At 34.1% G+C, this 72,089-nt stretch overlaps 7 protein-coding genes and 1 pseudogene across 7 annotated transcripts in view; 3 read left to right on the plus strand and 5 right to left on the minus strand.

The window, feature by feature from the left end:
- LOC145072722 (uncharacterized) overlaps positions 1-239 on the minus strand; it is a 5,354-nt gene extending 5,115 nt beyond the window's left edge. Inside the window, exon 1 of the mRNA XM_079019187.1 lies at positions 1-239. This exon is cut by the window's left edge and continues 368 nt beyond it. Coding sequence (XP_078875313.1) covers positions 1-148 — 148 coding nt within the window. The 5' untranslated portion in view covers positions 149-239.
- Positions 240-7,849: 7,610 nt separating this feature from the next.
- On the plus strand, positions 7,850-11,170 carry LOC145073211 (xanthoxin dehydrogenase-like). Its single transcript, XM_079019771.1, has 3 exons — positions 7,850-8,013; positions 9,982-10,035; positions 10,288-11,170. The coding sequence occupies exons 2-3, from the start codon at positions 9,992-9,994 to the stop codon at positions 11,078-11,080; spliced, it is 837 nt and encodes a 278-aa protein (XP_078875897.1). The 5' UTR covers positions 7,850-8,013; positions 9,982-9,991; the 3' UTR covers positions 11,081-11,170.
- A 1,266-nt stretch (positions 11,171-12,436) lies between these two features.
- On the plus strand, positions 12,437-15,149 carry LOC145073273 (serine/threonine-protein kinase AtPK2/AtPK19-like). Its single transcript, XM_079019827.1, has 6 exons — positions 12,437-12,533; positions 13,067-13,835; positions 13,932-14,052; positions 14,151-14,324; positions 14,435-14,542; positions 14,645-15,149. The coding sequence occupies exons 2-6, from the start codon at positions 13,210-13,212 to the stop codon at positions 14,963-14,965; spliced, it is 1,350 nt and encodes a 449-aa protein (XP_078875953.1). The 5' UTR covers positions 12,437-12,533; positions 13,067-13,209; the 3' UTR covers positions 14,966-15,149.
- A 9,558-nt stretch (positions 15,150-24,707) lies between these two features.
- Positions 24,708-26,700, plus strand: STN8 (Protein kinase superfamily protein). The gene is made up of 4 exons (XM_079019161.1): positions 24,708-25,370; positions 25,458-25,631; positions 25,713-26,117; positions 26,194-26,700. The coding sequence occupies exons 1-4, from the start codon at positions 24,789-24,791 to the stop codon at positions 26,539-26,541; spliced, it is 1,509 nt and encodes a 502-aa protein (XP_078875287.1). The 5' UTR covers positions 24,708-24,788; the 3' UTR covers positions 26,542-26,700.
- Positions 26,701-26,858: 158 nt separating this feature from the next.
- On the minus strand, positions 26,859-30,426 carry LOC145075645 (uncharacterized; annotated as a pseudogene).
- Positions 30,427-39,896: 9,470 nt separating this feature from the next.
- On the minus strand, positions 39,897-42,929 carry LOC145075646 (protein FAR1-RELATED SEQUENCE 5-like). The gene is made up of 10 exons (XM_079021809.1): positions 42,737-42,929; positions 42,476-42,544; positions 42,240-42,392; positions 41,857-42,134; positions 41,717-41,814; positions 41,349-41,577; positions 41,005-41,230; positions 40,607-40,932; positions 40,342-40,406; positions 39,897-40,251 (listed from the first exon to the last, which is right to left on the minus strand). The coding sequence occupies exons 1-10, from the start codon at positions 42,927-42,929 to the stop codon at positions 39,897-39,899; spliced, it is 1,992 nt and encodes a 663-aa protein (XP_078877935.1).
- A 7,000-nt stretch (positions 42,930-49,929) lies between these two features.
- Positions 49,930-53,491, minus strand: LOC145074207 (syntaxin-132-like). Its single transcript, XM_079020627.1, has 13 exons — positions 53,326-53,491; positions 52,853-52,964; positions 52,204-52,314; positions 52,010-52,115; positions 51,807-51,895; positions 51,629-51,702; positions 51,498-51,540; positions 51,355-51,415; positions 51,231-51,256; positions 51,079-51,156; positions 50,906-50,986; positions 50,496-50,561; positions 49,930-50,301 (listed from the first exon to the last, which is right to left on the minus strand). The coding sequence occupies exons 2-13, from the start codon at positions 52,868-52,870 to the stop codon at positions 50,128-50,130; spliced, it is 927 nt and encodes a 308-aa protein (XP_078876753.1). The 5' UTR covers positions 52,871-52,964; positions 53,326-53,491; the 3' UTR covers positions 49,930-50,127.
- A 15,833-nt stretch (positions 53,492-69,324) lies between these two features.
- Positions 69,325-71,918, minus strand: LOC145073015 (eukaryotic translation initiation factor 2B family protein / eIF-2B family protein). Its single transcript, XM_079019562.1, has 9 exons — positions 71,778-71,918; positions 71,598-71,700; positions 71,464-71,519; positions 71,194-71,233; positions 70,861-70,949; positions 70,608-70,753; positions 70,189-70,331; positions 70,015-70,100; positions 69,325-69,910 (listed from the first exon to the last, which is right to left on the minus strand). The coding sequence occupies exons 1-9, from the start codon at positions 71,871-71,873 to the stop codon at positions 69,833-69,835; spliced, it is 837 nt and encodes a 278-aa protein (XP_078875688.1). The 5' UTR covers positions 71,874-71,918; the 3' UTR covers positions 69,325-69,832.
- Positions 71,919-72,089: the final 171 nt, after the last annotated feature.

Here is a 72,089-nt window from a genome sequence, read left to right on the forward strand (position 1 = left end):
TTGAACTTTGACTGATCTTTAAAGAAAATTTCGTGGGCTTTTTTCTGTCACAAGCAAATGAACCCAAAAGGGAGATTGTATGAACTGAAGATGGAGGGAAGCTGATGCGATAGTAAGGAGAGAGAGAACACGAAGTGCAATCACACATGGTGATGACTCCAAAGTTGGTATTTTTGTTGGTGATCTTTCCTTGTTTCTTTGGATGAGACGAGTTGAAACTTGAAAAGAAATTAATAATTAAAAAAAAAAAAAAAAAAAAAAAAAAAAAAAAAAAGGACAACTATGACATGGTTAGGGCTCGTGGATTGTGATTTTAAACATTACTTTTTATTTTTGGATAATGAGAATCAAAATAGGCGGATGATGAGATGGTCATAACTCATAAGGTTAATGACTTTAATTTTGTTTTCTCTCACGAACATTTCGATATTTTTATTTTTTACGCATTTAATTATTAGATTTATTAGTTTATAACTCATAAGAACTACAGTTATAAAATTAATTAAACTTTCATATTAAAAAATCAAAATTATTAATCGGTTATTTTAAATCAATTATTACTTAAGAAATATTTTTTTAGTTATATAAAATTATAATCATTGATTTAAATAAATACGTGAAGTTATATCATCTTATACTCTGTATTAATTTTATTTTATTTTTTAATCTAATGTTATTAATTAATATAATTAAAGTGAAAATTTTAAAATTTTAATGTAATTATGGTGAGAAATTTAAAATTTAAAATTTAAAATGGATAATTAATATGTTGACAAGTGGCATGATAATGAACATATAATATTAATAAGGAGTTCTAATTTAATGGCATTTGTCAATAGGAGAATAATGTAACATCCCATTGTTCAAGTAGCTTCAAATTCATCCCTTGGATTTTAATTATGTCATTTTAGCCCTTGGTTGGAAGGAAGTGGCAAGAAAGGACCATGCATTGCAAAGGTGGCAGTTGGGTGAGTACGCCCAACATAAGCTGGGGTACGCCCAGCGTAGAAGGTTAAATGGCCGCAGGTGTTGGAGGCGTACGCCCAGCGTATGCTCAGTGTCACTAAACACTAATTTTAGGGTCAAGCACTATATAAAGAACATGAGGACTTGAACCCTAGCCCCTTATCAGCCTCCCCAACCTCATAAAAACCCTAGAACGACTCATCCTTTCATTCTTGTGTGATTTTAGTCTTGAGAAGCCCATCTTGGTGATTTTAAGCTTGGAAGAGGAAAGAAGAAACTGGCAAGGAAGGACTTGGGAAGTTTGAGCTCATAGATCTGGAATAGCATCATCATTTGAGACTCTTTGGAGGTATAAAGTTCATAATTTTCCTCAAGAATGCTTAGATCTAGTGTATTTTGGTTTTGAAGTCATTTTTGTCCCAAGTATGGAACTTTATGGTTCAAATCCGATTTCTGGACTTAGAGTTGCCACTCTCAGTTCAAAATGAGTCCCTAAGGCAGAAAGTTGTCATCTTGAATGTCTTACTGGATTCATGCATGAATTAAGATCATTTCTATGAGAATAGAATGTTATTTTGGAGTTTGGGCTTATTAGGGTCATTCACAGTCACGAAGTCAGTGACTTTATGGATTAAGACGTTGAAAAGGACTTGGATATGTGATTGTAGCTTCTGGATTGGAGTATTAAGCACTTAATGGAAAGTGACTTAACAGGGGAGTACGCTGGGAGTACATGGAGGTACGCCCAGAATACTCACTATTTAGCTAGTACGCCCAACGTACATAGGAGTACGCCTAACGTACTCATCAGATATGGCCCTTGCGAGTTTTGGGCATCGGTTTGGGCCATGCAGGGGATTTTGGTTCTTTGGGCCTTAGTGGGCCATCAGAAGTCAAATAATATGGGCCAAGAGGATGTTTGGGCTTAGGGTAAGGCCCATTAGGAGGATTGGGCCCAATTTAGCAAATTGGGCCATTAGTGGTCCACTAGTGGGCTTGGAAGGCCTACTTAGTGTTGGGTTTTGATTTGGTTTTGGGCCTTGGCCCAAATTAGAGAAAAGACAAAATGGACTATATGGACCCTTAGTCAAGATTCATAGCCTATATGTTGACTCAACCTTTGTTATTTTGGATAGTACAATATTTTCGGTGAGACAGCACTTCGGGAGTCGATACTTCAGTTCAGACTGGCATTGCGAGGTGAGTTATCTGATGGGTTTGAGCAACAAGAACTTTCCTATGTGCACATGCAAACCCTAATTGCTTGGATCTAGGTTTCTCTAATTGAACATGCATTGAATCCAAGACTTACAATACTAGATCTAATGTAAACAAGTGATTCTAATCATATGAATTAGGATCTAGAACAATACCTTGGATTACTTGCTTGATACTTCTTCTTCTTGGAGCTTAGAGTCACAATTATCACTCCTCTAATGGCTTACAAACACCAACTAGCAAGAAGATGATTTGAGAGAGAGAGAGAGAGAGGAGGGTGAGAAATCGGCCCTAGGGTTTCTTGCCTTGCATGAGTGCCGATTTCCCTCACCCTAGGGTCCTATTTATACTATGAGCTACTAGGGTTTCACTTTAAACCCTAATTGAATAACTTAGGCCCTAAGGAATCCAAGATCCTCCTAGATACTAGGCTTGGACGAATTTAAGGTTCCCAAACCCTAAATTTCGTCCACCCTCATATCCATAAGGATACATATCCCAAAACACAACTATCACACATTTGACAGTTTATGCCCCTTTATTCAATTAACCTCTTTAAGTCACCAAATTAATTCTCAATTAATATATGACTTATATTAATCAAATAACAATATTATTCCTTTAATATATTATTCTCATAATATATAAACAATAATATCTCTTATCTCTTAACAAATCATCCTGTCAAGTTGCTATGGTGAAGGCAACCTAAAAGGACCATGCACAACCGGGTCAAGTACTTACCAAATATAGTTACAGCCTTAGACACTAATCCAACAGTCTCCCACTTGGATAAGTCTAGTAACTATATATACAAATACAAACCGATTAGCAATCGTAGCTCTCAAAGACGCTGTCAACTCTGATCTTATCAATCTCCTGTCCTTTAGATAACGGATCGTACAGTCCTCTGTTTAGATATTATGTGGACAATCTTATGGAACTTATTGTCCAACATTTTGGTTTCTCGATCTCAGATTCATTTGACATAGAACTTAATTGAACACATCAATTCAGTCCTGACCGGGCCCGGCACATAAGTCAAATCAAATCATCGAGCGGCCGTGATATCGCTTTTATGCTCTTAGAATAAAAGTAACAGATAAACCTTGACTTATATGCATTCATTATTTACTAATCAACTATACACAACAATGCGTTTTATGACATCAATTTACTGATGCGGTTTCGCATAGTCAATGCATAACCAATTAATAAACAATAAACCATATATCTTGGTTTTAAGACCATATGATATTATCGTCTTGAGATCACTTGTGTCACATTCCAAAAAGTGATTCCAGCAAGCGCAGGTTTATTCCAATGCTCAAAACTTGTTCATAAGCACTCACGAACGTTGTAGCAAACCTTTGCTATGTCTAATACCCTTTTAGACAATCTACACACCAATTCATGACAATCTTCATTCATACCTACTTCCAACATATTAACGATTGTGGACCATTCGAATAATTCAATTATTATTAATAACTTAATTATTCAGGAAGTCAAAACATGCAAAGTGAAACAATAGTTAAACAATTAACATAAGACAACATCTTTACTCATAAATAATACTCTTTTATTTAATCATCAAATGTCAATTACATTTATCTATTACATGTTTCAAAACTATCTAATCTAAACCAATATCGTCTTTCAGCCCAATGCTCCTAGCGTGCTGCATATGCTTAACCCTACTCAGTCCCTTCGTAAGCGGATCTGCTGGGTTATCTTCTGAAGATACCCTCTTCACTACGAGGTGTCCTTCTTCTACTCGATGTCTAATAAAGTGATATTTTATGTCGATATGCCAAGATCTACCATGATCCCTCGGTTCCTTGGTCAAGGCAACCGCTCCCTCATTATCACAGAAAATTCCATAGGCTCCTTTATGGCAGGCACAACTCCAAGATCACCAATGAAGTTCTTCAACCACATCGCCTCTTTTGATGCTTCGCTCGTTGCAATGTACTCTGATTCTCACGTTGAATCAGCTACGGTTTCTTGTTTGTAACTTTTCCAAGTCACTGCTCCTCTATTAAGGGTAAAAACCCAGCCCGACTGCGAACGATAGTTGTCCCTGTCGGTCTGGAAGTTGGCGTCACTATACCCTCGCACCTTTAAGTCATCACTCCCTCCGAGGACTAAGAACCATTAATAGTTCGTGTCTCAATCAAGATCAATCTAACAATTATCAATTAATTACTCATTAATAATTAATCATTTAAATCATATAATGGATATAACAGATAACACATCAATGGATATTAGAGTAGTGTTACTCACCTAGTTAGTCAACATACTTATTCCAGTTTTGATTCTAATCATTTGATGCCTATCAACTCGTTACATGGTAGCACCTAATCATCAAATAACAAGTTTCTCAAAACTTGTCATAACTCACTACTAGCTACCCTCAGGGAACTCTTGTCACCAAGTAATCAAATCTCATATTATTACCATAACAGGTATTTCACAAATATTTGGGTTTATAACCCTTACAGTCTCAACTAAATCTTTAATGTGGTAAGATTTACTTACTAATCTTACCAACATGTACGTAACAACACCACATCACAAATACCCGTAAACCATACTCAGGTCAATTATATCTCAATAAATATAATATATCAAAATCATAAATTAACAGGGGTAAAAGATACCTCAACGCATCTCGTACTTGGCCCGGTATCACCCGTATAATGGTATAACATCTCCAGTATAATTTTCTGAGAATGACTCTTGACCAGCCCTTTCGATCACATGTGCCAAAACACTCCAAATGACTTCAAAATTACTTATATTTATACTCTAAAAGACTTCACGTCGTGACAATGTATGTGTCATGTCGTGACACCCAAAAGAATCCGGTTTTGCCACGTGTCACTCTCTCGACGCATGTCTCAGTGACTCAACCATTGTCACGTCGTGAGGATCGTGTTTTCATGTCATGAAAATGTATATTCACGTCATGATGGTTAAGGGGTTGACCATTGACTGGACTTTCGTTGACTTTCTCAAAATAACAACGTATTTTTATCTAAACTTCAAACGACCATAACTTTCTCATACGAACTCCATTTCAATGATCTTTATATCCACGGGATCCTCTCAACAAGCTCTACAAAATTACTCAATTATCTTTTGCTAAATATCATTTCTCAATTTGAAGTAGCTTCATGCTTTATTTCTCTTACTCGCCTCATATCATTCTATATCTTCTAAGGCGATACATGGTCACGAAAAACAGGTATTACAAGTTCTCTTCCCCTTTAAAAGATTTCATCCTCAAAATCTCGCTAAGTAAGGGTGTATCAATTAAGCCTCCTTTCTTATATCATGAAATACTCGTAAGTATTTTAAATTAATCTTTCTCTTAAATCTTCTCCAATAACTCATTAGTCATAGTCCCAACCTATAATCACTCTCTCATCTCAACTTATCATATGTTTCTTATTAGAGATGTTATTCAAACATTTACTACAAAAGGACTCAACATCATATCTCGTTTCTCTTTATATTCAACTATAAACTCATCTTCCTGTATTCAAAATTTTCTCTTTGTCCTCATTTGCTCATGCCTCCTCTTAGTTTAAACAACTCACATATTTATCATATGTTTAGACTTTTCTTCTGTCTTAAATTCACCATCTTGTTTATCTAACTCTTTGGTAATGATCGATTTGAATTTCTATAGAAAATAGTTCTACCATTACATATCAATACTCCTCTTAATCATTAACATTGTTCCCAATTATCAAGATCAATCAATATTCCTACTATTATTCGAAATATTAATCATCTCATTCACAACTGGTAGTAGTTCCCGTATTATCACTCAAAGTTGGCTATTTCTCTTAGCATTTTTCTCAATTATTGTCTGGTACTCGACTTACAGCTCATTTCTAAGCTAAAAGTGTATCACTATTATCAAGCATGTAAACTAGAAACTTAATAAGTCTATCACATAATGAATATCAATTAAGCACTCCACATATTGATCCTTGGCGAATCACATATTAACTGCTATCACTCATTTCTCAATAGTTTTACTATTTCTTATAATACGTAAATTAATCTTGTTATCCCTTACGATATTTACAATGTAGTTAATCCACTTGAATATATGTAAATCACTCAAATCACTCAGGTTAATCACTTCGATTACTCTAATTAATGATCTATTATTCAATTCAATTTCTCATATCACTAGGTGAATCTCTCAAATCTTTCACTCAAATTAATTACTCTAATCAATCTCTCCAATCAATATCAATTATTCGAATTAATTTCAATTGCTCAGATCAATATCAATCGTTCATATTTATCTCTTTAATCACTATAAATCATTCGATTGAATCACATAAATTACTCAGATGAATAAACCAATCAAATCAATCGCTCCACCCAATATTAATCATTATGTTCAATCTCATCTAAACACTCGGATCATTCACTCAATTCAATCTAATCAATTACTCAGATTATTAATTGATCATTTTAATTGATCATTCTCCATACCCTTTGTATACTTAATTATGAAATTTTTTCTCTCATAAGTTTACAAATTCTCAGATTAGTTTCAATCACTTTGATAGACATTATTGTTGTAGTTGCTAGGTGTATACATCACATTGTACATAATGTCGAATTCGATAGACAGTCGAATATTTGATTATACCCTAAGCTCACAACCAAATAAGGAATAAGAAATAAGGATGAATCAAACATTCTTAGACTATAAAATCATAGTATATTAATCTATCAGATGCTCATAAATTACTTAGATCGGTTACTCTTGGTTATTTGAATTAATTACTCAGACTATTCAAATTAGTTACCCAGATCAATTATAGTCGAAGTGCGATTGTACACTTTTGTAGCGTATTAAAAGGCATTAACATCTCCTCTGATCTCTGTTCCTTCTGTAACTTTGTCAAGGAGAGCACTTAGCACGTCTCCACATCTTCTTCTCTTATAACTTCGCTTCGAATGTGTGGAATTGGTTGATCAGGTGGTATGGTCTTATTAGTGAACAACGTTCTTCTTAATTCATCTCATGGAGCTGCTCAACTCATTCATAGATGGAAATAACAAGCGAACATTTATTATGGTGGGGAATGACTTTGCATTAACATTTTTAATTAGATTAAATTTAGATCCAAGTTTTGTATCTTGGCTTGAGCTTCTCTCTTTAGTCATTTGTTTTGTGTTAATATATTTTGCTCAGTTAAAAAAAATAAATAAGTCCCTATTCTAATAAAAGAATAGTTTTAATCTCCTTTTGACATGTGTCATCATATTAGGCCTCCTAATTAATACATATATTTTTTTTTGCCATGTGTCACTCTATTAAACATCTTAATTAATGCATGCCACTTGTCAACCTATTAATTCTCTATTTCAAATTTAAAATTTTCACTTTAATTACAATAAATTAATAACAATGCAATAAAAATTAAAATAAAATTACTACATATTATAAGGTGATATAATTTCACATATTTATTTAAATTAATGATTATAATTGATTAATAATTTTGTATTTTAACTCTTAAAGTTTAATTTATAGCCATGGTTTCACGGATTATAAACTAATAAATAAATAAAATAAAATAGTGGAGAGATAAAAGAAGGTATCAACAAAACTTTATGTAATAATACAGGTGTCAGTATTGAGATGTTTAACGTTGGAGATCTCTACCCCCACAGCATCCCATACGATTTCCACAGTCGACTTCCTTGAGTGAATCCAACTTTCGGCCACTCCACCGCTTTCCTCCACCAACGCCGCCACTCCAACGCCTTCCTCCACCAACGCCGCCGGTAAGCTTTTCTTCCCCATCTCTGAAATCGATTTCCTTTGGGGTGATTGAACATCGGTCAAAGCAAATAGCTTTTGATTTCCATTCACTGGTTTTTCACCAAGTTCTGATGTTTGTCCGACATCATAGTTGCAACCTACCTATCTCATAACGCTTCTTGCGAAGTTCAATTTGATTCGTCTTTGTGCTCCTCGAAGATTGTTGGAGTTGTTGCCGTGAATTAATAGCAATCGCTTCCTTTTTTCCAGGAATTAGTTTGTTATCTGTCGGTTTTTCAAAAGGAACTAGCATCCATTCTTATCCATCCCGTCTTAAAAGTGAATGTTGTGTGTTAATCGACTATAAGACCTGTCATTTTTTTTAGTTTAGAATGATTTCTGGCTAAAAACTTGAAATGGGTTTGGGAATTTCATATAGTCTTGAGGGTAATTGATGTAATATGTATTGAAGTCAATTTGTGTTGTGGAAAGCAAGAATGGCAATTGATTTGTTGTTAGTTTTAAGTTGGTAAAATGGTAATTTTTTAAACAAAAAGGGTAAAATGGTAATTCAGCACAACCATTAGAGGCCTAACCAAACAACATGTTTTCACTCAGAAAGCATGTGAATCATTCATAGGCTGCTAAACAGCCCCTTAGTTAAATCGGTCTCATGGAGAGTATTAAAAGATCGATGTTAGGGAGTCGATATCCTTGGACGTATTCAATTAGAAATCGTATTTCTGGTAGAGCGTTGGCTTCTCGAAAGCCAAGAAAGTCTTGTAATCATCTCTTTTTATCCGGTCATACATAAATTAGTGTATCAGTTCTTGTAATTCTAATGTGGTTCTTATCAATCGGCATCAGAGTTGTTGGATCCACCATGGAAACTCAAGCAATCAATAATTGCAGATCAATAATCGTCTTGAAGAAATTCAAAGTGTGAATGCATCTTTGAAGACGAATCGAACTCAATTTGATTCCAAACTGGAATCAATTGAAGGTAGTCTAAAAGCCAATTATGAGAGATTTAAAAACAAATTTGAAGCAATTGAAGGAAGCTTACATGCTATTACGCAACAATTAACGAGAATGTCCGAGAATACAGAAGATTCTGGCAAGAATACACCAGAATTAGGACAATCGGTTCTAGATGGAGTCAATGGTATCCACATGTATCAATTTTCTCCGTCTGGCGCCGATTGACTTAATTTTGGTTTTTCTCGGAATCTTCTGGATTCTTGGACATTCTTGTTAACTGTTGTATAATAGAGTGTATGTTTTCCTTCAATTGCTTCGAGTTTGTTCTCAAATCTCTCAGAATTCGCTTTTAGATTGCTTTTGATGGATTCCAGTTTGGAATTAAATCGAGTTTGATTCGTCAACAAAGATGCATGCACACTTTCAATTTCTTCTACGCCATTATTGATTGATCGAATTCCCATGGTCGATCATGCTGCTCTGATACCAGTTGATAAGAACAGTGGTAGAATTACAAGAATTGATACACTAATTTCTATGCCCAAATCAAAAGAGATGATTACAAGATTTTCTTGGCTTTCGAGAGGCCAAGATTCTCCTAGAAGTGTGACTTCTAAGTTCTAACTTAATACATCCAAAGATACTCACTCCCTAACATCGATCTCCTATTAATACTCTCGATCTCCTATTAATACTCTCCATGAGACCGACCTAACTAAAAGAATGACCAAAATACCCTTCAATCTCACCTTTGTTACAGCTACTGTACTTTTTATTTTCTACAATTAAAACTAATATGAAGCGTGATAGAATCATATTCTACTAGTTCTTCCCCATTAATTGATGTTCTCAAAAACGAAATTGAATTTAGATCTTATCATGTTATGTTTAACCCCATTATTTCTTCTATATTTGATCTACAATTCATTTGAATTTGACGTATTTTTTTTTTTCTAATTTGCACGTCAATTTGAATTGCAATCAAATATTTTTCTTGTGATTCATTACAGTGAGATTGAAATGACTACTGCTGGTTCTAGCGATTTGCCTCTTGTTGCTCAAAGGTTCATACTAATCCTTAATACTTAAACTTTCATGTATACACTTTCATACTTCGGTCCTGTCCTTCAAGTTTTAGCGCATATAATTCTCAACTAAATTCTAATTCTATGTTGTACATTAAATCGATATTCCATTAACCATATGTATTTTACTTAATCACAAATATTAACTTTAATAAAATAATATGTATAACAAAATGATGTAACGGTTGAAACGAAAGACTATTTGCATCAAATACTATATCATTTTTTCAGGTTACTAGGAAAAGTCGCTTTAGTAACCGGTGGTGCAACCGGTATCGGAGAGAGCATCGTGCGTCTTTTTCACAAACACGGTGCAAAAGTTTGTATAGTCGACATCAACTCCCACCTCGGCGAACACTTATGCAAAACCCTGGGTCCCACCACCCGTTTCATCCACGCTGACGTGGCAATCGAGGACGACATCTCCCGTGCAGTCGACTTCACAATCTCCAATTTCGGCGCACTCGACATCATGGTCAACAACGCCGGTATGGGCGGGCCACCTTGCCCCGACATACGTGAATTCCCCATTTCGACCTTCGAACAAGTATTCAATGTCAACACCAAGGGCACGTTTATCGGGATGAAACACGCATCTAGGATCATGATCCCGTTAAAAAAAGGCTCGATTGTTAACATTGCTAGTGTTGCGAGTGTTATAGGAGGGGTGGGCCCGCATGCGTATACGGCGTCCAAACACGCGGTTGTTGGGTTGACGAAGAGTGTGGCGGCGGAGCTTGGGAAACATGGGATTCGTGTGAATTGTGTGTCGCCGTATGCGGTTTTGACGGATCTTGCGTTGGCACATCTTCCTGAGGATGAACGGACGGATGATGCCAAGGCGGGGTTTCGGGCTTTTTCCGGGAAGAATGCTAATTTGCAGGGTGTGGAGTTGGTGCCTGATGACGTGGCGAATGCGGTGTTGTTTTTAGCGAGTGATGATGCGAGGTATGTAAGCGGGGATAATCTGTTTGTTGATGGTGGTTTTACGTGTACGAATCACTCGCTTCGTGTGTTTCGGTGATTTATATTTTTGGTTTTTGTAACTTTATTGTTGGATTTGTGTGGCTAAGATTTTCTTTGTTGAGTATAGTTATAACTCGCTTTTTAACAATTGGAATTGATGCATGTGCAAGTGTACCTAAAGACCAAATATTTCATTTTACGGTTTTTTGATTAAAAAAGTACAAAAAAATCTCAAAAGTTTAGAAAAAAATTAAGGTTTTTTTTTTTTTGCTAAATCTTTTATGTATGATAGAACAATTGATTTTCGTTAGGTGACACTTCTTTCAAAATAAAAACAAAAACAAAAATTCAAAGCAATCTATGCCGTCAAACTCATTGATGTAACAAGTGTTTTATAGGTGTCGAGTTTCTGCATATATATGATCACAAGTGTTTCCATTAGTTACTGCCATATGACACATGTTTGATGATGCATATCATGCCATACATGCATGTACTTTAGTAAAATTAAATACCTTATTTATCTTTATATTTATATAAAATAATAATACTATAAAATCTCCTACTCCTTTTGGGAAATTAAATATTTTTTTATATTTTCTTCCTAACTATCTTTCAATTTATGTTAAATAGTGAAAATTATATTAAAATATTATTAATTTTATTAAATATAAGACATATCATCATTTAACATGGATTGGAGGATAAATATGAAGAAAATATAAAAAAATATTTAACTTTTAATTCTTTCTCTTAATCATCACTTAATTTTAACATTTGTTTTGATTTGTGATTAGAAAGGTGAACAGGACCAAAATACATGAGATATTTGATTTGTCGAAAAGCTTCCCCCAAATCCCAATAGAAGAATACTATATTTTAAAATGTAAATCTTATCTTGTTTATAATATAGTAGTAATCGTTTTGAGAATATGAATATCGTACATTATGCGAAAGCAGTGTGCTCAACTTTTAAATTAAAAGGATGTAGAAGAACCTAATTTCTTTTTATAATGAAAAATGAAATATTTAACTTGATATATTTATTAAAAATATCGGATTAATATAATAAATATGATGTATAGTTGTATACATTTGATATTAGTTATTAAATCTATAAGTATTGACTACATGTCTACATTAATTTGTTATTTCACTTCTAAACCGTCCTATGTTATGATGGAAATCGAAAGGGTAAAAGGCATATTTTAAAACACAACTTAAACAATGAAATAAGTCAATAACTAATCTTATATAAAATCGAATATCAGAATCCCAAAAGAAAATCTTGAAACGCGATTTACTGAGTATTACGTTAAAGATTTAAATTAAATCTTTAATTATGGAAACGTGTTTAGCGAGAATAACTGAAGATATATCTGCGTTTTATACGGATGATAATAAAAAGCGGCAACGCAAATATTTCGTATCGATCTTCTTTTTCATCGAAGGACGAACAAGCCTCAATATCAAAAACCACCTTCCATAACTCTCTCCTCAGCCCTCCCAAGGTACCCAATTCTTCTTCTTCTTCTTCTTCGTCTCTTTTGTAAATTTATACGATTTGAATTCTATAGTTTCTTCGATTAATACGTTGAATAACATTAATATTCGAGTAGTATTTTTTTTCTTTAATTTTATAGAAAGAAACCCTCAATCTTATTTTTTAAAACAATCATAGATTTACAAAAATGCTGGTTTTCCCTTGTTCGATTTTATGATTGTTTAAGCTATTACGGGGAAATTTTATATTTGTTGGAATAAACAACTGATCATGTAATTGTTTTGTTTAAAATCCTAGTAGGTTTAATATAATAATTAACATCGTCAAAGTGGGAATGTTTTCTTGTATATTGTGAGTTAATTCTTCAAATATTTAGACCTTTGATCTTTTACAATAAGTTAACTTGTTTGATTGTTATTTTAGTACTTGCGTCCACAAGATTCTCTGTCTTGTGTTTATAGAATGATATTTAACGAGTTTCCAACATTCGCAAGATTCAGCGGTTTTCTTTCTAACTTGTCTCATAATTCATGCAAGCAGAACCGACAACAAGATCTTCATGAGTTCAAAAAACAGTCTGGCATTCAACGTTTCCTGTAAAACGGGAAACAAGAAGGATATAATTCCAGCTTGCATTCTGTCAAACTTTTTCAAGAATCCCATTGTCAACTCGAAAATCCACCATGGTTTCCTCTCAATTAACCGTTTTAATGAAAAACGAACCTTGCAAATCATCCAAGAATAATTCACCATCACCTGTGAGTCCTCTGGATGTCAATATCCCTTTAGATCATGTTGAATTCGACTTTTCCGATGTGTTTGGTCCTCTACCACCTCATGCTTCAAATGAACAAGCTAGTCATCATGAAGATTTTGAGAAACCAGCTGTTATTTACAGCCGATCACACCCCTCACCAGCTCATGTGATCAGTAAGCTAACCATACATGAAAAGGATGATTTATATGATGAAGAAGCATCGGTTGATCATCATAAGGTCCAAAGTGTTGGGCTTGAAGATTTTGAGGTGATGAAGGTCGTTGGGAAAGGGGCGTTTGGAAAAGTTTATCAGGTCAGAAAGAGAGACACATGTGAGATATATGCGATGAAGGTTGTGCGTAAAGATAAGATTTTGGAGAAGAATCATGCTGAATATATGAAAGCTGAACGCGATATACTAACAAAGATTAATCACCCATTTGTCGTTCACCTTCGATACTCTTTCCAGACTAAATATAGACTTTACCTTGTGTTGGATTTTGTAAATGGAGGTCACCTTTTCTTCCAGCTACATCGCCATGGCCTATTTAGGTTCCTTCTCCATCTTCCACTGAATTATTCATCAGTATATAATTAATCCAACATTAATTAAACAGTTAATTGGTAACTTGTCGGTTTAATTTCCAGAGAGGATTTGGCACGTATTTATGCTGCAGAGATCGTTTCGGCTGTTTGTCACCTTCATGCAAATGGCATAATGCATAGAGATCTTAAGCCTGAAAATATTCTTCTCGATGCTGATGGCCATGTACGTCTTTTCTTGTAATCTACATCGTAATTAACCGTATTCTTTATAAAATCATCAGCCCAATAACCCATGCATGCATATGTGTGTGATATATTCAGGCTTTGCTTACGGATTTTGGGCTAGCAAAAGAATTTGACACGAATGCAAGATCGAATTCGTTATGTGGGACTGTAGAATACATGTCACCTGAAATTATTCTTGGGAAGGGTCATGATAAGGCTGCAGATTGGTGGAGTGTTGGAATCCTGTTGTATGAGATGCTCACAGGCCAGGTATTGTATATATCTAAGGGTGTTTTGGTAAATTCCATTCGTCAACTTGATATAAGGGGTCAAACACCTTTGAGTAAAATGAATCTTGTTCTTTTTTCTTACAATTAAAGCCACCTTTTCGTGGAGGGAATCGGGAAAAGATTCAGCAAAAGATAGTGAAGGAGAAAATGAAGCTACCTGCGTATTTATCAAGCGAAGCACATTCGCTTCTGAAAGCTGTAAACAAACTTTTTCTAACATGTTACTTCTTCGATCGACATTATAATAAGGTGAAATGGTTTGACCTTTTAATTGACCAACTTTTATATATGTGTGTGTAGTTGCTACAAAAGGATCCAAGCAAGAGACTTGGAAATGGTGCGATGGGAAGCGATGAAATAAAGCGGCATAAATGGTTCAAGCCCATCAACTGGAAGAAACTGGAGAATCGAGAAATTCAGCCAAGTTTCCGACCTGAAGTTGCCGGCGACCATTGTGTGGCTAACTTTGACAAATGCTGGACGGACATGCCGCTGACAGAGTCTCCGGCATCCAGTCCTAATGGCTCCACCACCCTCTTCCAGCGGTTTACATATGTGAAACCTGCAGTCTCGTTTCTTGAGAGTCAGAGTTCAGTAATTCACTACACTGATGTTCGTTAGAATTTGGTTTATCATGAAATTAAGCCGATATAAAAATGGCGGCTGACTATAGATCTGTGTGAACCATCTTTGAATATTTTCAAACAATAGAAAAATAATATTCATTACCCAAATTTGTATGCAGTCCAAAAATTTCAATTTCAAATTAAATAATTATAAAATCACTTGTATGAAAACAATCGTAGTATCACTCTTATCAAAAATCATTGTATCAATAATCAAAACATATCATGATAAAACATCATTAGAGTATAAATCCCAAAGATTTTTGGTGCGGAAAACGTAGTGTGATGCGCTGTGATCATGCCGACTCATTTCCTTTCGAAGAGAAAGTACCTGAAACCAAAACTGAAAATTGTAAGCACAAAACTTAGTGAGTTCTCCCATCATACAACATACCATACAATAACATACTGTCAGGCATATCTGGATGCCCAACCTACCCTGTCAGACATATATGAGTGTCCGATCTACCCTTACAGACATATTTTGATGCTTGACCTACCCTGCCAGGCATATTCGGGTGCCCGACCTACCCAAGCATATCTGGGTGTCCGACCTACCTTCCGGTTTATCTCAACCGACTACGGGGTCTAACCTACACCTCTTACCACTATCACATAATATCATAGCATACTAGCACATAAAGCATAACATATAGTGACATACCAGACAATTATCACAAAGAAAATCATCTCAACTATAATCAACCACTAGGAGGCCGACATTGGTGCCTTCAACCCACTCCTACTTGAAGGTAACTCGCCTCAAATGTCATGAAGTAGCCGAACTGTCCTCGGCTCTGAAATCAACTCCACTCAAACTCCTACACATAAAAGATCTCCTTTAATTACCCTTTCATACTCATAACCCCTTACGAGTCAACTTTGGTCAAAGTCAACACCCAGGTCAAAGTCAGCCTTCTGGTCAAAGTCATTGTCTTGGGTTGACTCAACTCGCCGAGTTGATCCATCAACTCGTCGAGTTCCATGAATCATAAACCCTGAAATCGCGATCCACCTCGTCGAGTTCCTCCTATCCACAGAATCGGGACTTCTCCAGTCAACTCGTCGAGTCATCCTTGAACTCGTCGAGTTTTGCCCTTTACAGACTCGGGACACTTCGACCAACTCATTGACTTCCTCTATGGACTCTATGAGTTCTTCATTCTGTTGAGCCATCTTAACAGATTAAGCTCTTATCCTTTAGATCTAAACTTCCCTACTTCATCCTCATATTGAAAATGTCCTTTTAAGGGTAAAGTTGGAAACTTTACCCTGTTAATAGCCTTCCTTAATGGGTGTAGCTTAAACCCTAACTCTTTAGGACCTAGATCTTGATCTACAAGCCATCAATTCTCCAAGCTAATGCATACAAACTGAGATCTGGACCCTAGACACTACACGAATACGTAAAGCTTCCACCTTTCTCTCCATGCATGGCCTTTTGGAGCTTAAAAGACCAAAATGACATCCTATAGCTTGCATGAGGCTTCAATGGCCATAAGTTTGCACATTTATACCATGAAAGCCCTCTGTGGTTCCAGATCTGATGATATACTCACTTGGGACGTCCATTTCCCAAAGGTCATTCTTCTTGGACCAAAAATCCCATAAAATGATAATAAGGATATCTAAGAATTTACTAAGCAAGTTTGAGACTTGCTTACCAGAAAATGATGAGAATGAAATGGTGTCTCTGGATCAGGAGCGGAGGATGTGTAGGACCAGGAGGGGTTATGCCCCCCCCCCCTGATATTTGGGCTAGAAATAGGAATAAAACTTCAGAATTTTTAATTATAGGCCTTTTAGTGTGAAAATTAGGTTGTGGCCCCTCCCGATTTCATAAGTGACCAGGTAATCTGATTTCTCAATTTCTCCAAGGCTACAAGTCAAAATTGATTCTATCATTCGCACCTTACCCATCGCCGCTACCTCAGTATCATACCCAACATCACCATCGCGGTCCGCAAAAGCTGACACCGGTTACAGGATGACCGAAAACCAGGTATGGAATCCTGTTCTTTCTTGTTTCTTCTCTTCTCCTGTTCAGTTGTTGTTCTCCTGTTCGGATTCATATCCTCTTGGAAATTGGAATTAGGATTTAGGAATTAGAATTTACAAATCTCAATTCTCAATTCCTGAGTTATTTTCTGTTTTTGAAGTTAGATGTGAAGTTGATTTGGTGATTTGTTTAGCTCTTGAAGCCGTCAATTAAGGACTGTACAGTAAGACAAGGGACACGAACATAATTTTTTTTTATGTCTGCTAAAACTGAAAACAACCAAGTTTCTTAGATGAGTTATTGTTACAGAACTGAAAACAACCAATTAGGATTTACAAACTGAAATTCTTTTTGATTTGGTTATGCTAATCTGCTTCAAACGAGAACAAAAGACCCATCACAATGTTGATTGTCAGTTTGTTACAGATTTTATTGTTTCACTTATACTCTATTTTACACATTGTTAAATGAGTTATTGTATATTTTTGTTATTGTTTCTCTAGAATAAGCTGATGAGTGATTTGTCTAATTTTTTATTTTTATTGAATCAGTTGTTCCTTCATTTTGATTTTTATAGATACAATCGTGGGAAAGATCAAAACATTAGATTATTTTTACAAAAGAAAGGTTGATGATGAAGAAGCTCACAATGAAAGTGAAGATAGTAAATGCCACAAAGCTTCAACATGTGAGTTGTAATTCTTTTTCCAAGTGTTTTTGGTGTTTATTTGTTGAAAATAATTTGGTTTTAGTTATTTATTTATTTTTATTTTTTAAGGTAAGAACGTTAATTTTAGTTTATAATATTGCCCCCCCAAAATTATTTGTTCAAGCTCCGCCACTGCTCTGGATTTACTAGCTTCTTCATGAATCCCCAAGCTTCTCCTTCCTTCACAAGCTTCAAACACACAAGATTCGCTCAAAAATATCTCACAAGCTCATACAAAGCATTAGGGTTTCGTGGCTAGGGATTGGGACGATGGAGGCTATAAATGAGGCCAGCCTTTGGAGGTTAAGGTGTTCAAATAGGATGCTAAACCCTGAAAATTAGGGTTTCACTCTGGCATTCCTACTCGTCAAGTTGAGGGTTTCAACTCTTCGAGTAGACTTTCCAACCCGCGTCCAAATCCGTTCCTACTCGACGAGTTTGGAGCCTCCAACTCGTCGAGTCCTATATAAAAATGAATAAATTTTGAATTTAATACATACCAGGAACCGGACGTTACAAATTTATTAAGTTTTGATACGTACAAATTGTGAGGTAAGGAGATACCATAGTTTTTAGTTATCATACAAAAATTCACTTTTACCCATAGTTACCTAAAACGCAGTGCGCTCTGGTACAGGAACGAGAAACGAGTATGGGGTTCGCTAAATTGAGTGTATCGGTTACGGATGGTAGGCTCATTTTGGTACGGACCAGTACAATGTACCTTGTGGTCCGGTACGATGTACTCAATTGATTAAGCCAAAACCAGTAAACATACTAGATTAACCCAAAAACAGTAAACATTCTTGATTTCTCGGAATACATGTTCAATTAATACAAAGACAATAAACATAATTGATTACCAAATGAAAGGAAAGATAGTTGATTTTGATTATCAAGTGACAATAAATAAAAACAGAATTACAAATAGTACCTGATTAAGCAAAAGTGTAAGACATAAAACAGGAAACAAAGTAACAAACTTAATCACTATCTCTAGTCAACCCTCTGCCTTTTTCCTCTCTCATTATCCATGCCTTCATCATCAAGATTCTCCCACACCATTTCCTCTAAACGAGCATTTGAACCTGCAATGTAATAACTTTCTGGCTTCATGTCCTATTTTTTGTTAGGGGTTGGATTTATAAGATTCTGAAAAATGGGATATAAGTCTAATGTTGGAGTGAATAAACACAAGTTTATCCGCTCTTTGGCCATTTAAACGAGTCTGCTTGATTCTATGGATATGAGAGTATGTGCTCCAATTCCTTTCCTTTGAAGAGCTACTAATTTGTTGAAAGAGTACTCTTTTTGCTACTTCCGCTAAAACCGAAGTTTTCGCTCCATGTCTCCCACCAATCAATCGTGTCCATATTCACAACATCGGCTTGCGTCCTGCACAAGGAATAAATTCCTTTTTAATGTGAAATATCGCAAATTCTTCTCTTAACTTCATTTCCTCTTCATCACTATCTGATTCTTTCAAACACTTTCATAACACCAAGTATAACTTCTTTTTCTTGGTTGGGAGGTCTTCTTTCCATGCCTCCTGGTGCCAACTTCTCAAGATAGTGTTTGTCATAAAATTTATGACTTAAAGCAAATCCTACACAATGAAGGGGGATAGTCATTTTCCCCACCTTGCGACAACAATATCTTTAACTTCAAGGAAATATGATGAGAATTTATTGTCCCTCATAGTCATAGTCTCTTTGATTTAACCCATCATATTGTTCACTCGTTTATATATTTCTCCTATTTTGGGACCTTCACCACCACAAAACTTTATCATGTAAAAGATGGGTTTTTAATCACCAAAACATGATTAATATCATCCTAAAAGTCATCATCATAATTGCTTTTAGAACATCTTAAGCTGCTCAAATCATCTATCGTTGAAGATCGAATCGAAAACCACAAAATTTAATTTATTTGTGACATTAAAAATAAAATTTTGCATCAATTATATCCGAGAGTTATGGATAAGATATTTGAATAAATTAGGTTTTCCTGATTTCGTGGATATAAAGAACACCCAAAACGGAGATCATACGAGAATTAGATAAGTGGCTTAAAGGATTAAGTCCTTAAAAGTAAGGTTGGTAAGACGTCGTGTACGTTGGGCGTACTTGGTTGTATGTTGGGCATACGCCGGAGGGAGCCCTGATCTGGATCATGAGTATACGTGGCATACATGTCGAGTATGTTGGGCGTACTCAGTCTGAGTTGACTTCTTGACCTGTTGACTTTGACTTTGTGTAACGACGAGAATTTCAAAGCAATTTTTCATTTTTTAAAACATAATATAATTCATAAAATAATCTCAAAACTCAATGTATCACATGTTATCTCGATAAACCAATCCCAGAATCTCAAAATACATAAATCTCCATAAGTGTGTACAGATCATGTCGGCGCCTTCCCGCGATCCTCGCTGGTACCTGAAATGTATATTACATAACACGGTAAGCATAAATGCTTAGTTAGTTCCCCAAAATACCACATACAACACATACGTCACTCGAGGCTATAACTTGGTATGACCATCTGGTCGATGTGTCTCAGCAGGACCCTCCAGTCCGATCTATATATCACATAACATACATGTATCCCAATGCACATAATCTCAAACATACACATACACATAAGACCCTCCGATCTGCATGCACATAGATACCACTCTAGATAATGTATAGTGAGAAGACTCACCTCGTATGAAGTCGAATAAACTCTCGTGCTCAATATCCCGACCTAGCCTCCTCCTATCAAAATAATAACATCTCTAATCAATACCCTCTTATGTTCTCATCTCTAAATAATGAGTAGAAGACCATTCTACCCCTCCCTAACCTCTCTTGAATCAGTTTGACCAAAACCCTAATGGTCAACTGAGGTCAACTCCCGTCAACGGTCCAACTTTGACCAGACTCATCGAGTGCACTTGGGTGACTCGGCGAGTCCATGCGTGTCCTCTGAATCCTCCTAAGGCCTCACTCGACTCGTCGAGTCAACCTTTCACTCGACAGGTTACCACTGGTCACGAATCGCGGGGCAACCTGACTCGACTCGTCGAGTACTCTTATGGACTCGGCGAGTTTCCTCCATGGCAACACTCAAATGACCCAATAATCACGTAAAGGTCCAATCTTTATGCTCATGCAACACTTATATGGCTCTATTTGATGAAATGGCTCCTAAAATGGCAACCTAGGTTCACAACTCCAATGGAACAATATAAAGCTGGAAGATTGGGACTCTCTGGACCTCCAGATCTAAATCCTATTCCACATTGGGACTTCATATGCTCCATATTCCACTAAAGAAAAAGGGTCAAGAAACCCTAGATTCATGTAATCTACACCATACAGAAGGAAAGGGTCGATTTGTTACCTTAAAGTGAAGCTTTATGCTTCAATGCCCCATAATATCAACCTCCTCTGTCCCCTCTTGTTGGAACTCCCTTCTTTGCAAAATCACACCAACAAGGCTCAAGATGGCTCCTCCTCTCACACTATACGCTCAAGCTCACTAGGGTTCTTTTCTCTGGAATGGTAGCCGCAACTGAGGGCTATAAGGACCCTTAAATAGGTCACAGGCCCAAAGATTTAGGGTTTCTATCCACAGCACGGACTCGTCGAGTCCATTCATTAAATCCAGTCAGCAGTCGCGATCCTACTCGACGAGCTTAAGCATCAACTCGTCGAGTCCCTCTTCTAAACTCAAAATAAATAATTGAAATATGATACTTGGAAATCCGAATGCTACACTTTGACCAAGGTTGACCAAGTTTGACTTAAGAGTATTTTGGGTATTTTGAGCTATAGTTGAGCATTGGTCTCTATATCTTGAATAGGTGACATGTAGAGATGGTATTTGGAACAGTTTATCGTTCAACTTTTCGTCGGACTGTAAGGTGAGTTTCCTCACTGTACTTGTGAGTCAAAGGCACCAAGGCGAGACCAATTGGATTGTTATCCTGTTATACCTTGTTTGATGATATATTGAGTATGGGGTAGGTCTATATGATTGTATGATAGTTGTTGATATGCATAGACTGGTAGATCTGTAGGACTACCTATGATTTCTGTCTGCATGATTATTTGTCTATTGAATATGTTTGTTATTTATTATATGTCGACATATTGTGTTAGGTTGAGACTTTAGTGCTATGTGTGTGTGAGTCAACAGACCGGGGGTATTCCAGTCTGATGACTGAGTGAACCCGTTGTATATTGGTATTCCAGTTCGATGACTGAGTGGACCTGTTGTGTATTGACATTCCATTCCGATGACTGATTGAGCTAGAGGTAATCCAACCCGATGGCTATGGACTCGTGGGTATTCCAGTCCGATGACTGATTGGACTCGACATGCTTGTTTGTATGTGAGATGCGTATAGTGTGGTGGTACCTTGGGGGAACTCACTAAGCGTTGATTTTTGAGATGTTACAGTGTGATTTGATACCTTCAGTCTGAGGTGAGTTTCTTTCACTTAGGGGTGAGCATAATAACAAAAAAACCGAACCAAAACCAAATTAACCGATATAACCGAACCATAATAACCGAACCATTTTAAAAACCGTTGGTTCGGTTTCTAATTTTTGTTAACCGATAACTAACGGTTCGGTTATGGTTTTATAGTTTAACCGAACCGCTAACTTAATCACATTGAATATATGGGTGGTTGACTTTTTCTTATCCAGATAACACATAATATGGATGTTTGGCTCTTTTATTTGATAGTTTTTGATTTAATCGCATTGAAAGTGTATGATTGTTAGACTTTATTTTAATATTAATATCAATTATCAATATATGCACTTATTAATGTCAATCTTTTTTAATGTTTTATATTTTTGTTGACTGTTTTTTATTTTGAATGTGACTATGTGTTATCTCACTCTAAGTATTAAAGGTACACATTTTATTCTATTACTATAAGTTAGGTTACAAACATTGACGTCAAGGACTTTTTGGTATTCTATTTTCAGTTTTTATGCCAATATACTTTCGCCATTTATATTATTTTGAACATTATGGTTAACCAATATTAACCATTAACCAAAATTGTTAACAGATAAAAAACCATTAACCATAACCAATATTAACCATACCCAATGGTTACCAAAATGCATTAACCAAATCATAATGGTTATGGTTCGGCTTTAATCAATAACCGAACCAAACCGCCCCATACACACCCCTACTTTCACTGTATCCGTGGGTCGAAGGCACCAATGTCGACCCACTAGTTTATGTTATAGTATGATGATTGTCTTCGTAACAACTGTCAGTTATGCATGTATTTGCCTGATGACTCCGTGATTCTTTTGTTATGATATTATGTGGTAGTGGTAGGTGTGAAATAGACCTGACATCCGATTGAAATAGACCAAAGGGGATTGCTGTAACATCCCATAATTTAAGGCCAAAAATTTCATTTTTAATTAAGTTATTATAAAACCAACGGTATAGAAACATTCATAATAACATCCCATGTCAAAACCAAAATGTCAATAATCAAAACATGTTATAATAAAACAATATCAGAGTGTAATCCCAAAGATTTCATATGCGGAAAACATAGTGTGATGCGTTGCGATCATGCCGGCTCCTTCCCTTTTGCAAAAGAAGTACCTGAAACCAAAACTGAATATCGTAAGCAGGAAGCTTAGTGAGTTCCCTCATCATACCACATACCATACAATAAACATACTGTCTAACATATTCGGGTACTGGACTACCCCTTTGGTCTCTTTCAACCGGTAACTGTCTAACATATCAGGGTGCTGGCCTACCCCTTCGGTCTCTTTCAACCGGTAAATTGTCTAGCATATCAAGGTGCTGGCCTACCCCTTCGGTCCTTTCAACTGGTACCTCGCCTAGCATATCAGGGTGCTGACCTACCCCTTCGGCCTTTTTGACCAATAAGTAAATACCCTTAAGCCATTCCCCAAGACTACCAGTCTCGCGCACCTGGTCCAACCACCAGATTCCTAAGAGATCAATATCGAGACTACCTGGCCTAGACTCCTTTGCGTCACATACTGATTATCCACATGATCCTGCAACTCAAGATCCAAACCCTCGACTCAACAGTCTCTACCAATGCCATCATGAATTCCCATAAGGAGTTTGAGTCGCACCTATGCGGAACTTTACTGTTTCTAAGGATGGTCTTTTTTTAATATATATATATATATATATATATATATATATATATATATATATATATATATATATATAAATTGTAAGATATATATGAAGTCTCGTATTAACTATTCAAAATAGTCATTATAGAAATAAGAGACTCCATATATTGAAACATAAGATACATAATAATGAACTATGTCACGGTGATTTAAGATACACTAATAATAACTATTAATTATTAATTTTTTATTGATGTTTTTCGATTCAAATTTATTTTATATTCGCATAAATATTTTTTTTAGAATGACAACATCTTATATCATTTGGTTAGAAGTTTTTTCATTTTTTTTATTGACAAACTTATATACTCCTAATTCTATTTATGTTTCAGATGAGATTTGAACTCTCGACTTCAAAGAAAAAACATCACCAAATAAGTCTTTTGGCAGAAGCCCTTTGGTAAACAATACTTAAAACACATAATTCTACTGAAGTATTTGTTAAAATTGTAACTTACAGAAATAACTAGTTTTGTCAGACGATAAAGGGTGATTTTTTTTTTCGGCTGACCTAAGGGGGTGTTTGGATTAGTTTTTTAGCTAATTTCTTATAGCTTATTTGTGGTGGGAATAAGCAATAAGCAATAAGAATGGGGATGGAAGCTTATTAAAATTAATTTATTTAGTTTAATAAGCTGGATTTTATTCAAACATTCAAATTAACTTATTGTAAGAATAAGCAATAAACCTTTTTTTTTTTTTTCTAAGAAAGGGGATGATGCTTTTGATTTGAAAAATGACCGAAGGCAAGAGCAACAAGTGGTGTTTACTCGGTCTCCACACATCTCCTGGCTAAAAGGATAAACCATCAGTTAGCCACGCGGCAAAAGTTCATCCTTTTGCTGACGCTACGAATTACAAAATCACCCAATAAACCTTTCAAGAAAACAATCCAACCATGGCTTCTGCTACCATGCTTTCTTCAACAAACCTTAAACTCTATTCCAACTTCATTTGCTTCTCCCCTTCCAAACCCACATTACCCAACACCATTTTCCCCTTCACAACTCATTTCAAGAGAAACCCATTAAAGCTCAACGCATCTTTCAATGAGATCTCCGATGATTTATTAGAAACCACACTTCATTTAGACCAGTTCCCGATCTTCAAATCCGGGTATGCTGAATTTCAGAGAGCTACCGAGGATCTACCTGAGAATGAAAAATGGGGTGTTTTGGTTTTCGCTGGTTTGGTTTGGATTTACTTAACTGCTAGGCCTGGTGTTCTGTTTGGCGCCATCGATACGTATCTTCTAGCTCCTGCACAGAAGGTGTTTGATAGTTTGTCTGGCAGAAGGAACTTGAAGCGTTCCGATTTCTTGATCGGAGATAAATTGGGAGAAGGGTCGTTTGGCGTTGTTTATTCCGGCGTCGTGGTTCCTAAGAATTTCACCGTAGAAGAAAGGGTCAGGAGCAGTGGGAGTAAGAGGAGGCAGCTCGAAAAGGATGAAAGGTTTAAAGAAAAAGTCATCCTAAAACAGGTGACAATTCCGACGTTTTTATCGAAGGAATTCATCACTTTTTTCCTACAAATTTTGATTCAAATTCGATTCTGTGTAATTCATCAGGTAAAAATCGGAGTCGCAGGTGCTATAGAATGTGGCGAATTTGAAGAATGGTTTAACTACAGATTATCAAGAGCAGCTCCGGAGACATGCGCAGAGTTTCTCGGGAGCTTTGTTTCAGACAAAACTTCTTCACAGTTCACAAAAGGAGAGAAATGGCTCGTATGGAAATTTGAGGTAAATCCCAATTCCGAATTCAGATAGCTTCAATTCATGCTGCGACGATTTAAGTTCATTGGAATTAAATTAATGAAACAGGGAGATCGAGACCTTGCTGATTACATGAAAGATCGAATTTTCCCTCTAAATCTGGAATCGCTCATGTTTGGTCGCGTCTTACAAGGACTTGAATCCATAGAACGAAACGCATTGATAATCAAACAGATAATGAGGCAGATAATTTCATCATTGAAGAAAATACACGACACTGGGATTGTTCATCGCGATGTAAAACCAGCGAATTTAGTCGTAACCAAAAAGGGACAAATCAAACTTATAGATTTTGGCGCAGCAACAGATTTAAGAATCGGGAAAAACTATGTACCCAATCGAGGTCTTCTAGATCCAGATTACTGCCCACCAGAGCTCTACGTTTTACCAGAAGAAACACCATCGCCACCTCCAGAACCAGTCGCAGCTCTTCTTTCCCCAATTCTATGGCAGGTCTGTGATTATCAATTCAAACATTTGATCTTTCTGAAGCTTTTATGAATGAAATTTAGGGTTCGTTGTGTTGCAGCTAAACAGTCCGGATTTGTTTGATATGTACTCTGCGGGGATTGTGTTGATGCAAATGGCGATACCAAGTTTGAGGTCTAGTGCAGGATTGAAGAACTTCAACCTTGAATTGAAAGCTGTGAATTATGATTTGAAATTGTGGAGGGAAAAGACACGAACTAGACCTGATATAAGTGTTCTTGATCTTGATAATGGAAGAGGGTGGGATTTGGTTACGAAGCTTATCTCTGAAAGAGGGTCATTGCGTAGAGGTCGTTTATCAGCTTCTGATGCACTCAGGCATCCCTATTTCTTGTTGGGTGGTGATCAAGCTGCTTCTGTGCTTTCCAAGCTCAGTTTATCAAAGTAGAAAACTCAAATTGGTTCCTTGGTTTTCAATCCAAAAAGAGATAGATATTCTTCTCTTACACTTTGATTTTCTGGTAAATTTCTTTGCTTGCGTAAAGCTTCCATGAGTATAATTCATAGCAAGAAGCAAGATGAATGAATATGTAGGCTTCTTTCTCTATTTTATGATACAACCATATATAAGTCAAAAGTCAAAACACTCCCAAAAAATCCATTATCAAATTAATGAAATGAAATAATACTTTTAAAAATATATATATTAGAGATTTTATAAATCCGTTATTTGTTACATTTTTATTGTCGAGATGTTTACTTGAACTAAGAGCCAGCTTTCCTACGGCCAACTCGTGCAACAAAACCAGTCTTGATGGGGTGACTGACCTCCCAGAACCACACTGTAAACCAAATTCAAACAATATAATTATCAATTAACAAATAAAATAAAAAATGTGTTTTTCTATTGTTTTTTAGTTGTTATTTACTTATTTAATTAGTTACCTGTTCACATCTTAAGAAGAAGAGACGATTCTCCTTTGAAAGAATTGTATCCGGGCTTCTGCAGCCATTGCATATCACATATTTGTCTGCAATCACAATCATTATAACGTTTATAATAATATTTATAATGACATTGATAATATGTTTGGAATGGAAATAATTTATAACAAAGAGCAAGAGTTACTTATTGCATATCACTACCAATCTTTGTTAACCGGTAAGGGAACCACTTGTTCCCATTTCAGCTAGAAGGAAAGTCATCACATGATCCAGCTGTCTATGCATTCTGGGAAATAAATAAAATGAACCGTAAGACCCTATTTGTTACACATGACTGGACATAATCGAACTGAACAAAAAATGTAGCATTGAATTTAGCATGTATTGGAATGAGATTGAACCGATAACAACTGTCCCACCAAACAAAAAGTGAAATTTGGTGAGACTGTCATTGTCACAGTAATCATCCAAGAATAGTCTTACAAAGTTTGTCCAGTATTGTATACTAAAATAGTAAATGTAAAGAAAAATACTAAAAATGAAGACATGCATACGTTCGACATAAATCCATAAAGTTAACAGATACTGTCTTTTCTGTGCCTTCTCGAAGAACTTGTGGGTGTCTTATCACAATCCTTCGTCTATCTCTAGCGAGTTCAGAGTTGTTCTCTCGCAAAATATGAAAAACTCTACTTAAAAGCTACATATATACACAGTTTAACGAATATATTATACACCTCATATAAATAATCCTGGTCGGTTCCTTCCCATGGATATTTTTGTCGCGAGCACTGTTTTGAAAACGGGACCGGACCGGCCGGTTGAACCGATTTAACCAAGAACCGGCTTTGATACCGGTTTTTTAAGGCCTTAAAACCACTTGTAAACCAAACAGGAAAAAACCGATGGCTAAACCAAAAACCAGTTAAAACCAGTGTGATCGAACAGGAAAAAACCGATGGTTTTAGAAAAATATATATAAAATTTGTACCGAGCGAAAACCAAAGGGAGGGTCCCATTTTTATTAGAGAAGTCCACTCTTTGTTTTCGAGCATTCTTAGTACCCGACTCTATTATATAGAACTCTAAAAGCTCCCAGTTCAGTTTTTTTGGCCATGTGGGACGTGGAGCAAACTAAATAAAGATAAAACAATTATAATGGATTCTCTTTATTCCTCTCTACACGTAGTTTTTTCTTTTTTCTTTTTATTTTTCTATTATCTTTATAACAAACATTTAAGAAAGAATCATATAAATTATTAGAACACAAAACTTAAAATGTGTTGTTTTATTAAATTGTAACACACACACGTGTGTGTGTGTGTGTGTGTATATATATATATATATATATATATATATATATATCCGGTTTTTGGGACCGGTTCGACGTCCGGTCCGGTTTTCAAAACATTGGTCGCGAGTTGTTTGCATCTTCTTCATCCTCACCACCATGCCCTATCTATATCTATATCTATATCTATATTTATATTTATATCTATATATCTTATAAAGCTAACATTTTTCTTTAAACCTCATGCATTTGAAACTTCCATGTATTTTTTCTTTCACCAAATTCATTTGAAACTCTCATGACTTTTCAATTTCTTTATAATAATAATTATAAGTTGGTTAATAAGTTTAAATAAATATCAAACCTAAAGTGTAATCATATATAAACTAAATTTCATTATTCAAATAATATATTTACTTCTACTTATAAAGTTATGTTTTTAACTTGTAGCATATTATACTTAATTTATTAGTTTTAATATATTGTTCGATGTAAACGATTATAATTAAAAAAAAAAACAATTTTAGAACAATTTGTATAAAACGGTTAAGTTATTAATTTAAATATAACATTACAGGGTCAACTTAAATATAAATTTTAGTTTACCTTAAACAACCCAAAAAATATTTTATAAATAGTTAAAAGTGATAAATTGTAGTGTTTTTCTAATAATGATTATAAATTGGTTAAGGTTAAATAAATGTCAAACCTAAAGTAAATTCATAAATAAACTAAATTTCAATTTTAAAATAATATATTTACTTCTACTTATAAAGTTATGTCTTTCACTTTTAACATATTATATTTAATTCATTAGATTTAAAATGGTGTTGTATCTAAACCATTATCAGTTTAAAACTACAACTTTTGAATAGTTTACACAAAATACTTAAATTGTTAATTTAAATATAACATTACAGTGTCAACTTAAATATAAATTTCAGTTCCACTTAAAAAAAACCAAAAAATATTTTATAAATATTTAAAAGTGATAAATGCAAAAACTAAATTGTAATCTCAATTTAACTAAAATATTTCCTAAAGATATTTTTATAATCATTAAAAGTTTTCAAATTAGTAGCTTAAAATAACTTATAATAAAAATAGTTAAAATAATTATATATAAATGATTATATTGTTACCTTTAAAATCCAAAAACAATGTTTGATGTTTTACATAATTATAATGATAGACATTAAAACATTAAGCAAATAAAATTTAAAAGCTTTATGAACAATAACAACAACTATAAATAACATTAAACCATATATTATATTTAATTTTATTTATGTGTAATTCGCGGGTATAAGTCATTCAAACGATTGAGATAATGCAGTTATAATAAATGTATATATTATCATATGATTCAAAATAATCAATATATTATATTAATTTAGTATATGAATTATTATATCAAATTTAGCAACAACATTATTGTTATATTTTAAAAAAACATATATTTGTAAATAATTCAACTATATAGGTGTTTCTGCGCAACGTGCAGGCACTCGCCTAGTGTACAACATACAAGGGTGTTGTTTCTGTTTAACTTTATGGAGACATTATTTAATCTTGTAAGGTGTATATGTGTTTCTTTTTCATTTAATACAGAAAGAACAAATTAATAGAGAATGTAAAGTGAGCCTTAACTGTTTAAAAATTTTCTTCCATTTGTTTTTATCTTAACATTTTTCTATATTTTTAAACATCATTTATACAACATAAAAAAATGTTTAAGAGAAATTATGCACCTGTAAGCACACTTCCATCGTTTGTCAAATCGCTTCCCACCTATGAAAACATGAATCAACAATTTATGGGAAACATTTTTTTTTTGCATTTGGGTTATACCGTCCCTTTTAAAGACATAAGTTGATATGTAAATCAGGTATACAAATGTAGACTAAGTGGCTAACATAAAAAATATGAGTTAAAAACTTACTCGTTTTTTTTTCTTATTTTTCATACCCACAAATGCATTTTCTACTCCATCAGCAACTGCAATAAACCAAATATCATCTCTTAAACATGAAAAATAAAAGTTTGTTTTATGGTAAGGCCGGACGGAATGGAGATGCGGGGAGGGTTACGGGACATTTCCCGCATGCGGGAACACCGTACCGTGGGCGCGGGATGTGAAGCGCGAGAAAGGGGTGGGGGTGGGGATGTCGCGTTCTCACTCCTCGCCTCATTGGTCCGTTGTTTTTTTTATTTTTTCTTTTCTTTTTTTGATTCAAACGGCTATATAGCCATTAATATATATATATATATATATATATATATATATATATATATATATATATATATATATGGTTAGGTTAAATTGAGAACACTTTTTTATGTGACAACATTATGACTAATTTTAGCCATTAGATTTGTTGTATTTAAGGGTCAAGATTAAGTATTCCTAATTTATATGTATTCTAACGTGTTTTGTTAATAAAAGGTAATATTCAACAATGGTTTTGTAGCTCGTTAATGAGATATATGTAACATCCTATATTCATAAAAAAGGTAATACTATCAAATTGCCAACTGTTCCCGATAAATCCTTGCGGAAAAATCTACCCAAATCGATTCCATTTGGGTGAATCGATCTTCACAAAATCTTCAAAAAAAACTGTCAAGATATTAGGTTAATCGTTTTATCTTATAAAACTCAAGTGATATGAGGTGGACGAGAGCACAGAGCTTGAGAAAAAGTCCAAGAATAATGGAAGCGGGTTTTCAATCAAATTTTACTAATACGGCTAACAATGCTATAGATCTTAAAGAAGAAGAAGTCTTGTACATTGAATCAGGTAAGATAAAGATTAATTTTTTAGTTTTTGATCTACGATCGGAATTAGGGTTTTTGTTTTAGGGTTTTCTGAGGAATTAGGATGTTTTGGTTGTTAATTTGTCGGTAAATTAGAAGTTTTTTTGTGTAACAAGTAGTTGGTACTGAATGTATTTTGTGTTGTGAAAGTAGGTTTACTTTTCTGGAAATTTTATTTTGTTGTTTTGTGATATGAGCTAAGGTTCTGTTTTGTTTGAATGCATATTTTAATGTGAATCAAGAGTATGTGATAGAGTGTTTGATTAAACTGTGAACGTTAGTGTGATTTAAGTTTGAAAAAAAGAGTACATAAAACCTTAAATGGTATACGTTAACTCTAAATTGCTTCAAATTTATAAATTATGTTACATGATTAAGATTGAAATCTGTATTCCTGTTAGGTGCATACCTCTGTATTGGAAAATAAAAATTGTAATAATATAGATGCGTTTATGTAATTGTTATGTAGGATTTAGTAATATGTGTTGTTTAATGATGGTAATACTCAATTTGCGGAGTTATGTTGATGCTTTAATGAATGTGTATTCATGGTCGAATGTGTGTAATCATGCAAAAAAATTCAACATTAAATCAATGTAGAAGCGTATGGTATTACTTCTAGGGCCATAGTTTGATATTGTAAATTAATAAGTTAAGCAATGTTTATGTGTGTATGAATGGGTGCAGGAGTAGTGGTGAATATGATATTTGTTGTTTTTTCTGGTGACTTAATGAATGTGGAAGTGAATGAGAAATTTGTAATGAATCTGTATTCATTTGTGAATATGTGAGTAAGTGATTGTATAGTGTGTTATGATTACATGAATTCATGGATAAATTGGGTGTATACAAATTGTATTGATTAATTTGTCATGAATATGTATTCATTTTTGAATATGTGAGTAAGTTAATGTTTATTCTGTTATGATTACAATAATTCATGGATAAATTTGTTCATAAAATTTGTAAAATGTAAGAATAATTAAGTGATTGTCTAGTGTGTTATGATTACATGAATTCATGGATAAATTGGGTGTATACAAATTGTGTTGATTAATTTGTTATGAATGTATATTCATTTCTGAATATATGAGTAAGTTAATGTTTATTCTGTTATGATTAAAATAATTCATGGATAAATCTGTTCATAAATTTTGTAAAATGTAAGAATGATTATTTTCATAACAATGTACATGGTCATCTAGCGTACATGTAGTTGAAGAAAAGAATTCTATGATGAATGCATGGAAGAAAGGGGTAGCTAGTAGGGGACGAAAACTAGAATTACCCAAAAAGACAAACAATGGAAAGTCATATAAGAATGACACAAGTGATGATGATTTTGTTGAGAGGAAAAATAAGATGGATTCTGGAAAGAATGAAAAGGAAAAGGGTTGACAAGAGTGTTAAGGATAAAAAGGTTAAGGTGAAAGGGAAAAAAAGTAATTGGATCTCAAGAAAAATGTAAAGAATGGAAGGTAGGAACTGAATTTCAAAGGTTGAGTACTCGTATGTCTCCGAATTCATTGTATCTAGCCATTAAAAGTTTGTCAAAAAATCAGAGAGAAATGGTACGCAATATGGGCTTTGGATCTTTTCTGGGAATGAAGATTGATACACTACCTGGAAAGCTAGCATATTTTGTTGTAGATAGCTTCTCAACAAGTTCTTTCTCCATAAGGGTTAAAAGTGGTGAAGTGGCCATAACAAACGAGACAGTGGAAGCTATGTTTGGACTTCCGAATAAGGGTTTGGATTTTAACACACTGGATGAATGTGATGAGAATGTTCATTTGCTTGAAGCTTGGAAAGGACAATATGGGAAGGGAAATTATTATAATGAGAACTATTTGAAAAATATAAGGAAAACAAATGTTGTGGATGAGATGTTTCAGCTGAATTTTTTGACGTTATTCATTAACACTTTTGTTGAAACAGAGACAATGGGGTCTTGTAGAATTAATTTTATTGAGAAGTTAATTCAATGCAAAGATGTGTCAAGGGTTAACTGGTGTGAGTACATAGTAAACTGTTTAGAAAAAAGCAAGAATAAATGGAGGCCAAACGACAAAAATTGCTACTTCACAGGACCTGATGCGTTTCTAATGGTATGATATTCAACATTAATTTAATCTGTTAAATTATATTATCATTAAAATTTAATTTTAATGAAAAAATTATTGAATATAATTGTGCAGATGGCGTATGCATACAGAGTGATCTGTGAAGATGTAAATTTGCAAAGGCTTAGGCCCTTCATCACATAAATTGATGCAGAGCACCTAAGAGTTTTAGAAGAATATGAAGTAAGCATGGGTGTATTTGGAAATCTAAGTTTAAGGGAAATGTAGATGGTGTGTTTTATAATGAGATGATGAATCAAGATCATTCAAAAGATAGATCAGTTAAGGTAAATAGATTTTATAATAAATATAATAGTAATAGTATTTATTTTATGTTAGTGATTGTTAATTGTATAGTACTAAAAAATATTAGAGTGTTCAAGTAACATTTCATTGATTTTTATTGTAGGAGAGTTGTGGGATTATTGAAAGTATGGTAGGAAGGTTGGTTGAGCAGAAAAAAGTTGTAGAGGAAAGTAGTTTGATGAGTATGGAAATGCATCCGAATAATGATAAGATGAAGGCAGTGATTAAGAAGGTTGTTGACATATTTAACGGGACAACACTAAAAGCTTTAATTGTTGATGGGAATAAAGATAGAATGGGGTTTGATGGTACGAGTGTGAATGCAACAGAAGGAGAAAAATCAGCCGAGGATATGAACCTAATGATTACCAATTTGACCAACAAGATGGGGAAGGATTTACTTAGTGGACCAAAAGTTTATTCTGATTCGAATGTGGATGCTTCAAATCAGGGAATGGAAGGAATGTCCCCAACAATTGTGAAGCCAACTGGTATGTGCAATGATAAGGTTCTGTTTGAGCATCAGGGTGGTTCACATCAACAGAATATAGGAATTGGAGTTGTAATGTACAATGGGAATTCTAGTTTTTATTCTCCTTGTATATTAACACCTGGTTGGATAAAGCAAGCTGATGAAATAGAAAGAAACAACTCTAAAAAGAGTATGATGTTTAATAATGATTGTCCATCGTTTGAAGCTAGACTGAATGAATGTGCAGATGAGATGAAAACTTCGAAAGGGAATGAAGGTAATGATGATGCAATTGTTGAACAGGATCGTCCTAAAAGGACAAAGAGAAATGTTGAAGCTGTAGTAGGGATTAAAATGAGAGAAAAAAGAGAAATGAAGCATGGACCTACATTGAAGTCACCTTTTGTAAAAAGAGTTGTGAACTTGAAAGATTCAATTGAGCAAAAAGAAATTCTGGTTGCACAAGCTATTATTGGATTAGGAATGGATAAAAGGTGTAGTTGAATACTTTTTTATTTGTTTTTTTATGATTAATGTTGTGTAAAATATATGATGTATACAACCGTGACAAATGCAGGGAGCTCGTATGGGAATCAAAAGAAGGGTTTGGAATGCATATAGAATATGCCAGAACTATTGCAGCAAAAGTGAATATTCATTCAAATGTAATAGACTGTTGGAGTGTTCTACTAAACAAATTGGAAGAGTAAGGCAGAGTCGCCATATTCTAGACTTTTTTTTACAACAGGCACACTGGTATGGTTTATTTTATAAAATATAATAATAGTTTTTAAAAAAATTTATGTTACTTATTGTGTTGTTTAAATGTAATGTCCAACGTGAATCAATGTATGATGAAAGGGTGAACGGAGATGTAAGATACAAGGAGTTTGAAGTTATGGTCTCCTCATCAATTGAAGATCTTACAACTGATTCTGAGCTAAAAAATGTGGATTTGGTAATAAAAATATTTTTATTAAAATTTTAATATTACATTTATTTGTTTTTGTTATTAAATGTTATATTTTGATTAAAATGTTGTAGGTTTTCTTCCCCATTGTTGATGGGAATTACTACCTAATATGTTTTAACCTTACAAGTTTTTCAATTTTGATAATTGATCAAAGGAGATTGGTGGGAACAGTTGAGTCCGTCTATGGGAACATACCCCGTGTGCTGGTAAATATGAAAATAAGATCATTAATCATAATATATGTTTGTGATTATGTAAATGGTTAATACAATTTCTGTTACATAATTAATGAGTGTCATTAATGATATGGTAACAGCAAAAAAATTTCTTCCATTTTCTAAATGATGTATGTAAGAAGAAGGTGAAGACTCTGATGACAAGGAACGTGATGGTGTTGAAAATGAAGTGTCAAGCATACAACCTTTCAGATGATGGTGGAATCTGTCACACCCCAAAATCGGAATAGTGGAAACGTTCGGGGGTGGAGGACGTTGTGTTTAGTATCACAAGACATGCATCATAGTAAGCAAAGTAATGAACAACCATTTCATTAGAAAGAAAGTGTTTACAAAGTATGTGTTCACAAAACATAGAATACATAAGCAAATAACAAAACAAGACTTGAAGCTATTATGCTCCATCTTCTGAATTCCCAGTGCGAGTACCTGTCTACTAGTCTCCTGAGAATACAGGTTATTTTGAAAGAGTTGATCACCAATTAAGCTGGTGATTTCATAAGATTTTAGTTATGTAAGTATGTTGTAGAAAGTTGTAGTAAAATGTAGTTGAAAAATGTAGTAAGTTGTAAGTTCTGTTTAGAAAAGTTCGCCTATTCCTCTAGAAAATCCTATATTTCCTATTTTGATGAAAGATATGTAAAAATGATTCAACAATCCTTTCTATGAGTACTAAATGGATACAAGTTATATAAAACTCAGAGTAAACAAACAATCGATTGTGCGTATCTTCCCTAAGCCCACAACTAAACAAGGAACATGAAGTAAGGCGGAAAGCACACATCCCATTGTTTGTTAGATAATTGTGGTATATAACCCTGGCGTATTCACTTGTTACTCATGGAGTTAATTGTAATAGTTCCTTTATATTTAATAAAAATATTCTTTAAGAAAACCCTTATTTCTTATAATAAAATGGTGACCACAGTGATTACTTCTATAATCACTTAGTTTATACTGACTATATATAATCTAATCTCGAATAGATAGTTAATTGTATGAATCTGCCCTAAGTCCACAACCAAACAAGGAACATGAAGCAAGGCGAAAAACACACATCCAACTACCTGTTGGGTATTAATGATATATAACCATGATGTATAAACTAAAGTATTATAGAGTTAATCACCTAAGGTCCTTTAAGTTTATACTGGTTTAATAAAATGGATTAAACCCTTTACTGGTAAGTTTCTAGTTTTGTACACCAAATGTTCTATTTGAAAAGTATGTTTTGTACTAGAAAACCGTGCATTGACTTTGTGTCCTATGACCTGACCCGTACCTGGTACCCCTTATGATGAATTAATGTATACGGAACATATATATAACTAAGATTATATGGATAATAGGCTGGGTGGATCCGCTTTAAGCCCACAGCCAAACAAGGAGCAGGAAATGAAGCGAAAAGCACACATCCTATTACCTATCGGATCCTATTAATATATATCCCTTGATTTATACAGTAAGGAATCATAAGGTTAGCATTATGGTCCCTTTCTACTGAATGTACTAGACTCGACTGTTCTGTGTTGTCGTTTGTAAAAATGTAAGTTTTCCCTAGTTTATAACTATCTTAACTCGAAAATAGTTTGCATTAACTTTCAAGTGGTACTGTCATAATATGAAAGTAATGGGAAAGTGTAAGTACACAGTTGTCTTTTAAACTGACATCCTGACGTACTGATTACCTTAAAACATGTATGTTTTATAAAGGTCATAATGTGAAGGCTAGTACCCCTACTATACGCTCTCCCTGTCAAGAGATTAAGGGAACCAAACGGGACTTTTTAGCAAACCAGTTGCTACGTCGTGTAATTCACATTAAAGTTATATGATCATGTATACCCAATTTAACTATCACCTTTTGTTTAGAACAATGAGTTCGTGATTCATTGGTATAATTAGATCCTGTAGTAGTTCCATGCTATAGCAACTTAATATGTTCGTTCTGTTTCTCATATAGTATGTTCGTTCTGTTATCGTGTATTGTATCTAGTATGAACTGAATCTCTAAACTATACCTATTATAGTTTACTAATGTTTTACTTGGGCTGTTATTGAAAAGACTCATTTATCTACTAAGTTATGCTTGTACTTTAAAAACGGAGTTTTGTTAAACTATGAAGTAACATAACTTTAAAAGAGTTTTTGAAATGTTTTGATTACTTATAAACGACATAAGCAATCTTTTGAAAGATGTATATATAACAAACATTTACACAATTATCATTGTGTTCATCTTGTATTCCACCCCTTAAAAGCATTTAAAACAGTTAAAAGATTCATTACGGGGTATGAACTCACTTGATGTGGGTGATTCAAACGAATATGTGCGTAAGGATGAGAAGTTCCACGAATGAAGCCCCGAGACTTAACGAATCCTAAATGACATATAATGACATGTATTAACATAAATACGGTGTTTTGAAGCAATCAAATGCAAGGAAACATCTCACAGGACTAGGAAACACTTTGACCAAGTGTTGGAATCACATGTGATTGGACTAAGGAGTGTGGAATGGCACTAACAAGAGTTTATGGCCATGGGTTTACGGCCAAGGGAGTTTATGGCCGTAAACTCATGGTCAAAGTTACCAAGATGTTTGGTTTGAGGTCCTACAACATCCATTAAGGGTTCAAGGCCTAGGGCTTGCTTATTAGAAGAGTTTAAGGTCCAAACATTCATCAATATGGAGTTTACGGCCAAGGGAGATCTTGGCCGTAAACTCATGATCTTTATGGGGAAAGCATGTTTAGATGGTGTATTTCAAGGCTTCCTAGTAGATATGAAGTATAATGAAGGGATACTTACAATATAGAGGCTTAAAATGGTGATTAAGGTCCAAGAACACTAGTGTGTGTTCTTGGTGTTTCTTGAAGATCTAAGAAAACATGATTTCTATGGATGAATCATGAGGATGAAGCTAGTTAAGAAGGATTAAAAACAAACTAGAGAAAGAACACTTACACTTTTGAAGATCTAAGATGAAAAGTTGGATGATACTTGAGAGAGAATGGAAGAAAATCGGCCAAGGAAGGAAAGAATGGAAGAAATGGCCAAGACTTTTATATATAGAGGTGAGTTTACGGCCGTAAACTCTAAGTGTTGTGCCCGTGAACTCATGGTGATGATGGTTAAGGCTTGTATGTTGTTCAGCGGGTTTAGCAGGTACTTCCTAACACTCATTCCTTAAGTGTACTAGGCTTAAAACTCCTTAGAATGACCTTTAACCAGGCTAGAACTCATTACCAATGAGTCTGACACTTAGTTGAGTTGACTGACTGAGCTTTCAAAGCAAAAAATTTCAGGTTGTCACAGAATCTACCTTATGCGACATATGGAGAGTTATATGGGGGATCAAACATCAAAGTGGGATTATGGGCTAGTTGTGGATTTAAAAACACAAGATATGTATTTACAGAAGTTAAGGTACAAGTATTTGGTGAGGTTGCTTTTGTCTGATCATAATATTTTAAAGTGTGAATTTGAAAAGGAGTATGCAAAGTTTATTAAGATGGATAAGGTGACAAGGAAGAAAATCGTTCAAGGGGATCTAAAAGTAGTCTTTGATGAAGCAATTGGTTAAAAGCTGATGGGGAAGGTATTGGTTTTTTTGGGTTTGGTTTGATGTTTGGTATTTTTGACAAACAAATTTTTTTGGTGCGATGGTAACATTTGGACTAGGGGTAATGTAGTATGGATATGTTTTAGTTATGTGTCTCTGAAGTTATTATGATGTTTGTGGTTTGAACCTATATTATTACTATTTATGTATGGATTATTTTGTTGACTATGTGTTGTCTGTTTCATGTTTGTGGTTTGAACCTATATTATTAGTATATGTTTGTGGTTTCAACCTATATTATTACTATTTAGTTGAATGATAAAGTTAAGTTGATTTACAATAATAAAATTGTGTAGAATACGTACTTTAATGGACTTATCATGCCATGTATGATGAATGTTGTATGATCCAAATTGTTAAATTCACTTTTGAATATGTAATTGTGTTACCAATTCTTAAGTAGAAGAACCAAATCATTATAAATTAGCAATTAGCAATTTATGTACATGTTTGTTGACAATTATTTGATAATTTGGAGTTCAAGTAGGAAAAGATATTTATTTTTAACAATTTAATGTAGATATATGTACATTCAATGTGTACAAGTTTCTTTTGAAAACAAAATAAATGTATATACTTTACAGTACAAGATATGTACATTAAGTGTTGAGAAGTTTTATTTGAGAAGGTATGTAGTATGGTAAATGAATGTGAATGTGAGTGTACTCTTTTGGAGGGGTGTTGAAAAAGTTTTCATCTTTTTTGTATGCAACAAAGCATGTTTTGAGTAAGAAAAAGGAGTCATCGTATATTGAGTGTACTGCAATTGAATGCTAATATCATTCAATGATGAATAAATTTATACATCAAAATTTAATATAAAATGAGATAACAATAACATCTATTGAGAAATGGAAAACAATCAAAATTTTTATTAGCATTGAAAAATGTCTTTAGATCAAAATGACAAATCTAAAACAAGCAGATGTAAACAAAACAATTTAAGTATAAAACATGCATGCACAATAAAAAAATAAAAACAAAATGGAAATTAAAACAAATGCTAAATATAATTAATTCTTCTTTCCGGGACGTTCTTTGAAAATGTTGTTCTTTTCATCTTCTTTCCTTACAGGACAATTTCGCCAATCATGATCGTTTCCCTTGCGACAATAACTGCATCTGGAACCCTTTGATTTTTCTGTTGCAACCTCTCTCGAACTTTTCATTGTTTCTTTAGTGCCACTTCCTTTGTTGCGGATTTCTCCTGGATTGTGAATATCCACACTAGTGGGAATGGTAACACCAAGTGTTTTTTCGAAATCTTTATTCTTGTTTCCTTTTTCATGAGTTGTGATATTAGAAAGGAACTTTGCTTCAAGCTGCTTTATTTCCTCCAAGTATTCTGTCAATCTGGTGTGATTTTTGCTAAGAGAAGATACACAATTATCAACAGTAGAAAATATATCAAGTGCAACTCTTTAGGTATTCTCATCAGAATCAGCATAACAAAAACACTTTTTCAATAGTTCTGTGGGGATGATGTCCTTCTGCCGGCGTCTCAGTAAATATTTAGAAGGAATCTATTTGATGTTATATGACTTCATTACAGTAAAAATGTGGCGACACAAAAAACCAAATTGCTCAAACTTCATACAAGGACATGTAAATGTTTATGCAGACTTATTGTGTGTAACCTGTATTGAATAAAGTGAAGAAGACTTAGAAAAGAAATATATATCAATATTAAAAGATTAAGAGTACAAGTTTCAACAACGATTACCTTGTAAGTAGACTCACGTATAGGTATATCCCATTGATCATCATTTTCAACTTCTGGATCAATATGAGAACCATTTGAGTTAGAAGGAATGTAATGAATAAATTCATTGACAAGACAATCATCAACATCATCAAATGTGCTTATACAAATTTGTGAACATGAAACCATAGACAATAACATTTCATTCTGAACTTGACGAAAAACAGTGCGAGTGTAAAACATTGATGCATTCCTCTCGATCTCAAATGGTGTCCTCATTGTTGGATGTTTGTCGTTAGTCTTGAAGTCAAATGATGATTGAGTGAGTCTTTGCTTCTCCATAGCAACTTCAAAATAAATCATTAAATGGACAAGAGTAGAACCATAATGAGTGTTCTAGTGAAATGCAGAATTCTCACTTTCAAAATGAGATGTGGTTCTCATTAGTCCTAATAAAGGTACATGCTTGAACCAGAAATGTATCAATCCATGCATATCATCCAACCATTTATTATCTGTGAGCTTATATTCATTCAATAAGGACTTCCACCCTACCTCAAAGTCATCACCTTCAAGCCTATAATTCCATATCAAGAAGTTGAAATTTTTACAAAATTCTGGATTGTTGAAAATGTTCAAAGAAACCTGGGAATTTGTAAATTTAATATACATAATCAACTATAAAAAAAACATTTTGGTTTGAATAGACAAAAAAAATGATTATTTTATTGGTAAAGTGTATTACATAGACAAGAATAAATACCTTCAATGGCAATTTAGATGTGATATGCCACATGCAAAGCCTATGAATCGATTCTGGGAAAACGGTTTCGATGGCTTTCTTCATTGCAGGGTCTTGGTCGGATAAAACCAACAATGGTTGTTTGCCAAAAGCTTTAGGAAAAGATTTCAACAACCATATATAAGAATCAGTGTCTTCTGTGCTCAACAAGCCAGCACCAAAAGTGACACACCTCTTGTGATTATCAATTCTAGTAAAATGGACGAAAACCATATGGTACATGTAAAACTATTTGAATTAATATATTAATATATTAATTTATATATATATATATATATATATATATATATTATTAATAAATAGAAATATATTAAACTACAATCATTTACAACATGTTAGTTCGAAAAGGAGCATCGAAAGAAACTACATCACCAAACTCTTTATAATTGATCTTGGATGTTTCATCTGCCCAGAAAAGAGCATTCAACTGCTAATTCTCAACTCAATAATCAAAAGAAAAGTTCTTAACATTCTCTTTTCTGTTATTCAGCTTGTCCACTAGCATTTGAGTATCACTACCACCAATAAAGCAATTGAGATCCCTCATGTATTTTTTAAAGTCATCAATTAGACCGCCTACAAATTTGTATCCACGAAGAATACTTGTATACAGCCTGTGAGCTATGGTTGCACCAATATTCTGATTAGACATTGTAAGAATGAAAGATTTTTTAGTGTCATCCAACTGCCTATGATGACGTGAAAACAACATATTGTCTCTTGATAAAAGTGGATAATTGTGTTTTTCTTCAAATTCATATAACAACCAATTGGTAGTTCCAGGAAAAAATTTAAATCGTATATGTGCCTTGCATCCGGTCCTACTAGTGTCAACCCTTCTTTTAATTTTACTTATTTTTGGGTCCAAAGTATCAACAGGAGATGTATTTGGGAAACCTTCCCTGTTACATAGAAGATATTTGATGTACACAATTTTACGCTTCTTTTTGTTTGTTGACTTTCTAACATCAAAACCTGCTGCACATGCATATCTTTTGTACATGTCTTCAATTGCATCATCAGATGGGTATTTATGCTTTATTATTGGCTTAATATCATCAGGGATAGAAGGAATCCAATACATTTACCAGCTATTACCAAGTGTTGATCAAGATAATCATCTTTTCTCTCTTTACATAATTCAATGTCTGTAACATCTAGTAACCATGAAAAGTTAATAACATAGTACAATTAACAAATCAACAAATCAAATAAACTTAAATATACATTTTCAATAAAGTATACGATTCTGAAATGTCAATTTTTTGATAGTATTATAACAAAATACAAAATTGTGTAATATAACTGACACATATTTAACAAAATTAAAAAACTTCAAAAAAACATACCAGGAACTTGAATATTGTGGTCATCCATGATGTCAACTTTTCCGATTGAGGGATTATTATGATCATTCGAACAAAAATCATCATCACCTGACAAAAAATCGTCATCGACTAATGCAGATTGAACGTCATTGATCTCATCCTCTTCATTGATCTCGATTATATCATCAAACTTGTTGGAGAATGACAAATCCATTAACGGATTCTTATGGAAAACTTTCAAAACAGCTTAACTTGAATATCCAATTCAGTATGGTTTCTTAATATTGATGACTGATACACACGATTGATACACACGATTGAGGATTGAACATCGAGATAAATGTTTGTTATAACTAATATTAAACGTTCCTTAATTATAGGAGTTTACATTGATATATTCTTTAAATTTGATTAAACAATCAAACCTTGCCTTATTAATGTAAAATAATCAAAAAAAATTATTGAGTTAAATATATATATATATTGATTGGCTAAGATTTGTCATCGTGTTCTCACTTTAAAAATAGTTCTCATTTGAATTAATTATATATTTATAAATACCACACCATCCAACCATTTTTTTAACCCATACCTTATACTTCTCTCCAAAAAATATTAATCAAAATGCCATCATCTTTATCATCTGATTTGGCGGCTCTAGAGGAGGCTAAGTTTATCGGTTCCGTCATGGCGAAAACAGTTGCATATTATCAAAACCGACTAGGCGAAACATCACATGCACGATCTAAACCAAGAAATCCGCGGTTGCGTAGAAATCACGAAGCCGGACACTATCGTCTTATAGAAGATTACTTTGCAGATTACGCCATCTACACTGTGAAGTTTCAACGTCAGTTCCGGATGAGGAAGGAACTATTCTTACGTATTGTTGGCGATTTGGAAGGTCGCTTTCCATATTTCCAATGGAAAATGGATGCGAGGCGGATAAAAGGTTTCTCTCCCATTCAAAAATGCACGGCTGCAATTCATCAGTTCGCATATGGCATGAGCGCAGACAAATGGGACGAGTATTTTAGGATGTCAGAGTGTACCATGTGGGACTGTGTGTACAAGTTTTACGATGAACAAATGATGCAATCAATTCACCACCTGATGCAAATCAATTTCTAGAACCAAATCGATGAAACTGAATTCAAAATGTAAACTAAAATTCGATCTCAAACTGAAATCAAACTCAAATTCGAATTTGAAAATAAAAATCAAACCTAAAACTAAAATAACACTGATAATCAAACTCGAAATCAAATGTAATCGATGATATACATTTGGTTTGGGGAACTGAAAAGGGAAAAGGGACAATTGAAAATGGCGGCGTTCGAGAGCATGTTCCACCTCCGCCTTCTCCGACGAACGTCATCAACATTCATTAAAGGAAGAACATGATGGTAAGACTACCACGCTGGAGGCCAATGGCCGGGGCTACGTATGTTGGGGTGAGGATGGTGGCGGGGCCGATGATTGATGAAGGGAAGAGGACAGGTAATGTTGGTAGAGAAAATGTGTGAGAGGAAATCAAGGAAGTGGGAACGATTAGATTAGGTTTAGAATTTTTTTTATTTTTTATTTTATATAATAATAAATCAGAAAAATAAAAGAAAAAAAACAATAAGGGTAATATAGTCATTTTAGGTCTATCAGGGACCCATCGCGCAATAAAAATACTTTTTAAGGACCGTCCGATTTTAAAAAATAATATAAGGTCCAAGGGTGCATATTACTCCAAACCACAGGGACCATTCATGTAATTTACTCTTTTTACTAATGTTTCAACATTATGGTATTTTTATTATGACAAAACTGCAAATTTGGTCATTGTGGTTTGCAAAAACTTTTGGATGGTGTCCAAAAAGTTTTTAGTTTGCACCGAAGGTCCAAAATCAAGGTTTTTCTATATTTTTTATCCTAAAAAACTTGAAAAGACGGTTATACCCTTTTACTTTCTTTTTTGTATTTTTTATAAATTTCCAAATACTAATTATTTTAAAAATAAAAAGAAAATAATCTCTCTCTCTCTCTCTCTCTCTCTCTCTCTCTCTTCAAAACCCAGTTTCACCCTTCTTCCTTTCTCACCCATCAGTCCTCTCCCCCCCCCCCCCCCCCCATCTAGTCGAGCACCATGTTCACATATTAGATGGAAGAAAAGGAAACCCATCAAGCAACACAACAACCATCATTGTCAAAAAAATAAACCCAAACATCTTTGTCGAGCTCCACCATCCACGAGATCAAAGCGCCGAAAAAAAAATAGATCGGTGGTCTAAGTGCTACCAAGATCTTCATCGTTAGATACACCGAAAAATCCAAGTTTCAAGCCCCGTTTTTGTGTTGTGGTTTTGATCTTAAAGGTTAATCTCCATATTCACATGCATCGGTGGTTTTTTATTTTGGTGGTTAGAAAAATCGACGTGGCCGCCATCTAATTCCGGTACTCCGCCATTACAACCATCAGCGATCTCCACCGTTGCAACTAACAGCGACCACTACCGCTGCAATCTCGTATGAGTTTTCTAACCTGCAAAACAACCCATATATGATGGGTAGAAATCAAAAGTCTAGAATCGATCCTCACAACATGCTTTCAGGCTGGAATCCACAGGAGGAGGCTGATCAAATTTGGGGGTTAAAGAGTCTTATAGTGATCGACATTAAAGGGAATTTGGTTACTGGAAGCTTATCCATGATCAATTTCTCCAATTTAAAGAAGTTGCAGGTTCTTTGACTGTAAGATTCTTTTGACAAACAATTTGTTGTCAGTTTTTGGATTTTGACTTGGGTTTCATTGTATGTTTATGGGACAAGTGGTGGGGTTCCATCAGCAGGAGGGTTGATCAAAGTGAAGGTTATGTCGATGGAGTTGTGGAAGATTTTTAAAGATGAACAGGAATGAATCTGCGCTAGGTTAGCTTAGGGGAGAGAGAGAGAGAGAGAGAGAGAGAGAGAGAGAGAGTGAGTGAGTGTTGGGTAAGATTTTATTTTTTTATTTTTTTAATTATTTAAATACCAAAATAAATAAAAAAAATAGAAAAAAAATGAAAAAGGGTAAAATCGACTTTTCAAAATTTTTTTGGACCAAAAACAATGAAAAACCTTGATTTTGGACCTTTCAATCTAAGCTGGAAACTTTTTGAACCTCATCCAAAGGTTTTTTGCAAACCACAATGACCAAATTTGCAGTTTTTTTAAAAAAAATGTTTTTCTTTACGGTCTGAAGGCCGGAACACAAACAATCAAACGATCAAAGAAAGATTGTTATTACAGATTGCTGCGTTTTTATTTAAACATGTTTTTCTTTACGATTTTGAGTACCATTATTTTTCTTGAATCCATTATATGTTTTTTAGGGTGTATTCTAGTTTAATTGATAAGAAACAATTAGGAAATCCTAATTTTTGCTATGGTTAGCCGAAGAACAATCGTCAGAGGTGTGTGGATGAAGAACACAGATTCGCGGAGAACCTTTCTGCGGATCCACAGAAGCCTCTGCGGAATTGCATTTTTTTTTAAATATTTTTTTACGATTTCTTTTGTCTTTTTCCCCTGTCACTTTATTTTTTCATTGTTGTTCACAATCCTTGAAGCTATAAGGCTTCGACAGAGAAGGTCTCTGCAGAAGTCATGGTCATTTTACAAATCTTAGTTTTTCATGATCAAATTCTTCATACACGGTTTATATAAACGTTTAATTAATCTCAATATAAATAAATAGTTTAGATATCATTACGAATGAATAGTGAGATTGATAGCCGGTAATGCAACTAAAAAAGACACAAAGACATACGATGGCACATGCCAAAGTGTTCATATGCGGCACCCACCATTTCTAGGCTGGACTCCAAATATAGAAAACACGTATTACTACTTTTCTATATGTTATTAGCGTTAGAGTTAACAAAAAAAGATAAATTGAAAATACTTTATAATCTTATAGATTGATGATATCATATTCCTTATTAACTACATAATTTAACAAATTTACTATTTTGTATGAAATTTACATAATTGAACAACATGTTAACGAGAAAAACAATAACATATTCTGAAGAGGACATAATACAAAAGTCCAAACTCCGTCCAGCTAAAAGCTTGAAAACTTCAACCAAATGAGGTTTTATGGCTTTATACTATATCTTATTTCCAAAATAAGTCCTCCTATTATCAGTTATTTACACACTAACTCCCCAAAATCATAAGTTTGTGGAAGATTAACAAAAAATCAAAACTATTTTAATGAATTCAGGGTTATTACTACCTTATAACAAACCTATGTTCAATATAAAAAAAATCATATAATTATGTATACAGTAAAAACGCATGGTAAAAAAGTTAATTTATAACATGACTTTTGCTTATCTTCGTTTTAGATGCATTGATTTTCAAAGATACCATCTTACATATATAATAAATAGGTTATCATCTAGAAGTGTATGGAGCCATACTATTATAACTTTTATGAATGTGACATATGCTTTATTTCCAAGCGTAAAATAACTTTCTTCTCCTATTTGGTAATCTGGCCCTTTGCTCCAAATACATATAGGATGCTTGGTTTGGCATGAATTCGGTGTGTATTTCTAACATAAGTTGGATATATAAAATAGTAAAATATTTACAATAGAACAAAATTATGCCATGCGTAAGGATTGGTAATAACTATTGAGAAGTGGTGGATATAAGATGATGGATATTGTTTATGATTTTATGAACTTTTAATATGCATATGGAGTTATAAGTATAAATTGATATTATACTAAATGAAGATTAGGTAATAAATGTTTGACGTCCAAAGTCAAAGGATCGCAGGTGATGAACCCATGATAGAATGCCTATGCCTGCCTGCATGTTGAGTAGATACAGAGGCTTTAATAAGTATAAACAAAGAGAAACTAATAGTATTGTTTTACATATTTAGTTTATTCAAATAAACATGTATATATCAAGAAATTCTTCAGGACATGATCTAATAGATACAGGCGAGAATTTGATGTGCCCTACTGCCCTAGGTTACTGGAAGAAGAAGTGAAACGAGAAAAAGGACTACGAAAGTAAATCGAGTCGTAGAACACACGCCAACATAACCTAAACTCAGCAAAACCGTAAACAGAGCTGCAATTGAGTAAGATCGTCTTCGTGATGAAAGTGAAGCTTAGTTGAATGAATTCGAATCAAATTGCCAAAAACAAGGATTAAAGATTCCAAGTCAAGTGTTGCTGAACAACTTCATCAGAGATTGAGCGAGTTTGACCTTTAAGAGTGGATATCTTTGGATCTGGATTCGGATCCGAATTGATTGACCCACTTTTGTTTCCAAAAAACGAAGCAAGAAAAAAAAAGTTCCATTGTCGGGAATCGAACCTGGGTTTAGGTAAAAACCAGATGTCCTAACGGCTGGACGACTATGGAATTGTTAAAGGGTTAATACCTTAAGCCATTATTTATACACCATCATCTCGATTTAACCCCAATTTTATTTTTTGTTCTTCATTTGCCATTATATTTTAGAAAACGTTTCATTTTCAGGTCATTGACCGGTCACCAACAGGTCATGATGACGTGTCGGTTTGCATTTTCCTTAGTTTGCATTTAACCCCAACATTTACGTATAAGTTTGCATTATTTTTTTTTGTTCCCCATTTGCCATTGTTTTTTAGAAAAGCTTTCATTTTAGCCCTTGGCTAGTTATTAATAGGTATTTTCATTTATTTGGTTTCTCAACAAATATGTCATTAGAAATATTTGGTTTCTTAACAAATATGTCATTATAAATAATCAGTTATTTTTTTGGATGAGTTACAAACGAATTAACAAATTCATATTAGCATGTCATAATGTTTATTAGATGTCACAGACTCAAGACGTACACTAGATCTTTTTTCTTCATTTTGAAATACATGTTTACATTAAATTCAATACAACAAACATTGATAATACAAAAAAAAAATCATTAACTTACCATCTAACACGCCTCGTCCCTTAAAGAGAAGGCACATTTTTTACTCTTTAAAAATATATGGTTTCTTAACAAATATGTCGGTAAACATAACCAATTGTTTTTAGATGAATTACAAATGAATTAACAATTTTGATTAGCTTAAATATTAGCATGTCATATTGTTTATTAGATGTTACAGACTCAAGACTTACACTATAAATTTTTCCTTCATTTTAAAATACATGTGTAGATTAAATAGAACAAACTTTGATAATACAAAAAAAAGTTATTGGCTTACTAGGTAACACACCTCACCCTCAAGGAGAAGTCGTAGTTTCAACTCTTATGTTTTAAAATATTTATTCGTGACTGACCAATGGCTAAAACGAAATTTTGTCTAAAAAACAATGGCAAATGGGGAACAAAAAATATTAGGGTTAAACGCAAACTTATACGTAAATGTTGGAGCTAAATACAAACAGAAAAAAATGCAAAAACCGACACGTCATTATTACCTATTGATGACCGGTCAAGAGTCCGAAAATGAAACGTTTTCTAAAATATAATGGCAAATGAAGAACAAAAAATAAATTTGGGATTAAATCGAAACGAGGATGTATAAATAATGGTTTTTAAGGTATTAACTCATTGTTAAACTAGTATTACTTATAGACATAGCTAACATGAATGACACGTCAAAAAAAGATAAATAAAAAACAAGAAATATAAATTGAAAAATGATTTCAGATAAATTCATTTGAAGAGTAAAAGATGCAAATCTTGCAAGAAAACACAAAAAAGTGATTATATTTTCATATTTTCCCTTAACAAATACACAAAACGTATTTACAATGTTATCAATATACTTGTGCCTTCCAGTTCCAAGTAAACTGTTAATTATATATTATCTTCATCGTATGTTAATAGTCTATGTTTCCTTTTTGTTTGTTCCAAAATAATAATCTACTAATAATAAATACATCACTTGCCATAATACCATTCATTATTAGTTAAATTACCATAAAATTAAATACAATTACCATGAAATTAAATGCAACAAAAAAATAAAAGTGTCATTTCATTTAATAAAGTTAATGATAATTAATATTTTCTTAATCTTTATGTTTTTTGTCGGTGAACAATTATTTTGGGACAGAATGAGTAATTTATATTCGTAATTCTATTCAATTGGATACATAATCATATTTTCCATTTCTTCTCACCATATATAAACAACTTTGATGAAACAAACAAAATGTATAAATGAACAAATAGAACATGAATTAAAGAAACCGTGAATTCCAAGTACAGCCAAACACATTCAGAGACAACATAACATCAAGTCAATAATTTGAAGAATAAAAATAAAAAATGCTCTCAATTTACACAAGAATAGGGTAAATAAAATAAAATAATAATAAGACCTCACACTCAAACTCTTAATGGGGGTGTATGTAAGTAACTAAGCACCATTGCCATTTTTCCATGGCTTGAGCACACCAACAACAACTACTGCAATAATAACGAGTAAAATCAAAATAGCAATGCACATCCACTTCCTTGAATTCTTTTGTAGACTCTTTGCTTTGTAAAGGGCTTTGTTCCCATCTTGCACATGGTCTACTGCACTTGACACCTATTTACCATCAACAAAACACCAAAAGGTCAAAATAGTCTTTTCACCTCCACCCCAAAGTTCTATACCATTCAAGTTGATGTTGAACAACAATAATCAACGGTGTCTGACTTTTGATGTGTACTATTACTATCTATCATATGTCAATTCATGTTTGTTCAATTGTTTGTTGGAAGGGCAAAATGGTCAATTACCTGTGTCTCTATATTGTCTAGCATTTCCCCTTGAGCATCCACCAATACAGCCATATCCATAAATATCTGTGCATCAAAGTCAACATTTGTTTATGTAAGTTTTTAGGTCGGACACAATTCTTAATAAGACTAGAACTAGAATGATATTCTCTAGAAAAGTTATTTTTATTATCATAATTTTAAGCATGTCAGTGGTTGGGGGGTAGTGAGGTCATTTGCGCTTCGTAGACAGCTGTAGAATGATTGTAAAATCATGGAACAGTTCAACATGTCACTAGTTGTACAATGATTAGAAAATCATGGAGCTTCACACCTTTTATCTTCTTATCAATTGCCTCATATTTGATTTAACAAATTAGCTGTATGTATATTTATATATAAAAAATAAAATATAAAATATAAATTTGCACCTGTTGCAAGTCAAGAAGCTTCTTTTCTAATTCTCTTACTGCATCATGGCGTTCTTGGATCTCTGCAAGGGTGTCAAGTACCTACAAAATACAAATAAAACATAATCCATCAAATACACACAAAAAAAAAAATTATCATTTATGTTTTTATAATTATAATTATTATTTCTAACCTGTCCTCGCCCTTGTTCCCGAATTGCTTTCTGAAAAATTTGTTCACTGTCTCCTGTCTCTATGAGTTGATCGATTGTCTGTAGAAAGTTATAAAAAATATATAAAAAAAATATTGGCTTGAAAATTATATATAAAAAAAAAAAAGTGTCACCTCTTCATCTGCCCTGGTTCCCGTTACTGAAAATAGTCATAAAAAATAATAATAATAAGTTGGATAAATTAACTTAAAACGCATTAAGTTTCCAAGTATATGATGTTTAAGTTAAATGTAGAACCTGTATACACACGCCTCTCAACCACCTCACGATGTTCTTGATGAATATTTTCCCTTAGACCCTAAAATGTAAAAACATTAAATCATTTGATTAAACATATAATGATATAAAAGAATGAAATCTAGGGAATATGGATGCAATACCTGAAATTCAGACATTTTGTCTTTAAACTTTTTCTTCAAAGAACTGCAAACAAAGATCATTGTAAAACTAAATATGTAATCTTTTTTTTATTTATTAAAATTAGGGTGGAGAGTAAGAACTAAGAACTAACAGTGTAGTTGCTGTTCTTGACCGGTCAACTCCAGTTCCTTTTCCACATCCAGGCTTTTGTCTGTTGGCCAAGTTCTAGTAAATAACAAAAAGGATGAATTATTGAATTATATATTAACAAAAAGTAAGAATTATCAAATAAATAATAACAAAAAGTTGTTTGTAAAAATTAAACTAACCTCTTTGTCAAGTTCCTCAATTTTTGATTTAATAAACCTGGCAATCTTTCCAACTTCATCCACATCTTTCTCCATACGTTGCTTGATTGCTGTAAAAAAACATAAATTTAATTAAAATTTGTATCAATAATTGAAAAGATTGATATCTTGTTTACATTAGCAAATGGCCATGAACTCATGATTCATATAGAAAGAGGAACAACCTTTCATAGCAGCAGCCTTGGTTACAGCCTTGGATTCCTCATGAGCATCTTGTAGTGTTTTGAGTAATTTATTCAGCTTTTCATATTGTTTTTCGATGGATTGAACCTAGAAAAAACAAGTATACAATAAGTTTTATGATTTACACAAGGAAATTAGACATGTAGAAATAAAAGGATATAAGTATATAACACACCTTCTTGAAAAAATCATTCAACCCTAACTCTGCAGAATTCGAGTTATTTTGTGTTCCCATTTCAAGATCACCATGGCCATAATCTTGACCCCGAGGATTCTCAAATGATTCCTAAAAGACATTATTGGATAAGTATGTTTCAACATTTTAATAGAAAAGGACAGGTGTTATAAGTATAAATTGATATATACTAAATGAAGATTAGGTAATAAAGGTTTGACATCCAAAGTCAAAGGATCGCAGGTGAAAGAAAACGAAGAAATTAAGCTCAAAGATCCATTTGTAGTTCATATGCCTAATATTACCTAAAAGTAGCTGATACAAGTTTGAAAAATAGCTTTTTTTTTGTCCTTTTTGTTTAGAATCAGAGGTATAGGTTCAAATTTTCAATCGGACAAATTGATTACAGAGTTGATGTGACTAGAGCGCATAAATGAATTCATAGATTCCAGTTGATTACAAGCTTAAACACCAACATTCATCACCGATAAATATGAAACTGGAAACAAGATCTAAAAATTAATCTAAGACTTGAAGAAGGTACTGAGAATTTCGATAGCTGTGAGCAATGCAGCTTTTGTAGCTCAAAAATTCGAATTTCCCATCACCAAGAAATAAAAAGGGATAGAATTTCTGAAGAGAAACTTACAGATAAAAGATCGTTCATGGTGAGTCGCAGCTAGATCTTCTTCTCAAGACGAGGGATTTTTTGCATGAAACAATCAACTTCGAACAGATACTAGGGTTTCAAGTTTCGACTCCTATTGAAACAGATTGAGCAATTTTTAAACAGGAAACACATAAACATAACAATCAAATCAGCAGAAATACGACACACAATTGAGCAATTTTTAAACAGGAAACACATAAACATAACGGTATCAAGCAAATCCAAACACATAAAAAGGATCTAACTTCGAACAGATACTAGGGTTTCAAGTTTCGACTCTTTTTGAAACAGATTTGACTCAACCAAAGAAATAAAGTTTAAAAAAAAAAAGTGCATGAAACAATCAGATCTATGAAGTTTAACCAAAAGGGGGAAAAAGTTAGCTGAAATAAAGGGGAAAAAATTTCGAGTTCAATTAGCAGTGAAGAACAAGTAATTTGGGAAATGATTGCCTGAAAAAGATGTAGATTTGAAGTTGCGACGAGATGTTGAAATCAATGCAGTAGCGCTTAAGCCATAGATTGAAGAAACATCAATTGATTCTTGAAGTAAGAGAGACGAATGTGTGTTCATCAGAACGTGGTTGATGTAATAGCAGAGCATACGGTGGCAGATTGTGTAAAATTGCAAAAACAATCCTCCAAGTTATAGCCAATTTTAAAATACGTATTTTTATCAGATAAAATACTAAAAACGTAAGTAATTAGTTCAAAAACTTCCTTTAGTGTATCTCTTATTTTTTGCCACTTTATGTAATATAATATAAAATACTGGAAAATCTTCTCTGATAAATGAAAGTTTTCATACTCTCATGGTAAGATGTCATTTTGTCATAATTTTCAATGTTTTAAAAACCGGTTTGAACCGGTCGGTCGAACCGGTTGGACCGGAAACCGGGAGAGGGAGCGGTTCAACTATCACCGGTTTTACATTGATTTCTGAACCGGATTGAACCGTCCGGTGTTTAGAAAAACCCGGTTGAACCGGTTAAACCTAATAAAACCACATGAAAAAAAAAAACCATTTACATAATAAATTTTGGTGATTTTTTTCAAATCTATTTAGTTTTTTTTAAATAAAAATATATGATAAATTTTATAAATTTTTTTTTATGTGTTTGCATTCATCTAAAATTATATTTTGTTTCGGTATTATACTTTATTTTCTTTTTGACATATATGGATTGATATAAAATACTAAAACTTATGGTTATATGTTATTTTAATGTATTTATATTCATCTACAACTTATTTTTATATGTATTTTTAATGTTTAAACTTGTAAACATCAAATTCATAATTTATATATGTAGGTATGTGTAGGAAAATAGAAAAAAAACATGAAAAATATAGAAACCGGTTCACCCAACGGTCGAACCGGTTAAACCGGTTGAACCGGGAACCGGTCACCATACCGGTTCAACTAAAAAACCGGTTTTTAAAACATTGATAATTTTAAGATATTTATTTTTCAGTTGTTATTTACTTCATTTATCATTATGGAATATATACGATTGATTTAGTTTCTATAAATTAAACATACCATAATAACTTTATTAATTTTAAATTTCAAATTTCAAACATCAATTTTAATTTTAAATAAATTTACAATTGAAACCTTCGTATTTAAAATTTTGTTATAATTAACATATTTAATACTCTGACAAGTAAACACATAATTTTAATTTTATTTTTTTATTTTTTTTAATTTATACTTATTTCAAATTTCAAATTCAAATAAACTTTATGTTTAATCATTTGTATTTAACATTTTGTATTAATCAACCTGTATATTATATAGGTATCACAACTAGTGTTATATAAAATGATAAAACTTGCTGAATCGGAACAATTAAATAATTATTTTTTGATTTAAAAATATATTAATATCTTGATAAAGTAATTAAATATGTTTTTTTTGTAATTTAACCCAAAAGAATCAAGATCATTTTCTCAATGTTAATATTTGTACTTTCATTTGTGAAAATTATAAACGACAAAAACCATTATTCGTCTTTGCTGGGGAAAGATAAACGGTAAAAACATGTTGAGCAAAACACAAAAACTCGGTATGCAGGGCACTCAGACTGATGTTTGTTGAGCCATATCAGCATGTCGTACCCGTATGTATGCAGGGCACTCAGACTGATGAAACACATCAGCGTGTCCGACCCACTCATAACCCATTTTTTGAAGGTATCACTTGAGATTTCAAATCTATCCAGTTGTTTCGACACACACACTTTCTCTCTCATTGTTGCTTTTCTCACTTCTTTGAATAAAACCTAAACCCAATTTGAATCCCCAAAAAAGGTTAAAGATATAGCCAAAAATCCCTCGTCTTGAGAAGAAGATCTAGCTTCGTCGAATTTGTTAAGCTTCACATCATCCCCATGTTAAGCTTTACTCATCTTTGTTGAGAAAAGATAAACGACAAAAACATGTTGAGCAAAACACAAAAGCTCGGTATGTCGGACACTCAGGCTGGTGTTTGTTGAATCATATCAGCATGCCGTATCAGTATGACCGAAACACATCAGCATTTTTGGGCCACACATAACCCATTTTTTTAAGGTATGACTTGGGATTTCAAATCCAATAAAATAAGATAAAAAATAAGATAAAACGAGCATAAGCCGATAACAAAAGCCTGTCTTCACGATCTGTCACCGAATTTCTCTCCCTCTCTTTATCCTGATGTTTCGACACACACACTTTCTCTCTCATTGTTGCTTTTCTCTCTTCTTTGAATAAACCTGAACCCAATTTGAATCCCCCAAAAGGTTAAAGATACAACAAAAAATCCCTCATCTTGAGAAGAAGATCTATGTCACAACTAGCATTTTAGCTAGGAAATTCTATTCTCATATAAACATCATCCATTGTGAAAGTCTATACTCTATTCTCGTTCAAATACATCTCATATGTTCAAATAAGGGTTGGAAACCCTAGAGAGCCCGATTCAAGTCTAATGTGCTCTAGGATTCTCTTGTTGGGCCTAATGGACCAATAAGTATCCAAGTTGACTACTTTGGGCCTAAAAACCCTAATTATGTTCTAATTGGACCCAATTCATAAATCTATAACTTTTTGGGCCATGATGGGCCATAAAGGATTTAATTAGCCCTAATGGGCCCTAAACTAATTTCTTTTGCCATTTTGGGCCGTGAGCCTCCTTAAGAGCCAATGGGCCAAAAAAATAATTTTTGGGCTCCATAAATATTCAAACAAGACCAAGGTTGAACCCAAATCATTTCACTCTTAATTCTTTGGCCCAAATCTCGGCCCAATGGAGATAATTATGCAATTAAAAAAAAAGAAGGAGATTAAACATGCAAGTGCCACCTAATCTTTGCATGGTGGACTTCCATGCTTAAACCCACCATTTAACAATGCAAGTTACATGTATCTAGACAAGAATTACTCTCCATCCCTCCCTTCTTCAAACTCACGGCCATAAGGCCTCCTCACCACCTCATTCCCTTTCCAAAACCTTTCAAGAACACCTCTTCCCTTTCATCAAAAATTTCGAGAATTAGGAACATTCCAAGGAAGCTTTTCATTGAAAAATTACACCAAGATACATTCTACTATTCTAGTGGTAAGATCTCATAAGACTAAGTGATATACTTTCTTTATACACTTAATCATTCCTCTTACCACCTCAAATTCGTGACCATGCTCCCTAGAACTCATCAAGATTCGAAGATCACATCAAGAAGCTAGCTAGAGTCATAACTTACACCACCTTCTTCTTATCTTCATCAAAACCGAAATCCAAACCCTAAGGTGAGTTCATACCCCTTGTTTTCTGTTTTTATATGATTTTTGGGGGAGAATACAAGTTGATTTGTGTAGATTTATGTGTATATGCATGTCTATGTGTGTTTTCCATGAATTATTTGGTGATTATGTGTTGATTTCTTCACTAATCTAAAAATATGTTAAGAAACTTGAAGTTTATCACTAGGATCTTCACATGAATCTTGAGAAAATTATGTTTTATCACAAGTATTACATGTGAACATGTAGATCTGGGATTTGTATACTTGACATAGCAAAAATAAGTGTTGTGTTCAAAGATCTATAAACTAAACCCACAAAACAGCCCTTGACAGAAAACTTTTGGTCCAATCTCGAACTGTTTTGACCATCCAAATGGAAGTAATTTTCAAAACTGTTTTACATGGATAAATTTCAGGTTTATAGATTTAAAATGACTACTCGCACGTTTTCATAAGATTTTTCTACAATTTTTGGCGAATTTTACAAAACTGCCTATCATATTTGAAATAATTTCGGACCAACCTGTGAAGATGAGTAATTTCACACTAGTTTGAAGCCATCAAAAATTATGAGAAAAATTTTGAACAAAGTAGACAAAATTTCCAAACTTCCAAAATTTACGGATCCAGATTTTGACTTACGATGAATTTTCTACAAATTTTCTAAAAACTAGTTCGGAAAAGCCAAAAACCAAAAAAATATGTATTTTCACAAAACCAAGCCAAAAATGATATTTTTGACAAAAATGGGTTTAAAATGCTATTTTTATCACAAAGTAGTCATCAACACAAGTTTTTAACAAAATTGGAGATTAAAGTGTTATTCTTACAAAATTGGGCCTTAATTGTACATTTTTGGCTTATTGGGCCAAGAATGTCATTTTTACAAAAAGTGGGCTTTAGATATCAATTATGTAAATAATCAAGCTAAAATAAACAAAACAATAACAAACGGGTTAAAAACGACATTCATATACTTATTGGGCCTGGAAATAATATACATTTTTAGTGGGTCTTAGTGTCATTTTACCTGTATATTGGGCTCGAGATAGGTATTTATATCCTTATTGGGCCTGAAAATAATATACTTGTTTAGTTGGCCTGAGTGTCCTTTTACATGTATATTCGGCTCGAGATAGGTATTCATATCCTTATTGGGCCTGGAAATAATATATTTGTTTAGTGGGCCTTAGTGTCCTTTTACATGTATATTGGGCTTAGGATAGACATTCACATTCCTTGAGCCTGGAAATAATAGACACATATAGTGGGCCTTAGTGGTGCACTTACATGTTTATTGGGCCTAGGAATGGGTTTTATATGCGTTATTCTTTTTATGCTATTTTAGTGGATACTATTTGCATGCTATTTGGGCCTATAAATACCTTACATGTGAAATGGGCCTTAGTTGTCCTTTCACATATATTTTGGGCCCATATTATATAATCTTATTCCCTTTAGGTCTTGAAATGATTTACATGTTTAGTGATGCCTTAGTGATTCACTTACATGGATCATTGGTCCTAGAATGAGTTTATACATTTTCTTCGCATAAATTCGATTAAGGATCTAGCGAGTTTTTATCGGTTGGCACCTATTAAGTGTACGATCGTAGCCTGTAGTTATAACCAGAGTCTCTTGGAGGGAGAGCGGGGATTTGTGTATAGATCTATACGGGGATGCCACCCCAACCCTGAGCTGTTCGCTACAGTTAGACTAACTCAGTCTAGGGTGACAAAAACCTTATTCTATTTTCCGTCGGCGTCCAACGACGCCAAGACAGGCGAAATTGTCATTATTTAGTATGGTTATGACGGCTCGCTTAGAGGAATTAACGTTATGAAGTTTACGGAAGACCATTCACCATTCACCATTCTCTTGGATTACTCGGAAACATTCTCTTACTAGTACTCAACCTCGGGGGTTGGTACGACAACTTTCTCTTGTACAGACAACATCGGGTTGTCTGGGAATATTCTCTTTACATGCTCTTACATTCTCTCTACGTTCTCTTTACCTTTTTAGTCAAATAAACAATAACATACATGCATTAATACAAGATCTAACACAAACACACTAAACAATTTTCAGAAAATATCGGATTTTTTGGTGGTTTTCAAAGTTATACAAATCATTTTCTCAAACATGCTTATGAACTCACCAACATTTTTATGTTGACCGTTTTCAAAATAACTTGTATTCTCAGGAAATCGTTGAAGCAGGATGAACAAAACAAACTAATGGATATTGTGTTATATTTTGTTTCATAACACTCTTACTATTTTGGCGTGTAATATTCAAATACAATACACGATGTAAACAATGAATGTTGTAATATTACATGTGTGATGATGATGATGTTATGTTTGAATTATATTCACTGTAATGATATTTCAAGATGAAGTCACGCACAAGCCCCTGGATGTTTCCGCCGTCTGGTTCGGGGGTGTGATAATCTAGCTTCGACTCACCATGAACGATCTTTTATATGTAAGTTTCTCTTCAGAAATTCTATCCTTTTTTATTTCTTGGTGATGGGAAATTCGAATTTTTGAGCGACACAAGTTGCATTGTTCACAACTATAGAGATTCTCAGTGCCTTCTTCAAGTCTTAGATTAATTTTTAGATCTTGTTTCCAGTTTCATATTTATCGGTGACGAATGTTGGTGTTTAAGCTTGTAATCAACTGGAATATATGAATTCATTTATGCTCTCTAGTCGCATCAACTTGTCTGATTGAAATTCTATCCTTTTAAATAGGCTTATGGTACTAAAAAAACTCAATATCATTGTGAAATAACCTATAACACCGTAAATTTTCAAAACAAAATTTTCATTTATAATCACATAATTCTCACAACACTTTTTACAAAATCTCATTTATTTAATTGACAATTCGCAACTCCATAATTGTTTGATTAAAATCCAGGATCTTCAAAAAATAACTCTTTCACTGGTGCGTATAATCAAGTCGGTGCCTTCCCGCGATTCTGAGAAAAACCAGAAACACATAACACGGTAATCACGAAGTTTAATGAGTTCCCCAAAATACCACATACAACACATTAGCCACTCGAGGCTATAACTCTGTAAGACCCTCCGGTCTATGTGTCTCGGTGGGACCCTCTGGTCCGGTCTCAGTGAGGACCCTCTGGTCTCACAGCTCGTTGGACCCTCCGGTCCGGTCTCGGTAACACATAACATAGCATATATATCACACAGACAAAATGCATAACTCAAGTAAGCACAAAAGACTCTCTGGCCACACATAAATACCACTCAAGGTAAAGTATAGAGAGAAGACTCAACTTACGAGCAGAAAGCAAATAACCTCGCATCTGAATCTCGAACTAGCCTCCGCCTATCACAAGGATGAATATCTCTATTTAATACTCTTTTTTCACGACTCTAATAACTAAAGGCTATTCTTTCTCTCTCTAACTCTTGAATAGGGTAGAAGACCATTTTACCCCTCCATGGTCTCCATTACTCATGTTGACCAAACCCTAAAGTCAAACTTAAGTCAACAATACATGTTTGGCCCGACTCGTCGAGTCCCCTCGTTTCCTCAAAAGTATCAAGAAAGTCCAGCTCAACTCATCGAGTTTGCCCCGCAACTCGCTAGGTTATCGCACAATCAAACCCATCGGTACAAACCCTCATCGACTCGTTGAGTCAGGCCATGGAGTCGGCGAGTCTGTTGGGTCAAAATATGGTTTATACTTTGCTTTTATGGGCAATTATATTTTTCTGTAATATTTTTTGAGTTTACGGTTGAGTTTACGGTCGTAAACACCTTACGGCCGTAAACCCAATTACGGCCCATGTTCTCCAAGTATAAATATAGGTGTTAGGGTGAGGAGTAGAGATTGATGAAACGAAAAGAGTTTACGGCCAGAGAGAGAGAAGAACTATTGTGTGTTATTGTGTGTGTGAATCTTTTGTATCTGGAACTTTAACTCTAATCAATTCATACAGAGATTCATATTATTCTTCTTCTCCTTCTCTTCTATTTGATATGAAATCATCCGTTTGATTGGGATTCCGCACCATCAAACGGATCTGACTGATACACACGCAAATTAGGGACTTACAATTGGTATCAGAGCCAAGTTGTATCAGTAAATTTTGTCAGATTTGGGGCATTATTTGATCTTATTTTCAAAATATTCTTGCGTTTTTGGATAGGTCTCTGAAAATTAAGGGGGGTTTGTTCTTCGTGTTTTTCATAAAAAAGGGTTTTTGATCGAGTTTTGGAGCAAAAAATGGCAAAAATCACTGTTTTTGGTCGTAACCTGCGAGGGGGTGGCGGCCAGCAGCTAGGGTTTCCGAGGAGTTCACAGCCCGAGGTTTACGGCTTGGAGTTTGCTGCCTCGGCTCGGAGTATACGGCTCAACAGTTTGCGGCTCGGTCTCACACGTTTTCGGCATCTAAGTTCTCGGCCTCACACCTCGGCCTCGCAAGCGCAGCCTCACAAGAACCACCCTCGCTTCGCATTTAAAAAAATCAAACATGACTTTGGACTTGCTAGGGATCGAACCCGCGACCTCTAGCTCGCATTCCTTCAGCGCCTTACCAACTCCTCTAGGTCACAAGTTGATACACTCCTTCCCCATTTAATTCATAACCCGTCTTTTTCGCTTCAAGTTTCGCATTTTTTACACTTTCAGCCCAAAATTCAGTTCCTTTTAATTCTAAATTCTTTTTTCATCCAAAAAAAAACATTAAAAAAATAATAAAAATAATAATAAATAAATAAATAAATAATAAATTAAATTAAAATTAATAAATAAAATTATATTTTAATTTTTTTTACTTTTATTTTTTTTTTAACTTTTGACCTTAAATTTTGACTTCGACTTCCAAGTTTGACTTTTGACTTTAAACTTTGACTTTCTCGTTTGGCTTTTAAATTTTCAAATTTAGCTTTTCAGTTTGACTTTTGAGTTTGACGTTTTAAATTTGACTTTTAAGTTTTATTTTAGCTTCTAGTTGTGCTTTTTTAATTGATTTTAAGGTCTACGAAGGAGTTGAAAACATGAAAGAGAGTCGTCAGGATATGTTAAGACAAAATTTCAACATTTTCGATTATATCCCTGGAGAAACCTTCGAAACTCAGTTGCAACGATTTACTACACTTACTACTGAGATGAATATAGCTGGGATCTTCTCGTCTAAGTTTGAGATAAACAAAAAGCAACTCAATTCACTTCCGAAATCGTGGGATATGAACGTGACTATCATCAAGAAGACAAAAGATCTCAATCATCTTAGTCTTGCTGATGTAATTCAAGAACTTGATGCTTTGATGTGTAGAGAAACAATGAGTTCTGAAAACATTCTGGTCACTGAAGTTACATGTACTCCAGCTTGTGAAGCTACGATTAAGTTTCTTCGGGAACAAATTGATTTATTAAAAGGAGAAATTGAGGACCTGAGATATGAAGGATATCAACTCAGGAAATGACAGAAATCCCTGAAGGCTGAATTAGATGCAAAAACCAAGGACTTTAGGAAGCTTCAGGAAGAGTATAGCAACAAGTGTGAAAATTATGACTATATTAAGAGACAACTTGCTGCTGTGACTGAAGAACTTGACACTTTGAAAATTAAGTGTGGAAAAACAGATGTTAGTTTTAAAAATTATATTGTGTCAAGTCAAAAAGTCGAGTCATTATTTGAAACCCAATTAAAATTCAAAGACAATCAAAACAAGGGTTTAGGGTATGATAGTGTTCCTCCACCTTTCAATCATAACTACACATCCATCCCTATGACTCAGGAAGAAATTGATAGGGAGGCACATCTTCGATATGGCAAACCAGTTGGGTTTGTGTCAGGAGGTATTCAGGTAGAAAATACTAATGTTTCTACTTCATGTGCAGGTAAAGTAGCAGAAGATGAGAACAAGGAGAAAACTACTGAACAAACCAATGGCTCCTTGAACTCAGAATCTGTTTGCTTCGAATTCTGTTACTCCTAACAAACATGTCGTTGAGAAATACAGGCCACCAATTCCAGTGAAACAGAGTGTCTGTTGCAAGTGTGCATGTGGGAACAATAAGAGACAAGGCAAGGATACGCCACCAGGGGCAGGAACAAACAACTTCACAGTGAAGAAAAAGACATGTTTTCACTGTGGAACACCTGGACACATTGCCCGAAACTGTCCAAATCGCGCATACGTTCCCTACAGCGCACAAGGATGGCAAAACGCACCAAGTGGGTGATACTTCAAAAGAAATCCTTCCAGTTCACGTTCAGACAATGGTGACTGGAACGCACAGAAGGCCAAGAATCAAACCCACAAGGCAAAGAATCTGAATCCCAAGGGCAAGAAGGGAATGCCGGCCAAGAAGCCAAATCCAAGAGATGCTCCTGTGAAGCCAAGACCGGTTAGGTCAAAGTCATCTCGGCAGCCGACTTCAAGTTCCAAATCAAGTGCCGAGGCACCCATCGGATCGAACAAGAAATGGGTTAAACCCGAATATAGATGGGTACCAAAGGTGAAAACTCCCAAATCCTTTAATGACTTTAATATTTCATCGTCTCCTGTTTGTGACAATCAGGATATGTCATGGGAGAGGGTATTGTGCGTTGATGATAAAGGTCAACCCCGTTTCAAAATGGACTGGGTTCCAAAGACCAAATGATCCCGCTCTGTGTCGGAGCAGCTATGGAGGCATATCATCAGACTTCGGTTTGTTGGTAGTGGCTGCTCCTGGCATATGATTGGGGACATCTCTCAACTGTACAACACTCGGAACATTATTTGAGAGTATGCGTCCTTTTGCGGAAAGGAAAGAAAGGAAGGGATCACTCATGGGGATAGTACTTAACGATGTGAAGAATTTTTGGATCAGTTCTAAGATTACGCATGCTGTTCTCAGACCTTTTGGATGCAAATTCAATCGGTGACTTACGTTTGAGTTTTCTTCTCTATACTACGGAGTTTTTCTTAAGTTGATTCGCTTTAAAGACTAATTTTTGTTTTAGGATAGTTTAAATTTGCGCATTTACTTTCGTTTCTCTCCTATGCGCAAATTTAGGGGGAGAAATAAAAACAAAACAAAAATTAGAAAACTTAAAAAAAAAATCCAAAAACATTAGAAAATCAAAAAATCAAAAATATGGTGTTAATGGAATGTGCTTGCAAGAGATGTTTTGGGAAATGAAAATAGCAAGTGATAAAGGGAAATCTGAATTGGCGTAACGTACCTAAGTTGAATCATCTACGCTCTGTGCTCGATGCGCTGGTAGGCACGAAAGATTTTAAATGGACTTGACTAGGAAAAGTTGAACCTAACAAATTCAAGGACTTGACAAACTTTGACCTAGTTAGATCCGTTTAACCTGATGTCACGACGCTCGGATAGGTTGAGCAGGGAGATATACATGGGAATCTGTCGGTCACATTAAATAACCCGTATCTAGAACTGTGGATTCACTTTTCCTCGATGTGCGGATTCTGTCCTTAATTCCGGTTGGATGGGGCGACTGGTAAATTCTGATAAATTAGGTCTGTTATCATTTTCTTTCTTTTTGTCTATTAGTCATATGTTGTCTCCTTTGCGTGACTTCCAATTCGACCTGGTACACAACATATGCAACTCTATTTCTCTGCATGTTATACATATGAAATTCCTCCTATATGTTAGCCATATGTTGTCTCCTTTGCGTGACTTCTAATCCGACCTGGTACACAACATATGCGACCTTCTACTTCTCAAGCCCTCTTAAACAATAAGTAATAGAATTCTGAATCTATCCCCCTCATGGTTGCCTTATTTGACTTATATTGCTGAGGAACCCCCGAAGCATGTGCTGTCGCCTCGATGAAATATTCTTAAACTAGGTCCCTTATGTTAGTTGTCTTAGAGACGTAAAGTGAGAATAACGGGAATGGGTAATTGGGTTATTGTTGGTTGGTGGAAGTTAAATATGATTATTTATTGTGGGTTGAAAACCCTATATGCTCACCAGGCTCCCAAGCCCGACCCACTCAGTTTATTTGTATTACAGGTAGTGGCGCAAGGGCATAGGATGGATGAACCATCAAGTTATTTTGTTTACAAGTCTGTATATGTATATATTTGTTGAATGACTTGTAATGTTATCGTTTATACTTTATGGTCTGTATCGGAACATGACATCCCGAGTTTTGATTATATAATGAAAATACATTTCTTTATGAAATGCTTTGGTAAATATTATTTTATCATACTTTGTTTTTGGGAACAAATTCCGCAACTCTTTCAAATCAAAAGGATTTACTCTGAAATTATTTTAAAAGCATAAATGAAAATCAGTCTTTTCTGGCCGGGATTTTGGGGATGTCACATCATCATACTGTCCAAAATTCTTGAATACACTTTCAATATAATGGGATTGAGTAAGAGTGTAACCATCTGGTCTTCTTTGAACTATTACTCCAAGGATCACATCTACTACTCCCAAGTCCTTCATGGAAAAAGAGGAGTGTAGCCTTTTCTTGGTTTGATTGATCACATCCAAATTAATACCCATTATAAGTATATCATCCACATACAAGCATATGATGACATAAGCATTCTTGTATTGTTTGACATAAACACATTTATCACGTTCATTTATTCTAAATCCATTAGAGAGTAATGTGTTGTCAAACTTCTCATACCATTGCTTTGGAGCCTGTTTTAGTCCATAAAGTGATATAACTAACTTACAGACTTTGTTTTCTTGAGCTTTAACCACAAACCCTTCAGGTTGATTCATATATATCTCTTCATCTAGTTCACCTTACAAGAAGGCAGTTTTCACATCCATTTGGTGTATTTCCAAATTGTGAATGGCTGCAATTGCTACTAATGTGTGAATTGATGTAATTCTTGTAACGAGTGAATAGGTGTCAAAGAAGTCTTGACCCTCCTTTTGACGATACCCTTTCGTTACTAGACGAGCTTTGTACTTCTCAATTGTACCATCAGTTCTAACTTCTTCTTGAATATCCATTTGTGTCCAATTGGTTTTTGCCCAGGTGGCAAATATACCAATTTCCAAGTGTTATTCTGCACAAAGGAGTCAATCTCACTTTTGATTGCTTCTTTCCAAAAGGGAGCTTCAGAAGAATCCATAGCATCCTTATAAGTTTGTGGTTCTTTATTCACTACATAGGTCATGTAATCAGCTCCAAAATATTTGGCTATTTTGCCCCGTTTGCTTCTTCTAGGTTCTAAGATCTCTTCTTGAACCTTTGAAGAATTCTCTTCATTTGATTGTAAACTTTTGTCTGGAATGGTATCATTCAGTCCATCATCTAGAGGTCTTTTCCTAGAGCAAGTAACCTCTTTCCCTTTATCCTTAAAAGGAAAATTATTTTCAAAGAATTCAGCCTCTGCTGATACCATGATGGTTTGGTTATGGATATCATCAACATGTGATTTATACACAAGAAACCTATAGGCTGCACTATTCATGGCAGGGCCAAGATAGATGCAATCTATGGTTTTTGGTCCAAGTTTAGTCCTCTTAAGAAGAGGTACTTGTACCTTAGCAAGGCAACCCCACACTTTCATCCTTTTGTAAGAGGGTAACCTCCCTTTCCACAGATGATAGGGTGATTTATCACTCTTTTTATGAGGAATTCTATTAAGTACTGAATTTGCTGCAAGATATGCTTCTCCCCACAGATTATGTGGTGCTCCAGAAGTAATTAACATTAAATTAATCATGTTTTTCAATGTTCTATTCTTTCTTTCTGCTACTCCATTTTGTTGAGGAGTGTATGGAGCAGTTGTTTGATGTATAATACCATTTAAAGAACATAATTCGACAAAGTCTTTGGATTCATATTCTCCTCCTCGATCAGACCTTAGAATTTTGATCTTTTTGTCAAGTTGATTTTCAACTTCAGCCTTGTAATTCTTAAAGGAACTCAAGGCTTCATCCTTGGTATTTAACAAATAAATATAACAATACTTGCTGCAATCATCAATAAAAGAAATATAATAATTTTTCCCTCTTCTTGTAGGTGTTGCTCTAAAATCACATAGGTCAGAGTGGATTAAGCCAAGTATTTCATTAGATTTTTCAACTGATTTATGAGGATGTTGTGAAAATTTTGATTCAACACAAACCTCACATTTTATATTTTTGTCTATTGAACATTTTGGTAACATGCCAAGTTTTGCCATTCTTTGAATAGAGCGAAAATTGACATGTCCAAAACGAGAATGCCACAAAAATGAAGGATCATGCATATACATAGAAGAGGGGCTAGTAGTGCCCATTATTGCATTAGCATTAACATTGGTTACATCATTGTTTGGTGTTTCAACACCATAGTACAAAGGTAAGACACTGACTTTGAAGAGACCCTCACTAAGGTATCCCTTTCCAACATACATCCCACCTTTGGTAAGAACAAACTTATCAGACTCAAATACAAGTTTAAATCCCTTGTTACTAAGAATAGGACCAGAAATCAAATTCTTAGTAATTTCAGGAACATGCAAGACATCACATAAAACAAGTTCTTTTTCAGAAGTCCGTTGTAGTTTCACTTTTTCCTTTCCTTCAACTTTTGCAGTAGAGTCATTCCCCATAAACATTGGTTCAGAATCCGAGACTTTCTGGTATGTAGAAAACATGGTTCGGGAGTTGCAAATGTGCCTTGTGGCTCCAGTATCAATCCACCAATCCACACAATTGCTAACAATGTTGGTTTGAATCACAACAACAAATTGATTTGGTGATTCAACCATGTTGGCTTGACCAGAATTTCCTCCACCAGAATTGCCACCATTGTTTCCATTGTTTCCTCCATTGTTTCCTCCATTATTTCCTCCTTGACCCCTCCTGAATCTGCAATCTTTGGCCTTGTGTCCAGTTTTGCCACAAACATAGCATGGACTAGAATTCTTCTTGAAATTCTTCTTGTTTGGGCCATGGTTTTTGCCATCTTTTGAGGAGTTTTTGGAGCCTTGCTTCCCTTTCTTATTGTTGTGCTTTGTCCTTGAAGTACTTGCTTCTCCAACAAAGTTTGCACTTGGTTCCAAGGAATTTGCATCTGCCTTATCGTTCAATATGTTATCTTCTTCCACACGAATTCTCAACACAAGTTGCTCAAACCTCATGTCATCAGTTAAGTGTTTAAGATATAGTTTGAAATTCTTCCAAGAAGGAGGAAGTTTTTCAATGATTGAACCAACAAGAAAGTTAGAGTTTATACCCATACCTTCAACTTCAAGATCATGTGCAATGACTTGAATTTCCTCCACTTGTTTGAGGACAGATTTGGTATCCACCATCTTGAAATTCATGAACTTTCCAATCATGAATTTCTTGGAACATGCCACTTCTGTTTTGTATTTCTTTTCCAGTAATTCCCATATCTCTCTTGCAGTAGTGATGGTAGAGTAGATATCATAGAGGGAATCATCCAGGTCATTTAGAATATAATTTCTGCAGTTATATTCATTTGTGTTCCAAGTTTCCACAGCCCTTTGATGTTCTGCCAATTGGGCTGCAGTGGGTGGTGTTGTTCCTTCTGTAGTGGTTACACCAGTAGGAAGAGAGGGAGAATCATCAGTGAGAACATTGGAATCATGAAGAGTTGTTAGATATAACAACATCTTCTGTTGCCATCTCCAGAAATCTGAGCCTTTGAATTTCTCAAGCTTTTCCACATGTGTTTTGACGATGGAATTTTGATCCATTCTTCACTTTTTAATTTCTGTCTTAGATTGTTATGACAAAAGTATACAATCAACAAACTAACTGAAATAAAACAAACAAAATTGATATATATATATATATATATATATATATATATATATATATATATATATATATATATAATATAAGAATCAATTTACAGAAAACATACTTGTATGATGATTACACAGGAAATTTAATCACGAAATTGTACAGATTGAGGCCTCTTTTGTAGTGTCCTAAGACAGAAATTTCCCTTGTAGGGATCTGTCAAGAGGATACAACAATCAACCAAGAACTTCTCTTGATTCTGACGAAATTCTCTATGTTTCCTTCATTGTATGTGGAGTACGAAATTATATGAGGAATCTGTGTGTGTTTTTTCCGAACCCGAATTCTGGTCTTTGGTGATCTATTTATAGATATAGATTGACTGGTTTTTCCCTCCAAAACTGCTAACCGAAAAATAACTGTCAAAACAGTTAAAACGAATTTAACAGATTTTTAATATATAATAAAAAGTCAAAATCGGAATTAATATATATATATATATATATATATATATATATATAATATTGTAACTAGTTAATGAGACCCCAAGAGCTCAAGGCCCAAGGCCAATCTTTGACCATTAAATATATATATTAATCTAAGCTTTCAAGACCAATTTGACTAGCCCAATCACCAAATCCAACCCAATCCCTCTAGTCCAAGCCTTTGATCTAATTAGTAAACAACTAGTAGGAGGCTTTTTAAGGGAGTTTAAGTTTCCTCTTTCTTCCAATATGGGACAAGTCCCAAAGAGAGTGTTTTCCATTTAACAAAGTTCCAACATCTTTTTTCTTGCAGTTAAACAGTCCGGATTTGTTTGATATGTACTCTGCGGGGATTGTGTTGATGTAAATGGCGATACCAAGTTTGAGGTCTAGTGCAAGATTGAAGAACTTTAACCTTGAATTGAAAGCTGTGAATTATGATTTGAAATTGTGGAGGGAAAAGACACGAACTAGACCTGATATAAGTATTCTTGATCTCGATTTTGGAAGAGGGTGGGATTTGGTTACGAAGCTTATCTCTGAAAGAGGGTCATTGCATAGAGGTCGTTTATCAGCTTTTGATGCACTCAGGCATCCCTATTTCTTATTGGGTAGTGATCAAGTTGCTTTTGTGCTTTCCAAGCTCAGTTTATCAAAGTAGAAAACTCAAAAAGAGAGAGAGATTCTTCTCTTACACTTTGATTTTCTGGTAAATTTCTTTGCTTGTGTAAAGCTTTCATGAGTATAAATACTAGCAAGAAGCAAGATGAATGAATCTGTAGGTTTCTTTCACTATTTTATGATACATATATAAGTTAAATCACTCCCAAAGATCCATTGTCAAATTAATGAAATGAAATAATACTTCAAAAAAGATAATAGGAGATTTTATAAATCCTTTATTTGTTACATTTTTATTGTGGAGTTGTTTACTTGAACTAAAACTAGGAGCCAGCTTTCCTACGGCCGACTCGTGCAACAAAACCGGTCTTGATGGGGGCCACCGACCTCCCAGAACCACACTGTAAACCAAATTCAAACAATATAATTATCAATTAACAAATAAAATAACAAAATGTGTTTTTCTAATGTTTTTTAGTTGTTATTTACTTATTTAATTAGTTACCTGTTCACATCTAAGGAAGAAGAGACGATTCTCTTTTGAAAGAATTGTATCTGGACTTCTGCACCCATTGCATATCACATATTCGTCTACAATCACAACCATTATAACATTTATAATCAATTTATAATATGTTTGGAATGGAAAGAAATTATAATAGCAAAGAGCATGAGTTACTTATGTATCTTCGAAGGATTCCTTCAAAATTCTTGGGAGCAAATCGACCCTTGACTACCAATCTTTGTTGACCATCAAGGGAACCACTTGTTCCCATTTCAGCCAGAAGGAAAGTCATCACATGATCCGGCTGTCTATGCATTCTGATAAATAAATAAATTGAACCGTAAGACCTTGTTTGTTACACATGACTGGACATAACTGAACTGGATGTAGGATTGAATATGACATAAATTAGACTTAGATTGGAACTGATAACAACTGTCCCACCAAACGAAAGGTTAAGTTAGGTGAGACTGTACTTGTCACCATAATTATCGAAAAATAGTCTTTCAAAGATTGTCCAATCCTCTCTTATCCTGTAGTGTGTATTAAAATAGTAAATGTAAAGAAAAATACTAAAAAGAAGACGTGCATACGTTCGACATAAATCCATAAAGTTAACAAAAACGGTCTTTTTTGTGCCTTCTCGAAGAACTTGTGGGGGTCTTATCACTGTCCTTCGTCTATCTCCAGCGAGTTCGGGGTTGTTTTCTCGCAAAATATGAAAAACCCTACTTAAAAGCTGTATATATACATAGTTTAACAAATATATTATTGTATTTCAATAACAAACGTGACAAAATAAATAAATAAATACATAAATAAATGTTAAGGTAACGTGGCACACACCTCCTCATATAAATAATCTCTGTCAGTTCCTTCCCATGGATATTTTTGTCGCGAGTTGTTTGTATCTTCTTCATCCTCACCACCATGCCCTATGTACAACATATAAGGGTGATGTTTCTATTTAATTTTATGGAGACATTATTTAATCTAGTAAGGTCTATATGTGTTTCTTTTTCATTTAATACAGTAAGAACAAATTAATAGAGGATGTTAAGAAAGTGAGCCTTAACTTTTTACAAATTTGCTTCCATTTGTTTTTATCTTTATATTTTTATATATTTTTAAACATCATTTATCCGAACACAAAATAAATATTTAAGAGAAATTGTGCACCTGTAAGGATACTTCCATCGTTTGTCAAATCGCTTCCCACCTAAGAAAACCACAATCAACAATTTAGGGGCAACTCTTTTTTTTTTGGGTTATGGTCATAAAAACCATCAAGTTTTCAGGGTTTTGTCGGTTTTGCCCAAAGTTGAAATTTATGTTCGTTGTTACCCAAAAATTTTCGAAAAAATGTTCGGTTTTACCCTTTTACCCTGAAAACTTGTGGGTTTTTATGACATTAGCCATTTTTTTTGTTTGCAAATGTGTTATACTTACGGGTTTTTTCTTCTTCTTTTTCATACCCACAAATGCATTTTCTACTCCATCAGCAACTACAAGAAACCAAATACCATTTCTTAAACATGAAAAATAAAAGTTCGTTTGATGGTAAGTAATAGAAATAGACTGACGAGATAGGTTATCTATCTTCTCAGATGAGCGATCATCCTCTGCAATATCTTGGATTACAACCTTTTTCTTCTTCTTTTTCTTTGTGGGATCAAAGGGGGCAATCTGCAAAAATAGCTCATTAAAGCATGCAAGTTTGACTGCAAAAAAGTTATGTATAAATATGAACAATTTCGTCTTACTTCTCCAATATCATCTTTGGATTCAGATGAAGTTTGTTCAGCCATAATCAATTCAACTGAGAATAATGATTGGAAATATAACCTGGCTTGAAACATTTAGAAAAAAACATGGAGGCTTTTGGTTATGTTCTTATTCTTTGTTTTCCTTTAGATGCAAAAATATCGTGCGAGAGATTGGGATCTTACAGTAAGCCAATTCAAGATGGTTATTTATAGTTTATGATCACTTTCCATATTTAGAAAACAATTTACAAAAGAATAAGCTGAGTGATTTCAAAACTAATATTATTTGGTTATTTTTTATGATAAATT

This window comes from Lactuca serriola, chromosome 9 (assembly GCF_051521515.1).
Source record: "Lactuca serriola cultivar US96UC23 chromosome 9, Lser_US96UC23_V15, whole genome shotgun sequence".
Classification (NCBI taxonomy): Eukaryota; Viridiplantae; Streptophyta; class Magnoliopsida; order Asterales; family Asteraceae; genus Lactuca; species Lactuca serriola.

Coding starts and splice junctions, on each gene's coding strand:
- LOC145073211 (XM_079019771.1), top strand. CDS start 9,992: ATGACTACTGCTGGTTCTAGCGATTTGCCTCTTGTTGCTCAAAG. Junction 10,036..10,287: donor TTGCCTCTTGTTGCTCAAAG/GTTCATACTAAT, acceptor TCATTTTTTCAG/GTTACTAGGAAAAGTCGCTT.
- LOC145073273 (XM_079019827.1), top strand. CDS start 13,210: ATGGTTTCCTCTCAATTAACCGTTTTAATGAAAAACGAACCTTGCAAA. Junction 13,836..13,931: donor CATCGCCATGGCCTATTTAG/GTTCCTTCTCCA, acceptor TTTAATTTCCAG/AGAGGATTTGGCACGTATTT. Junction 14,053..14,150: donor TTCTCGATGCTGATGGCCAT/GTACGTCTTTTC, acceptor TGATATATTCAG/GCTTTGCTTACGGATTTTGG.
- STN8 (XM_079019161.1), top strand. CDS start 24,789: ATGGCTTCTGCTACCATGCTTTCTTCAACAAACCTTAAACTCTATTCC. Junction 25,371..25,457: donor AAAAAGTCATCCTAAAACAG/GTGACAATTCCG, acceptor GTAATTCATCAG/GTAAAAATCGGAGTCGCAGG. Junction 25,632..25,712: donor GGCTCGTATGGAAATTTGAG/GTAAATCCCAAT, acceptor TTAATGAAACAG/GGAGATCGAGACCTTGCTGA.
- LOC145075646 (XM_079021809.1), bottom strand. CDS start 42,929: ATGGATTTGTCATTCTCCAACAAGTTTGATGATATAATCGAGATCAAT. Junction 40,407..40,606: donor TACGTGAGTCTACTTACAAG/GTAATCGTTGTT, acceptor AACATCAAATAG/ATTCCTTCTAAATATTTACT. Junction 40,252..40,341: donor CCCACAGAACTATTGAAAAA/GTGTTTTTGTTA, acceptor ATCTTCTCTTAG/CAAAAATCACACCAGATTGA.
- LOC145074207 (XM_079020627.1), bottom strand. Junction 51,703..51,806: donor TTGAGGAACTTGACAAAGAG/GTTAGTTTAATT, acceptor GTTATTTACTAG/AACTTGGCCAACAGACAAAA. Junction 51,157..51,230: donor GAACCAGGGCAGATGAAGAG/GTGACACTTTTT, acceptor AACTTTCTACAG/ACAATCGATCAACTCATAGA.
- LOC145073015 (XM_079019562.1), bottom strand. CDS start 71,873: ATGTTTCAAGCCAGGTTATATTTCCAATCATTATTCTCAGTTGAATTG. Junction 70,754..70,860: donor GAGATTATTTATATGAGGAG/GTGTGTGCCACG, acceptor GTATATATACAG/CTTTTAAGTAGGGTTTTTCA. Junction 69,911..70,014: donor TCTTCCTTAGATGTGAACAG/GTAACTAATTAA, acceptor TTTGGTTTACAG/TGTGGTTCTGGGAGGTCGGT.